Below are 72,089 nucleotides of genomic sequence, written 5' to 3'. Positions count from 1 at the left end.
CTGTCAGTGTACCATGCCAGTTTGTTCTTTTTGCACAAGCTCACTTGTGTTCTGTCACATATCACAACACTTTTGGGATGAATGCAAAAGTGCATAGTCTAAAGAAAATAGCTTCATATGAAGTTGTAATATGATAAAAGCATGTGCCAATTAGACCTGGCGTTCTATCCAGCATCTGTGAGCACAAATTGGCATGGTGAAGTTGGTACTTCAGTCTGTGTTCTTCCTCTTATGTGTTTGTTTAAATGTGGCTAAAGTTGCTTGCTTATTCTTTAGATAGTGGAGTGTAAAATAAACCCTAGTCATGTTTGTAGTCATGTTGCTTGTGTCTTGTCCTTGTTCCTTTGTGGATGGATGCATTAGCGTTGTCATAATTTTCAAATCAAGTATGTACCAACTAGCCCAGAAAGTAGCTTTAATGAAATCACGTTGGTAGTGTCTAATTTATGGCATTCACAAACTCAGCCTGACATGTTAGACCTATAGTTAGTATCCACAGTCTTGAAAGTGCTTTGTTTCGCTTTTGTAAATAAACTTTATTACAACAGTAGGAAGATACCTATGAAGAAAGGAGTCAGACAAGTAGACACAATCTCTGCAATGCTGTTCACTGCGTGCTTGGAAGAAGTATTCAAGCTATTAAACTGGGAAGGTTTAGGAGTAGGGATCGACGGCGAACACCTCAGCAACATTCGGTTTGCCGATGACATTGTTCTATTCAGCAACACTGCAGACGAGTTACAACAAATGATTGAGGACCTTAACAGGGAGAGTGTAAGAGTGGGGCTGAAGATTAATATGCAGAAGACAAAGATAATGATAAATAACCGGGCAAAGGAACAAGAGTTCAAGATTGCTAGTCAGCCTCTAGAGTCTGTGAAGGTGTACGTCTACCCAGGTCAACTAATCACAGGAAACCCTGACCATGAGAAGGAAATTCACAGAAGAATAAAAATGGGCTGGATCGCATACGGCAGACATTGTGAGCTCCTGACTGGGAGCTTACCATTATCATTGAAAAGGAAAGTATACAATCAGTGCATTTTACGGGTGCTGACATATGGCGCAGAGATTTGGAGACTGACAAATAAGCTTGAGAACAAGTTAAGGAACGTGCAAAGAGTGATGGAACGAAGAATGCTAAGTATAACTTTAAGAGACAGAAAGAGAGCAGTTTGGACAAGAGAGCAAACGGGTATAGATGATATTCTAATAGACCTTAAGAGAAAAAAATGGCGCTGGGCAGGTCATGTAATGCGCAGATTAGATAACAGTTGGACCATTAGGGTGACAGAATGGGTACCAAGAGAAGGGAACTGCAGTAGAGGATGGCAGAAGTCTAGGTGGTGCGCCAAAATTAGGAAATTTGCGGGTGCTAGTTGGAATCGGTTGGCGCAGGACAGAGGTAATTAGAGATCGAAGGGAGAGGCTTTCGTCCTGCAGTGGACATAAATATGATGATGATGATGATGATGATGACAGTAATTCTGTTTTGAATATGCATTAAATGTTGCACATCCGTCTCGCAATATTTGTAAATGTAATTTTGTATTAAAAGAACTGGAGCACACCTGCTACAAAGATGGACTGATACTTTTCTCATGCAACTTCCCCAATGTAGTTTCACAGGCTAAGTAACGCTGCTGTGCTTTGAAAACGTGTGCTTTAATTTATGTTGAAACATGTTTAGGATAATATATCTGCATACAAGCTGTAAAAAGTTTTGATAATTGCACAGTTTACACACTTCATTTTTATTTGATACTCTAATATCCCAACTGTGTTTGTTAATCTGTTCACGTGGCAGGCAATGCATTCAGGGTTGTATATTCAGTTCATTTTAAAAACGTCTCTTCAGGCGTGTGGGCACCGGCATGTGTGCTATTTCTAACATGCTTTATCAGTGCCTCAATCAGATTTCTGTATGTCATATGATGATCTCTATCTGGGTTTAAAAGACTGATACGTACATCATGCTATTTGGGCTTGTAGGCAGCACAGTGAGATCTATCTGCTGCCTGCCAGTCTGGTAAAGAGTTCTATGGGTCAGGTAGGAATATATATCACTCTTAGAAGGACCTGTACAACCTATACAAATTCCTAAGAGACTATAGAAATTTCTATCAGTTTTTTTTGCTCGGGTACTGATGTTAGGTTTTTAACTAGTGATGGCACTCCGGAGAGACATTAGTGGAGACATTGCCCCACTGGGCACGTGCAGCAGCTAAGCAAGTGGGGGGGGGGAGATATGGACTTTGCGCCCGCTTGCGAGAGCAAGGATGACGTGGCATTGCGGCGGCGCCCTCTCCCTTCACGCAACACCTGGCGCACTAGAGCGACGGCAGATGTACCCTTTCACCCGCTCTGCTCCGTAGAGGTCACAACCAATGGGATTTGAGGTTCCATTTCGCTGAGACGACTGACGCTGCCTTTTTTACTGATTGGGCCATTTGTTTAGTCTGTTTGAACAGAAACGGACCTGCCAGAGTTCGGTTGTTTCACGACAAAAGACACAGTCATCAACAGAAAGTTTAGTTTTCTACGTTAAGTCCATTGCGAGATCTAAAATGAGAAAAATCAAGGGCCTAAACACTCAGCATTGTGGCATGCCAGAAGTGACAAAAGACAGATTTATGAATTGGAGTTGTTAACATACAAATTGTGTTTAGTCATGAAGAAAGCATTCAGTGAATTTTAGTAATTGTATGTGGATCAATATTAAGTTAGCTTATTCAGGAGAAGGAGGCAGTGGCACAAAGTAGCAGAATTTGAAACGCTAGAAGCATCCATTCAACGCAAGAACTAAGTTCAATGGAGGAGATCAAGTTAGTGAACATGACAATATAGTTGTGTTTTTTATGAGAGACAAGGTCTTATGGCAACCATGTTGACATTTGTTGCAGAAGTTTTGTGACACAATTTAGGATTATTATATAGATTGAAATAAATGGTGTTAGGGAGGCTTGGCGATTGAGGCCAGCAATTGTTCCGCCCAAGTGTCTCTCATAATATTACTGCGGCAGATCACCACGTGCATTCTGTCCTAGAAGCTGAAAAGGTAATGCTAATCTGTGTAATGCATCTGTCGAATGCCGACAACAGTATGATGCTGATGGTGACAACGAAGGCATGATGCAGCAGTTAATTGACCATTCTAGAGTCATCACGATTGAGGCATAACGACTTTGGGATGATGAGTGCATGCATGGCAATGACTGCGTATCTACTACACAGCGTGAAGGCGGCAGCATCCAACGGCGTGATATTACAACTAATTTGAAATGACAATGCAATGATGACGACAGATTGAAGTCTGTGAATGGTGAACAATGATGCGTCCACTTGGCAACTAAAGAAAAACATATGAGGACAGCTAAGCATGTCTTATCTGAGTTGTGATTGCGAAATCATTATTGCCCAATTGAACGCCGCTGAGCAGTGCTTCGAGTTTTACGCTGCAAGTGATGCACCGTATAGCTACATTGGGCCCGAGCTAGCAAGCAGCAGCAGCCTGCGGTGCCAACACCGCATGCCGCCGACGTGCTGCATGACCAGAGACCAGGAAACAGCAGTGGCCACCAAGGCCGGCAGGCACGCGCAGCAGTTAAGCCCAGTGGAGGGGGGAGATACGGACCAGGCGGTGGCTTGCGAGAGCAAGGATGACGTGGCGTCGCGGCGACGCCGTCTCCCCTCACGCAACACCTGGTGCAATATAGCTACAGCAGGTGTACCCTTTCACCCGCTCTGTTTCGTCGAGGTGCGCTCGTGACGTGGTCGCAGCCAATGGGATTTGAGGTGCTGTTTCGCTGAGACGACAGACGCCGGCTTTCTTGCTCAATGGGCCATTTGACGCTTTCGCATAAATAATCGCTACAGAATAATGACGACGTGGTTATGTTGAGCTCGCGTTCACGCTTCATCTACACGGACCACCCTACCTCTGTACTTTTGGTACTGGGGCCAATTCTGTACCATGCAATACACTCAGCCATGGAGCACCCGCAACGATCACGCGATAGGCAAAAAACGCTGTGCTTTAAACATGCACCCATAGAGTGCCCCAATATTGCAACCAGCCGATCCATGCATAGTGAAGCGTCCGCATGGCCGCGTTTGCAACGTGGCCGTGCTATGCGAGTGTGTGGCTGATATATCAATTGAGTAATCGAAAGACTGGTTCCGAATGCATTTACTAACCAATTTGAGTCCGCGGCACTTTTATGTGCTGCTTTGAATAACTGCGTGTGGTACCGCGGTTCCCGCAGTCGCCCAATGCATGGGGCGTGTACTTTAGCAGCAGCGCTCGGCGTGTTTCGACTAAAGCAATTTCATTTCAATTCTGCTCGCCACTCATGGCGGCTGTAGCTGCTTATAGTTACACAGTACTTTGGTTATAAAGTACAGTAAGTCTAGTTAATAAATTTTATTGGCATGTGAGGTTTTATTTTGTTAAATCGAGAACTTCGTCAAATTGAAACCACTTGATTAGATCCCGCAACATGCCATAAAATTGATGCAAGAGCCAAAAATGCCGTTTTTGCCTACGTTCACACTTATTGTAGCAGTTGAGCATGTACTCTGCCTTAACAGAAGAAACGATTAAACATTCTTAAAAGCTATATGTCAGTGATACTAAAATCGCCACAACTCAATTAGACCTACTATACCCACATTTTTCTTTTTAATTATGGCGAATCGGGCAAGATATCACTTGATTCTAGGTTTTCAGTGCTCATGAATGTAACAGTGAAAGTATTGAATGTCATGTAGTGTAATGCAACGAAAACAAGGACACAAGAAAAAGCAAAACACAGACATAATTAGGCGCTTGTGTCTGTGTTTCATTTCTTCTTGTGTTCTTGTTCTTGCTGCGCTACACTACATGCCGTTCCATGATGATCAACGAACAAGCCCACATGCCGCCCCCGTGTAGAGAACAGGAAATTTCGTTATACACTTAAACTTTGGTATAACAAAGTAGGTAAAATCGGCAATTCGCTTCGTTATATAGAAATTTCCTTGTATTGAAATTCGATCTGTTATGCAAATGAGTACAGTCGCCGATCGACTTTTGTTGCATGGAAAGGGGCCATGCAATTTTCCGTATTATTGGGCAATAAAAAAAAAGCAAGTTTGAATTGGAAAACATTTTATTTTGACGAATATAGGAGTCAGCGATGAATGATACGGTTTCATGCCACGTTGATATCTTCACATCAGCGGTACGTACGAATTAAGTGACGCCATATGCTTTCGCGTGCACTCCGCCCCCAAAGCGTCGCCCGGTCGCACTGCGACGACGCTATCATGAAAAGCGCCGGCAGCTGGGAGGGAATGCTTCGTCTGCTTCCCGTTCCAACGGGTCATCAAAACTCGAGATTGCGCAACCTTCAATACTAAACATGCGGGAAAACAGCTTACATGATGTCACGCCGTCTTGGCATGCCCGCTCTTTCCACACGCAGCAGATTACCTCTAGAGCAGGGTGCGCGGCTGCGTATGCGCTCAGCCCCGTTTACAGCCACGCGTAGTCATGGCCGAGACGCGCGCCAACTTGCCCCCCCACTCCGCCCCCTCGCGCGCGCTTGATCGCGTTACCGCGAGCTCGCTTTCCTTCCCCACTTTGCCATTGCTCGCGTGGGAAGGCCGCACTTACGAAGCCACCATCTTTCTTGTCTCACCCTCGCACTCTTTCACTCGCACCTAAAGCACAAGTGCGCGGGGCGCGATAGGATCTGATCGCACTTGGACTTAATTTATACGGAACATGATGCGGCTCCAAGCTGTTCTTGTCGCGCTGCACGCAGTTTGAGAGGTGCGTTTGCAAGCAGCCGCTTGTAATTCAATCATTTGACTATGTGCGTCCGCGGAAGTTACCATTGTCTTGGCACTCCTCTGCGGCAGAAGCGAAATTTCGTTATATTGAAATTGCACACAAACACACTTCGTTATATTGAGGCTCTAAATGCATTGTGTTCTATGGAGAAGAGGTTATGAAAAGTGAAATTCTTCGCTATATCGAGAATTTCGTTATACTGAGGTTTAACTGTACAGAGATTTGAATTTATATACCTTGTTGTGCAGCTCCTTGGGTCATGGTTTCTATGACTATGACTCATATGACTCTGTATCTGGTGCGTAGGAAACCTCTCTCACCCCGTGTCCCTACGGTTCTCCTTTTGGAGGAGGCCCCCTTTTGATGCTATCCTTGTTCCACTCTTGGCCCACATCATGTCATAATCGAGGCATCTAAGGCAACAGTTCCTTATGCTATGCAGCTCTGACATCATGCGTACCATACAGAATTGTACATGAGCCTGAGCCCATGCATAACCATTCTTCTGATCAAATGTTAATTTTTAGACTGACGTCCTTTCCTCTTGCATGACAGTTATCTCTGCTGTATTGTTGCTGCTCTCTCATGTACGTATACCAATAAATTATCTTAGTCAATTTCTTCTTGAACATTGAGTCCAATCTTTGCCAACTTAAGTGTGTGTTGAATGTTAATTTTTTAAGACCTGCCTTCACAATCTGCCTCCACCTCATCCATTTTAGCATCCTCAGTTCAGTCACTTCTCCATCCTGAATTCTAGGTGACTTTCTTAAACTTGTCTAGGTGCCATACAGTATTGCTGGTCATGTATTGTCTTGTAAGTTTATTAGACAGTGAAAATCTTCAACTTGACTGGAACCTGTGTAACATAAATATCATAATGCATCTTTTCAGTTTTTCCAAACTATGTCAATTCTGCTGATTCTGTGGGCTGTCCAAATTTTCCATGTTGGTGTTTTCAGCTATCATTGAACCAAGGTATCCATCTTCTCTATCGTTTACCCTCAAGGCTTCCCTTTCATCTACTCTGAGAAATTGGCATGCGGCTACCAGATGTGGGCAGCTTGCCTCACAACACATGCACATGCGCAGCTACTTTCGTCAACCTTTGTGCTAGATGTCAATCAGCATGAGCGAAGCAGTAAGAATGGGGAATTATGAAATTAAGGCAGAGGTTCGAGCATTAAGGGAAGTCATACTTATGAGGTGAGTACATGTGAAGAAAAGTATTCAGAAATGTTGGGAATTTGCAGTTTCCTGTTTATTCGTCTATTAAACTCTCCCTAGCTATTTCAGTTATTTCATCATGTGTTGCAATTTTTAGTTGCAATATGTTTTTCTTAAGTGCTGCCACACTTACTACTAGAAGTTTGAGAACCTATATTTCTTATTCACTTGGTTCATTCATACCTACAAGCAGCAGTCTTTTCACTTTATATCAGCTACTGAATGCAATGCCCAGATATGTTCTCAGTCTACTTCAGTGGGAGTCACTAACACAGTGAATGATCATGAAGCATGTGTGTTCTTAGAAAGTGCCTTCACGTGATGCAGCTGTAAGTTAAGGTAGGGGATGCTTTGGAAAGCATGTTATGTGGCTTACATGATAATTATTTTATGCCAGAAAGCACACAAATATTCGTGTTTATTTCTGGTGTTCTTCTTCCTTAATTACCTTCTTGATTCAGCGCATATATATGAAGCAAGAAATCCTGGCTTGTTCTTTCTTTACATTAGCAAATTTATATTCATCATATAATAGCACACTTTACATAATTGAGCACACTAAAAGTCACTTGGCGAGCAAAACATGTACTTGTATTTTTGAATATCCCAGCTTAATGTTTTAGTGTGTGCAGTCTGGACGTGATTCTTCAGAAGCACTACATCTGCTTCAGGTATATGAGGTATAATTACTTTTGCTTAAAAATAATCCTAATCTTCCTTGATAGCTGTCCTTTTTTTACTAGACAATATAAGCATGGTGCTTAATTCCAAGATAAATATGCCTGCTGTAACTGTATGCATCAGTGTTTGACTATTCGTTACCTACTATTCCTATTAGAGAAATGTATTTGCCAACCTCCAATTATTTGCATTGAAGTAGTGAAGAGTTTGATGGCAGCCTGTCTGGTTTGGTCAAAAGAGGCACGGTAAGTAGTTTAAAATTAGATGCCAGCCATAAAAATGAAAAATAAGAAGTGGTTCAACTGGAGCTTTGTTCACAATCTTTGTGAACAAGGCTTTCAAGTGGGAGCCGAAACATCTATCTTGTATGCCCGATCTTCATTTGCTTATTATTATTATTTGAATTCATCTAGCCCTAAAGAGGTGGCAATTTATTTCGAATTCTACTCTGTGCATTTTGTTTCCATTGCTGAGTTTTTTTTTTTTTGCACCACACAAGTACAACTCAAACATTTTCATTCTTTCAAGGACATCACAACTAGTGGAAGGTATTCTGGGCTAACATAATTATTTTGAGATTTCCAGTAAATATGTAGTCCTCATAAAAAGTATCTAAATAATTTTGGCCTAAGTGGTTATACATTACCGTGTAGGCTTCATCAACTTCTGATAACACTTGGTCTTGGCAAACTTGGAAGCTGACAAGTTTGAGCATGCAGTCACTTCCCTCCATATTTGTTTCGATGAAGGCTTGCCCTTTGGTGCTACTCTGGATCCACCCCAGTTTCCTGTGATTACCACTACGGGCTTCAAGGCACACACCCTCAGGAAAACTTTTCATGCACAAACCTGGTTCTTTCACACTTTTACTAAGACAGACATTGAAAGCAAGGATGGCATAGCAGGCATGTTGGTTACAGAAGTACTTTATTAAATAGCTTTGTAAGTATTCATATTGTGGACATTTCCATATCCTCTTCTGCTGAATTAGCTGGGGGAGCATGTCTCCTTCTCGTGCATACCCCAGCCCAGCCAATCAGAACTTCAGCAGCGGATGAAATGGACATTTCCACTAGGTGGACACGGAATACATCCCCTGTGCTCTGTCCTATCTTTCCACCCTTCTCCATGTATTTTACTCAGTAAACTACTGGTTCAGCATGTTGGCCACCTTAATCAATCTTCCAATAGCTCAGCACTTAAAAGGTATACAATACAAATAAGGCACTGTAAACCCAAGCAGTTAGGCTGCCGATTGCTGCTGTTATACACCATACAGGCAGATGCAATGGCTTCACTGTAGCTTTCTAAGTTAACTTTACTGAACTTTGAATTTAGAGAAGGCAGAATATAAAAACAGACTAGCATCTTTCTTATGTGCTTCACGCCTCTGCTTTTTTGTGTTACTAAAATGAGTATGTTGAACCTAAATGAAGTAAAAGGAAAAGGAAATTGTCACACTAATTTCATTTCACTGTCTTTTTAAAGCTATAGCAAGATTTTTTGATTGCATTACGAGTTGTTAGTTGTTTCGATCTTAATGTTTATTTCTCATACTCCAATTGGACTACAACTGTTCCCTCTACCACAGCTATCAAGGCCTTATGGCAACTTTGGAAGCTCTCTGAACTGAGTAAATGCTATGCATTGCATTATTTCTTAATACATTTTCATGGCTGCCTTTAACCCCTATAGTTCCTCATTAAAGCCAGCATCTCTCTTGTGACCACATTTAAAGAGCTTGTGGTAATGTATGCCTAACAAGAAAGATGGGTACTTTGTAGTGCTAGTATGCTCTAAGTAAATTGTTTTATGCAAAAATTGCTGACATAATTGTCTGACAAATACTGCATCATGTTTGCTATTTTGCCTTCTGTTTCAATTTCACTGCATCTATACATTTTACCAGTGCATGAGTAGGGTTCAAGGCTGTTCTTTAACATGCTCATGAGCACTTATCATGATCAGTTCCCCATATAAGTGGTTTTGCTGAAGAGGATACAGGAATATGAGCAAAATTGACATGGAACCAACATATAGATAACGTCTGCATGACTGCCTATCAAAAGTTATATTTTCTTAGAAAAAGAAAGTGGAACGTGCATCGCATAATGTAAAACTTATTGCATACACCGCCTTCATTAGGATGATACTAGAATATTCAGCGTTGTTTGGAGTCCCCATCAAGTGACGCTTAAGAGGAAGTTAAAAAGAGTCTGGCGGCGCGTTTTATTTGTTCGACATACCGAAGGAAGGAATCGGTCACGCTTATGTTACAACATTGCAACTTCGATCTTCTTGAGGTACGTAGGAAAAAATATAGGCTGAAGGTGCTTTATCAAATAATGCAGGATCAACTTCAGATTGATAAGCTCAAATATCTACATGCTCCAGGCAAAAGATACCCGTGAACTAACCACGACTACGGCATAAAGCCGGACCATACCAACAGTGATACATATCGATGTGGAACCAATTGCCAAACGCTATTGTTAGCATAAAAGATGTCACCGACTTTGAAAATGCTGCTGAGGCATATTTATGGGAGTTTTCGATTTAGTTTTGAAGTGCCAAGTGATATGTGCAACTTGATATTCATTGTACGTATTTTGATAAATGTCAGAAGTGTGCTGAACAGCATTCAAGTGAACATCTTATTCACTGTGAATTGACAAATGTTAAGCAACTTTACGTACATTGACATTGTCCATATTTGATTTATGTAATTGTATTGCCCTCTCTGTTATGACCCTCTATGAGGGTTGACAGTATTAATAAATAAATAAATAGACAACGAGGAATGTGGGTAAGAACACTTTATTTTCAGCACACATGTTTTTTTAATGAACTGCTGTTATACTGCTAAAATCTGCACATTTAATAAAAGTACACTGCTTTGCTTCATCACTCCATGCTAAGTGCAAGTATCCTGTACCAGGAAGTCAAACCAAGACGTGGGATGTTCAGTCTGTGAAAATAAAAACGAGTTTCAAACATTCACGTGCAAAAACTAAAGCACACTCAAGAAAATAAACACAGCACAGGAACATATCCAATGAATCAGAATTACCTTTGAGAGCAAACATATAGTTTCTATGGCATAGTGAAGAAACCTTATTCCTCTGGCTTTTTTTGTGCGCGAGAAAATATGAAAGTGCATGCGTTCTCCCCATATTGTGTGTCTGCCACCTTTTCACACACAACAAAGATGATGTCTCAATGTGCCCAACTGTGTTTGCATATCCATTTCTCTGCTCTCATACCATGATACCTACAGTTAAAGGCTGTAGCAATGCTTAGCTTGAATGAACCAACACATGCTACATGCACTGTGCTGTTGAACATGGCATTGTAAGTTAGATTCATGTACAGCACATTCATGTGCCATAAACATTTGATTGTGATTGTAGGCGAGATAAATAAAAAGAAGGTATGTAAATAAGAATATTCCCTAATAAGCTGTGCAGAAGTGCTCGCCCGTTTGGACAGAAGCCGAGCACAGCTGCAGTGAACAAGAAGCCAACTTATACAGCATTTAAAATCTAGGTTCTAAATGTGCTACATATTTTTCTGAATTCATGGTCGAAAATCTAGGTGTTAAAGGTGACAAACACTTAAACAGGTCTCTATTCGGACTGGTAATGCTATGTGTCACCTAGTTTGATAAAGTATGCCATATCACTGGTCTCCCAAGCTACGGCTGCTGTCCAGTTGCAAGTGCAAAGCACTCAATCATGTCTAGGGCACGTTTGAGCAAAAGGCAGCCAAGATTACTGTGCCATTGAGATCTATTTCCTGACATCTGATTTCTTCTCAGAAAGCTACCTCTAAAAAAAAACCTTCACAACAACATAACCCAAACATTTCTTGAGTAAAGCCATCACACTGGTCCTTGAACACTAATTACACAGTGGCTCTTTGTGATGTAATGTTATGTACGTCAGCACCTAACGAAGTACAGAAAATTTAATAATGGCAGCGTGACAGGTACACAAAAAAGTAAAGGGATAAAACATCACACAAGCTGCCATCAGTGTTCATATCTCCATTTCAATGTGGATGTTTTTAGCAGTGAATACATGTTCTCATTAAACTGAGTCATATTATTACAAAAGCGAAGGGCAAGGGTCTTTACATTCTAAACTGACAAATGTGCTTTATTACGATTCACCGCAATACAGGAGGTGTTTTGCAGTGAACCATTACATAAGGTTTTGGGTAACTAAGGCGGGCGTGTCCTACAGCGGAGCCTCTTGTGTATTGCGGTAAAGCGTATTATTGTGACAAGAACTAACCTGGCATGCATGGCTTTAGCCAACAAAAGTTCTCAAGACATCATGCATCCTGCCACGAAAATCTGCTTTGATGAGAGTAGAACATTAGGTTAGTCGCTGACAGAAACCATACATTCCAGATTCACCTAAATCTTTCCCAATATCGGCATGCATCACCGCAACACACAAATATGTTGCGATGATAACGGTGGTCGAAGAGGCTGGTGCAAATGTTTCGACAGCGGAGCGTGCCTTCATCAGGGCAACTGCTTTCCTTGGCAGTTTTCATATACGTGAGTCCCCCCAACCCCCAACAGGGGAGATTTACCTGGACCTTTGCCAAGAGACGTACCGACAAGCGTTTGGTAGTGGCTGGTAGAGATGCAGGAGTCTAAAAAGCGTTGCGAAATTCGGTTCCGTAAGGTTAGCTTCACCGCAATACAAATATGTTAAGCGGTTAGGCATACAAAATATTTTGCGGTGAATCATAGCATGGGTACCTGGCCTTTGATGCAAAGCAGCTTCCCAAGAGGTACGGTAATCCCGTGGCTAGTTATGCAGTTCCCCACATGCGAGTGAGTTCCCTGCGTTCGGCGGTTTTGCAGTGACATACAAAATTACATTGATTGACTGTGTTGTAAATGGGCGACGGCACTATATGCTGATGTAAAAGCGTCGTTTCGCTTTCGAAAACTGCGCTTGGCTAAAGAGAACACCTTGACTCGCATATGACCAAAGCAGTTGAACAGGAAACTACGAAATTACGTAGCTGTTATGGAATAAATCAACAGTTCAGAAAAAAAATGGCTGTGTAAACATTAACTTGCTTACGAGGTCGACAAACCAACGGTTCAAAGCATCACAGCCACGTCCGAAATAGCGCTGAAGGCCGGCCAGTACACTTAGGCGCCTCGGCGCGCGTAATGTAACAGGAGACGGCAGGTGCACGCGTACATCATTAAGGAACATATTATTTATGTCGGTGAAAGCGGTCACTCTTCAGTTCTGACATGCTTCAGCGCGTAACACCAGTCTATTGCGGCGAAGCTGACTTCAGGACCCCGATTTCTTCAACTCATCTAGCGAGGCAGGTCCGTTTATCACGCTTGGCAACGTTTGACATTTTCTGCCTTAATTTCGTTTGTTCTTTTTTAATTTTCTTATCACAGTGACCCTGTATCACGCAGTAGCAGAGCTAGTGCCGCGTCTTAACTGCGTTAGGAAAGGCAAGCGTGTATGCAGCAGGCACGGCGGCATTGGCTCTTGTTTGGAAACTTCAAGAGACGCTCTTCCGCGCAGCGATGTCATTTCTATTATTAAAAGAATGCAGGTGACGATTAAATGAGCCGCAGCAAAGCTGTAAAAAAGCAGTAGCAATGCTGTTCTAAGATCCTCTCGCTCGAGCGAGATGGTCTTAGAAGAAAAGCGCGATGTAACGCGATCTGACGGAACAGCTCGTCATGCCAGTGTTTTCTTACGTCCTCGTTCTTTCGCGCATCCTCCCTGAACCAGACTACTGAATGGTTCTGTGCACGCACTGACGATCCTGACGGAGGCAATACCACTCACATGAGCAGCTCCATATAATATGCCACGGCCCATTCCACATGCCGGCTGCAATTTGACGCGGCCAGGAGGCAAAATATGCGCACAAGGTACCTAATGGTAACGCATCAAACTGCTCACAGCCCCAATCCTTTATTACACGCATATAGTGTGGAAAGATGAATTACTCATGCTCTAAGTGGGCACGGAATACGGACCGTTTCGCAGCGCAGCCGGCTCCGTAAGATGGCCGCCATGGAAATGAGCGGATGTGACATCATGGGTTATAGCGGACGTGACGTCATGGGTGAACGTAGACATTTCGGGCACCTTTCGTCTGCTGTGCACCGGGCACAGTAGACACGGCCTTCACATTTGCCCTTCTCATCTCATGGCTCATCCCGTTACGGCACATTCAAGCGGCTAGACTGTGTCCCCTTGCGCTTGCGTTTGCCCTAATACCGGACTCGCGAAACGCTATTGAGTTAGTAATCTTCCGGTGTAAAGTGACGGCCACAAACGCGCAAATCCTGGCGCCGATCGGATAGCGGCAGTCCGATGCGCAGCAGCCAGTTCGCTCGTACGCTGCCTTGCAGAGGGACACGATGTCGCAGCTTGACATATTGCCATTCGCTACGTTTGCAGTCCACAAGGCAACAAAGTCGAATCATAGTGCTCGCGAAAAGACTAAGACCGACTCTGACTGCGGAGCTCTCGTCAAAATGGAGTACGTTGTAACACAAGCAGACGACACTTGCTGTGTGCCGGAAGTGCTTAAGTGTACTGAAAAATTGTTCTTGTGCATTCTCTTTATGTTACTTTCTTTTCATAAAAACAAATTAACTAACATTCCAACTATTACGAAGATCATTTGTTTACCATAAACTTGGAAAAATTATCGATAGCCCGCCCCAATGACGTCGTATGGGTGATTTCGGTCATATGGGTAGGGGCGGCTTAAAATTCCGCCGAGGAGTGTGCTGCGATCGGCAGCGATGGGCATTTTTAGAACCTTATGATAAATTACACGCTTTACGCAGGGCACTTAGATGTGTCAATTAATGATCAGAAGGACATACTCTAATGACTCAGTACGTTTGTAGAAAATTGTCAAAAGCGTTTCAGGGTCCCTTTAAAGGAGCACTGACACAAAAATTTCAAGTCGAGATAACTTGCGAGATCGATTTAGTTGGTCACACACACATCGTCTATAAAATATCAGCGGCGAATATCGCTTAGAACATACTTAAATCAATTTTAAAGTACGTGCGCGCAGCCAACCGCAAAACAGAGCACCTCGCGACATTGACATCAACCGGGATTGTAAATAGCCAAGAAAACGCTACGTCATGTGGCTACGTCACGAATTTTCGTTGGCTGCCATGCGGCTTACATGTGCTCTTCTCCTCTGTTGTTGCTTGTTCTAGCTGTTGTACTTGTAGTGGGACGCTCTCCGTGTCGCTGCAACTGCAGTTTTTGTCGTGTCCATCGGGATATTTCCCACACTATCAGCTTGACTGCGCTGCCACAAGGTTGAACGCCGATTTGTTGTGTCTTACCATTGATTGTGGCTGATGCGAGGGTTTTGTTGAGGTTCGTCCTCGCCATCGCCGGCCGCAATATCTGAGTCGCTAAGTGATTGGCCACGTCTAAAGCGCGATACACATGGCGCGATTTTCCGTGCGATCTGTAGTACGGCGCGTCGTGTGCGACTTGCCGCATGCGGCGATTCGGGACACATGATACGAATGAGCGAGCGGCGGGTAGCTCCACCCAGAACTGGCGCCCCTGCGTGGAAGTTCGGAATGCTGCGTAACATCGAACAGAAAGTGAACGCAACCGTATTTGCACAGCTATCTTGTTTGAAACAAACGATGACAATATAAACACGTCTATGCGAGCACTGTAGACGTGTTTCCACAAGGCCGCGTTAGCAGTATCGGATCCGTTGACAGCCGCCGATGGCCAGGAGCCGGCAGGCATAACTCGCTAGGCCATCGAATCCGACACCGGTTGCGCTTGTGACACGATCGCTTGCAGCTCGTATAACGAAGCGCCTATATTAGTCGGCACAACGTGTACACAGTAATGTCACGCTTAAATTGCAGCACATTTGATTTCATTGGCGCCGACAGAAACGAACGAGCATGCCAAGCGAGCTTGCGATCGCTGGGAGACGATGTAGGCCTAGCTCGCCGGCCGTCTATCCGGGGCCGAGGGTGCTTGCGATGCGTCCGCAGGTCGTAATAAAGCGCCTAAATTCGCCAGCACAATCAATGTCTGAACATTTATGTTTCTCTTAAGTGAAAATACGGTTAGTTTTGCCGGTGCCGTTAGTAGAGATAAGTAAACAGGCCAGTCAGGCGAGCCGCTTCGTGTACAGACGATTGCTGGCGCGTCTGCGCTTACCGTGTCCGAGTAGAAATCACGCCAACGACTTACTATTTCGCACGTTTTATAACTCGCACTCTTTCGAGGTCATTTTATTCTAGAAGTTATTTCGTGTCAGAAACAAATTGTAGCCCATTTATATGCCACCGTCAGCGGCGAAAGAGGCCCGCGTTTCGACCAGGGAGAGAAAAAAAGCCAGTCGGAGCTAGGGTGGCTCACCCTATCGGAGCGGTGAGGTGCCCGCTCGCCGGCCCCACCCCGCCGGGTCTACCACGTGGCCATGACGTTCACGCTTCCGGCGCTGTCATTGGCTGCGGTCATCAGACCGATGCGGCAGTCGCACGACAATATTCAGCAAGTTGGTCGCGCACGCTGGCTGCGCGTCAGAGCAAACGTCATGGCTTTTTGTGAACACGTGACCACTTTGTTTACATTCCCGTTGGTCCCGTCTTGTTGCTCTCTGGAACCGAAACTTCGACTGGTCGCTACAAAAAAGACTGCAAATAATTACCTGTCGCGCTCTGAAGTAAATGAGGTTTCGTGCCGTGATTATTGGGTCATTAACTACTTATTAAAGCAGAAAAAACCACGTGGATTTTTTTGGTGTCAGTACTCGTTTAAGAGCGACCTGGGTTCATCTGACGTGTAGTGCAGTAGCCACGATGCCCAGGTCAGAAATTCCGAGTCCTCCCTTATCGCTGGGCAACTTGAGCACCCGCCTAGCTACACAACCATTTGTACCCTTCCAGAGGAAGCGAAAGAGGAGCCTCTCCAAGTTAGGCCGATAAGCTTGGTTCGGGTTGGAACAGGAGACACACACGCCACATACGCAGGAACAAAAACAGAAGTGAGCGCAGGATTGTCGCTCGAGCAGTCAATGGGCATGACAACGCGCTGAATTCCTGGATCCTGGTTTCAAGCTTCTCTTTAGCCTGTTGCCAGTTTTCAATGGATTTCAATCTGGTTCGAATTGGAAGCCTAGAATGCGCAGCCGAATTTTCACGGGGAGACCATGAACGGGCTGCGGACTGGACGGAGTGGAGTGCAAGTGCATGGCTGCACATTTCGACCCATTCAACCTTGCACCGCTCGCCTTGCAGAAACTGTCCATGACCTCCAAGACGCCGCAAGCTGATGCCTCGTCCGGGACGACAATTCATCCGCATAGGCAGAAAGTGCAACCGGAGGGGAACCTGGTGTGAGGGGGAACCTGCCAATTCTGCTGTCACAGGACAACCTCTGCAGAAGCGGTTCAAAAGCGAGTACGTAGAGGGCAGGTGAGAGAGGGTCCCCCTGCCGTACACCACGTCCTACAATGAACGCCTCCGAGACGCGGTCCCATATGACAACAGCAGAAGTCGGTCGAGAATACAAAGCTTGGTGGCTTGGACCAGTGTAGTATAAATATAGAGGTAAATCTGGCGCTGTGATCGTTCAACCATCATGGGAGTGATGGGAAGTACAGGCTACGGATTGGCGTTCTGTTGGCTGGCAAACTAGTCCACAAATATTTTTTGTCAGTTTTGGTTTCGCTCCAAGCGCAATTGCTATAACCTGCAGAGGGACAGTGCAACTCAAAGCTGCCTTTGTTCTGTTGCTCGAAGTGGCGATAGCGCGCTGGGCCAGCGGCTGGGATGATGTTTGTGTGGCGGTGTGGTGTTGAAGCCCTGACAAGGAAGCGATGACATCGTAAACGCTGAAAGAACAAGTTTGACCGTTTTGACCTTAGTTTGTTAGTCTGTTAGGTTGGCGCTGTAGCATTACGTGCTTTATGAAACATCAGTGTAGAGGTCGCCACAGTTCAACCCTGTTTGTTAGGCTGCCACCAGAGTGTGGCGCCCCCTGTGACCTGTGTGTGCGTGTGTCTATATATGTTCGAGGAAAAGCTGGCCCGAAAAGTGGGAACCCCCAACGTTTATAGATACACTTGAGTTTCAAAACTCCGCCGCGCTACAGAGTACTAGAATAGGGGCAATAAACGAGAACAAATGGGGTTAACCGAGGGGCCCGATTTTTATTAGTCATATCATGAGAAGCCAACAAACACTGACACCAAGGACAACATAGGGGAAATTACTTGTGCTTAATAAGTGAAATAAAGTAACGATAAGTTAATGGAAATTAAAGTGGACGAAAAAACAACTTGCCGCAGGTGGGGACTGAACCCACAACCTTCGCATTTCGCGTGCGATGCTCTACCAATTGAGCTACCGCGACAGAGTTTCCCCATCCACTTTCTTGGGTATTTATGTGTACTAGTAGAACCCTGAGAGTGTTAGCCAGCGCCACCACTCACAGTTGTTTTTTAATCCACTTTAATTTCCATTAATTCATCGTTACTTTATTTCATTTATTAAGCACAAGGAATTTCCCCTATGGTGTATGGTATGGTATGATGAACTTTATTTAATGTCCTGAAGATGAACCCTTGGGTTGACGCAGGCGGCTCCCACGTCGGGACAGTAAGGTTTAACCTTACCACCTATCATGGGCCTTCTGGACGGCCTGTATTTGATCGAAAAGACCTCCACTGTGCAGGACTCGCCGCCACCAGTCTCTCTCCTTGTCACAGTCTGTGAAAGTCACAGGACACTGCCAAAGCATGTGATCCAGAGTAATGATGCCATTGCACTTCTCGCAATTGATTGGTGTCTCTCTTTCAGGATATATCTTGTTAATAAAGTTTGGACTTGGATAAGTTCTTGTTTGCAACAATCTCAGAGTCACCGCTTGAGCTCTATTGAGCTTAGCGTGTGGCACTGGGAATTCCCTTCTGTTCATGTAGTAATGCCTCGTGATTTCATTATATGTTAGTAATTGGTCCCTGTTCTCCTCCTGTATATTATTAAGGTCCTGGTCGCGTAGTGCACGGATAGTAAGTCCTCGTGCAGCTGCGTTAGCCAATCTCGTTTAAATTCTTGCGAGATGGATCGACAGGCCCCACGTGCGCAGGAAACCAGCGGATTTCAATCTCTTGGCTGTCCAACTCACCGATCAGCTGGGCAGCCCTTTTGGTTACAAAGCCATTGGTAATTTCTAATAGCCATCTTGGAGTCACTGTAAATCTTCGTCCACTTATTATTCCTTAAAGCCAATGCTATCGCTACTTGTTCCGCGACTGTCGTGTCTTTAGTCATGATTGTAATAGCATCCCTAGTGAGACCATCTGCATCTACTACTACTGCCGTAAAGGCTTTCTTTCCTCTGACCCACGCAGCATCTACAAGTGCCGCATGTTCTCTGTCGTGTTCTATCTCTTGCAGGAGAGCTTTGGCCCTTGCCTTTCATCTTTCCAGGTTGTTCACCGGGTGCATATTTCTGGGGAAAGGAGTCGTCTTGATTACCTCTCTTATGCTATCCTTTAGATCTACTGTGCCTTCACCTTAAATTTTGGATTCGGTTGGGCACCATCCTACCTCTTCTAGTATTGCTCTACCTGGCCTTGTTCCAGAGAGCCTCTCTCTGTGGGCATTTTGCTGAGCTTCAATTATCTCGGCTATTGTGTTGGGGAGCCCCAGTTTCATTAATTTGTTATCCGGAGTGTTAATCGGTAACCCCACTGTTGTTTTGACTAGCCTTTTAACTAATCTGTTCAACTTGTTTATCTCTGTCTGTGTCCAAGTGTTTGTTGGGTTCTCATATGAAATGACTAATAAAAAATTGGGCCCCTCGGTTAACCCCCTTTCTTCTCGTTTATTACATAATGAGGGTCTCGAATCCGGCAGCATTGATTCCTTCAGGTAGCATATGTGGATTTATTGACCAGTTGCCTTCATCCAAAAAAGGTCACGTTCTCGTGACACCTGCGGCAAAAAGGACGTTCCACGTCCGCCGCGAAGGTCTGTGAGTGCACCTACATTGAGGCCGTCACGCGGAAAAAGCAGGAGCCCAGGGGACAATGCCCTTTGTCGAGTCCAAATCACGCGGAAAAGGACACAGGGAAGCAGGGAGAGGTAGGAGAGAGGGAAAGAGTGATTATCGCTGGCGACTCAAACATGGATGGGTGCTCAAAAGCAATTGTGGAGAGGGTGAAAGGCGACAAAAGAGTGGCGGTAGGGACATTTCCAGGGCGGACACTGAGTTCTGTCATGGAGCGAGCAAAAGAAAAGCTCACGGAAAATGCCCACGTGAGCAACCTTGTCGTAGTAGCAGGTGGGCTAAATGACGTCCTAAACAGGAAAGGGCCAGGACTAGCCCAGCGCTTGGCGAAGGGGGTGGACGACTTGCGCGAACTATCCCCTCAGGTGCAGATCGTGGTGTGCACGGTGCCGGAGGTGCCTGTGCGTGACAGTCACGTACAAAGAGCCGTAATGGCTGCCAATGAGGCAATATGGAAAGTGAGCCGAGAGAAAAGCTTCGAGGTTGTCGAAGTAAACAGGGAAGTGAGAAGTTGTGGTGGTTTTAAACGAGATGGGATCGACTTCAATTATACGCTAGCACGAGAAGTGGGCTGGCGACTTGGGGGTCGCGCTGTTGCTTTTTTAGGGGGCTCGCGGGAGCTCAGGAGGTCAGAGTAGGTAGTAATAAAGAAGGTCCCCTAGGGGAACATCAGAAGAGCACCGCCGTCGATAACAGGAAAAGGAGGAAAGCAAGAACAATAGCTCGCCATGCAATAGGCTACATAAACATGCAGGGCGGCAGAAGAAAGGAAAAGTGGGCAGAGATTGAGGAGCAGTTACATAGAGAACAAATAGGGGTGTATGCAGTTACAGAAACGCACCTTAGAGACTCAGAAGAGCCGCCAGTTATGGAAAATTATGTATGGGAAGGGTGCAACACAACTAAGTCGGAAAGAAAGGGAGGGGGAGTCGGAATGCTCATCCACCAGGGAGCCAAATGGAAAAGAGTAAATTCACAATGTCAAGAGCATCTTTGGTTATCAGGTACAATTAGTGGGAAAGAAACTTAGCTGGGAGTTACGTATTTGTGGACCGGAAAAAATTGCATAGAGCAGAATAAAGAGTCAGTGGAATGCATAAGCGCTGATATTAAGGGTTTCGGGAATGGTGCTGAGATTGTCCTATTAGGTGACATGAATGCCCACATACAGGATTTAGATGGCTATACCGGCAATAACGGGAAGTCAATGCTAGACCTTTGCGAGCAACATAACCTCGTGATCGTGAATACAGGGCCTAAGTGTGAAGGACAGATCACGTGGGAAGTGGATCGTTGTTACACAGATGGCGCCGGGAATCAGATGCACACGAAATCTGCACAAATATGCAGAGAATGGTTAGAAGCGGTTCGCAAGCCGCAACCACTGCTGCCTAAGTGATGATCGCCGTTCCAGGGCAGTCGCTTATAAGGCAGGATCCCTCTGTAGGCGGCGCTGCACGCGATGCAGTGATGACGGTGCTGGGGTCGCCGGCTTTACACGTGTGGGTCTTGATAGGATCGTTGTTACACAGATGGCGCCGGGAATCAGATGCACACGAAATCTGCACAAATATGCAGAGAATGGTTAGAAGCGGTTCGCAAGCCGCAACCACTGCTGCCTAAGAGATAATCTTCGTAAGAAACTTAAAGTCCAGCCATTCAATAATGCGTTGCGATTGCGCTTCCACACATATTCAAATGTTCTAACAGCCACTTTAAAAAATGTCAAGCGTAATTACTACGAAAATAAAATTAGAAAAAATGGAAGTGATACCAGACGAAACTGGCAGGTTATTAAAGAATTCTTAAACATCAGTACAACTAAAAATCGCATATCGTGTATGAACCACAATTCTGCTAATATTACTGACCCTCAAGACATAGCTAATGTTTTCAGTGACCATTTTAGTATTGCAGACGGTAGTCAGCCTGATTCAACGTTGCTTAGTTTTCCGCGCTGTTCCCATTCATTTTACCTGTTCCCCACAACACCGCTGGAAGTATGTAACATTATCAATTCTCTTAAAACAACCGGTCCGGGCCTCGACTTGATACGCCCCTCTAGTATTAAGCTTGTGTCTAACGAAATCTCACTTGCGTTAGCACATATAGTAAATAGACTATTTATAGATGGCAACTTTCCTAATCGCCTCAAGACAGGTAAAATAATCCCAGTATTTAAAAAAGGTGACCATAAGTGCACGAGCAATTATCGTCCTATCTGCATTTTGTCTTTCTTTAGTAAGGTCATTGAAAAACTTATACATAATCGCTTAACTAAATACTTATCCAAATTTAATCTTTTAACTCCTGATCAATTTGGTTTTCGTGACAATTTTTCAACTGAATTAGCGCTTATTACATTTACTGAGAGGGTTAAATTAGCCATCGATCAAGGCCTCTTAGTTGGTGCTCTCTTTATTGATTTCACCAAGGCGTTTGATACAATTAACCATCGTATTCATTTAAGTAAACTTGAATCATATGGCATTTCTGGGCCGCCTTTACAAATAATTCGCAACTACCTAATTGACCGACAATATATAGTCGAATTTAATGGTGTCTTGTCCTCATCAAAAACTGTAAATACAGGTGTCCCTCAGGGATCAATACTTGGGCCACTTTTATTTCTCATATTCATTAATGACTTGCCAGAAATATTAACACATGCGCACTGCCTTCTTTACGCTGATGACACCACCATTTTCGCATCTGATAAAAATTTATTTGCATTGCAGGATAAACTTAACGCCGACCTAACGAATGTTCATTCATGGTGTGTAAAAAACAAGCTAACCATCAACCCATCTAAGACAACATTTATGGTATTCCATTCTTCTAAATCTTTGCACATTGACTCTATTGTAGTGTCTCTAAATAATAATGTATTTGCAAGATCCACGTCTACTAAATTTCTTGGTGTAGTACTAGATGAAAACCTAAAGTTCCAGTGCCATATTCAATCACTTATTCAAAAAATCTCATTTGGTATTCACATCATAATAAAAACTCGCTCTTTTTTCCAGCAAACCATTCTCATGTCTTTATATTACGCGTATATACACAGTCATCTCTCATACTGCCTGTCATCTTGGGGTAATACATATACCACACATCTTCATCAGTTAGAAGTTTTGCAAAAGCAGGCATTACGATTAATTGCATTCCAATCGCATACATATCCCTCTGCTCCAATATTCCGTTCCCTAAATGTTTTACCTTTACGCATGTTATTCAATCATAAGCTGTCGCTACTTATGTTTCGTCTTATAAATACCGAGTTTAATATTCCAGGTTTTAATCGCTCTAGCCTTATCAATTATAACAACACAAGATTTTCAGCTCAACTCAATCTTCTTCTTCCAAAAGCAAGAACTAACTATGGGAAATTTACCGTCGCGTTTTCAGGCATTTCTGTTTGGAATTCTATACCATCTGACATGAAGACATCTACATTATTATCATTCAAGCATAGAACGAAGGAGCATTTCATGAACACTTTAACTGACGCGTAGCATAACTTAACAAACCTTCAATTAATTAGTATGTTGTTCACTTTAACATTACGCAATGTACTTTTCAATTACCGTGTTACTAAATTTTGCCTTAATTGATACTTCTCCTCGTTGTTAGCTTTACGTGCCATTTATCCTCGTTTGAATTGTTGCATGTTATTTTTAAGATTTATTCAATTATTTTTCTTCTTTTTAACTATGTGAATATACCTGTGATATTGCTAACAGATTTTTTTCCTATCTTATCGTTTATTTCCGATGTAGAAACTGTATAATATATGACATTGACTCACTGTTTGCCACGATCTTACTATCCCCTTTTCATGTTTTGTTAGGAGGTCCCCCCGACAGTTGTTACTTCGGGACCTCCGAATGTGTACTTATACCCATCTTGTATTTGTTTTGTCAAAAATAAATATTGATTAATTGATTGATTGATTGATTGATTGATGACAGAAGGAATTCATGATAAGTTGAGAGAAATGGTCATTGATGAGGAAGGGTTTAGCAGCATAGGGAGTGACCATAAACGCATCATCTTGAAAATGGGATATGTAGTTGGGAAAGAGAGCAAGGAAAGCACAATGGCCAGTCCAAATTTGAACTCTGAACAAATAGCAAATATAGTCACTAGAGTTGAAGAAGAACTTGGCAAGTGGCCAAGTAAGGAGTGGGAATATGGTGAGCTTCTAAGTGTAATAACGACAGAAATACGGAAAAAGAAACAACATGTTCGTTGGAAAGGAAAAAATGGAACCGAAAAGCTGGTGGAACAAGGAGATACGAGAAGCGATCGCCTAACGACAGAAAGCATCTCGAGAGCACAGGCAGGCAAAGAAGGCGCAGTTGCCACAGGATGAAGTAACCAGTAAATGGGAAATATACTGGGAGAAAAAGTCTAAGGTTCAAATACTGGTGCAAGCAAAATTAAAAGGTGAAAGTGAACGTTGGTTGTCAGAAATACGCGAGAAAAAGAAGGCCGCACTTAGAATATTTTGGAATCACATAAAATTATTAGGCAGGAAGTCAACAACAATACAACAACATATCCTAGACGAAGATGAAAACAGACTGGAAGGAGAAGCGGCAATAAATTACACCCAAAAAGTGACAGCCGAATTTTTCCAAGGCATGGACGAGGTTGTATTTGAAGAAAAAAAGAGCATGAAAGAGACCCAAGTGGAAAAGGAACTGCTGCTGACAAATTTAGACTGGAAGAAAGCGGAAGAGAAAATTCCTAAGCGCACAGCCACAGGGCTAGACGAGGTTCCCGTTAGGCTGATAAATGAACTGGGACCAAAAAGTAAGGAAGCTCTGGTGAAAGCAGTGGAAAAAACTTGAAAAGATAGACGAATACCAGACAGTTGGCGACAAAGTAAAATGAATTTAATTTATAAAGGTAAGGGGGAGAAAGACAGAATTCACTCGTATAGACCGTTGACCATTACATCGGTAATATACAGGCTAGCAATGCAGGCAATCAAATTAAAGCTTCAAGCATGGGCAGAGAATAATGGCATTTTGGGAGAACTTCAGAATGGATTTAGGATAGGTAGGCGTTTGGATGATAACTTGTTTGTTCTTACTCAGTGTATTGAAATATCAAAAGCAGAAAGCCGACCGTTGTATGTGGCCTTTTTGGACATTACAGGAGCCTACGACAACGTAGACTGCAACATATTGTGGGATATTCTGGAAGGGGAAGGCTTAGGTAACGATTGTCTACAGCTTTTGAGAGAGATTTACCTAGAAAATACCGCTTGCGTTGAATGGGAAGGGATGAGGAGCGCGGAGAAAGTTCATATCAACAAGGGACTGAGGCAGGGGTGCCCTTTATCCCCGCTGCTGTTTATGATGTACATGGTAAGGATGGAGAGGGCGCTTGAAGGAAGTAATATCGGGTTTAATATCTCATACAAACAGGCAGGTGCAGTAATAGAGCAGCAACTCCCAGGTTTATTTTATGCGGATGACATTGTGTTGCTCGCTAACAAGCAAAGTGATTTGGAACGTCTGGCTAATATCTGTGGACAGGAAGGCAACAATTTAGGTTTGAAATTTAGTGTTCGAAAATCAGGTGTTATAATATTCAATGAAAACAGTGAACAGACAGTGGAGACACTGGGCCAAGAAATACCTCGGGTAACACAATATAAATACCTTGGTATATGGATAAACGAAGGCAATGGATATATGGAAACAGGAAAAAACCATAACAGTCAAGCGGAAGAGAAATGCAGCCATAATGAAGCACAGAGCGCTACGGGGATACAGTAGGTACGAGGTCCTCCGAGGTATGTGGAAAGGGGTAATGGTTCCAGGACTTACTTTTGGAAATGCGGTTGTTTGCTTTAAATCAGGGGTAGAATCAGGACTCGACGGGAACCAAAGGTAAGTGGGTCGCCTCGCATTGGGCGCTCACGGGAAGACTACAAATGAAGCTGTGCAGGGGTATATGGGCTGGACTAGTTTTGAAGTGAGGGAATCTCGCAGTAAAATTGAGTATGAAGAACGGCTGAGGAATATGGAAGAAAGTTAATGGGCTGGGAGAGTGTTCAGGTACCTGTACAGGCAAAACATTGATTCACAGTCGATGAAAAGAACTAGGAAGCTTACCAGCAAGTATGCGGCCTGTGGGGTGGGCAACACAGCAACAAAGAAGGTCAAGCGGAAAGTCAGAGAGGCTGAATTAATCTCATGAGTGGCGGCAATGGAAAAGAAACCTGCCATGAGTAACTACTTAAGAGGAAAAAACGAAATCAGAAAATAAACCATTTATGATAACTCAAAGGGAAGCTCACTACTTTTCGATGCGAGATCGGGATGCCTTAGAACACGCACCTATAAAGCGATATATAAAAAGGAAGAAGAAGCGTGTGCTTGCTGCGGTAAAGCTAGAGAAACGACGGAGCATATTTTATTAGAATGTGAAGACGTCTACTCAGCGGTCGATTTAGGCACCACTGGCCTCCTTGAAGCCCTTGGGTTCAGCGGGAGCAGTGGTAAAGCAAACATGTCCGCAATAGACATTAGTAAGAGGCGATTGGAGGATTGGTGGAAGAAAAGTAGGGAAACGACAAAGGACGGAGACGTACAAAAGCACAGTTCGCAATAGGGGATCAGAAAATTTGGACGTGGTAGTTCATAGTGTTTTTTTTCTTTTTTCATTGGTTAACCTAGGTAGGATATAAGGCAGCATAGTGGCAAGAGCTTGGTGGCGCCACCCACCGCTCCGTTCCAAAGGGGACGCTCATAACATCCATCCATCCATCCATCCTGAGGCTCACCTCATATAGTTTCTCACTACATTACCTAGAGGGAAATCTGGTGCTGCTGCGCTGTGGTATCATAGAGTTACTATACTGACTCTAGAGGACAAGCTACCCATAGGGCCCATGCATTGAAATCGGGAACCGCAAGAGCGCCGCCATGTTGCTACGCGCCGAGGTTGCCAGCTCCTGAGACGCTTGCTTGACTTGGTGACAGTAGTCAGTTTTAATCCGGCAACAGTAGCAGCGTAGCAGCATGGCGTCTCGCTTGTAGTAGGGTCCCTAGAAATACTATTTCTAGGGACCCTACTTGTAGTGTCGTGATGTGTGCGTGCAGCCGTGTGTTTGGGCTTTATAAGTTGGTTCTTTATTCTATGCTGCGGGACGGTGTGGGTGTGGTCCATGTTGGCCGTACAGGTGGCAGTCAGGCAACCGAGGGATGATCCTGTTGAAGTTTCCGCCGGTATGCGGTTTTCAGCGGTCACGCCTGTTGCAGGAGTGTCACTCGACGAGGTTACGAGCTCGAATCTGTGGTCAGATTCCTCGTTGGCGTTCCGTAATTCTCTTCGCATGGGCGCGGTATGTTGCAAAAGCCGCTTTCGCGATCTATCGTCGCGACGATAGATGGTGTTTTTTTAATTGTTATAAGTACTGATCCAGCTGTAGGGCACATGTAACCGACAAACGGAAGTCTCAGGATAGCACCTGAGATTATAATAAAGCAGGCGGCGCAGGAACTCCAGGGCACCCAAGGGACAGTGGGGGGATCAAAGCTCGAAGCAGAACGGTACGTAGGTTGGGGCCACCGAGGCAAGTGTGTGCCAGGGAGTGTTCACGCGGACAGCTCCCCTGGCACGCGCAGCAGTGCCTCGCCAGGTCGAGATACTTTAAAGGCACCGGCGCCCATGATCTTTCTTTTGCCTCGATGCAGTGAGCACGATTAACGAGAATAATATGGAGGGCATCCGGTGCAGTCGTGAATGCGTCATTACAAATGTAGCTCGCGTCGCCTGGCGTGTGTAGTAATATCAAGAGTTGGTTGTATGAACTTTATGCATATTACGCTTTGTTACGGTACCTTAACGGAATGGGTCTAGAGGACGGTGTTGGTATATTTTTTTCTACCGCCCTAATCCCATACCCCCCCCCCCCCCTTTTTTTATGTATACATACAATTCCTTGCCATGACGGATCATAGCCTCCTTTATTTTTGAAAAATAGAGGAGGCTATGGACGGATTGACCAGTTCAAGTTGTCAGCTTGGCAGTAACTGTCATAGGAATCACTGTAATAAACACAATTCCACGATCGGATTGTTTACTTTCATTTTTTGTTGTATAACACTGAGGACTACATAGAACTTTATTTTGTATATGTGAGAGAAGTATGTGGATATCACGAGCTTAAGCCAATGTGCGATACACAGACAAAGCAGCTGCTACAACATGAACTGCATTGAGGGCCACACAACACATACGTAATTAAAGGCGCAAAATATAGGGGGAAGCTTCAAAATACGCTCTGTAGCACTGCAAAGTATAACATATATTGTATGTGTACAATAAATGTTCAAAAAACAATGCATCAATGTCCCATTTGCTTTCAAGTTTATTATCAAGTTCAAGTTTACTGAAGTTTATTATGAGCATATGTATGTACAACAGGAATCTACTGACACACCCGCAGTCAAGGTGGCTGTTCGAGGTATGCTGGCTGCCTCGGTGTAAGAAAAAGAAATTGGGTGAATGTCGACACCAGTGCCACTGCTTCTTGCCTCTGACCTGCACGTGCCTCCACGGTGGTGGTGGTGGTGAAAAACGTTTATTGATGAGAAGGCCAAAAGTAAAAACAAATTAAAAAATTAAAAAGCAGCGTTGTGGGCGGCCTTCAGGCTGCCGGTTGTGGCGTCCAGGCCATGCCTAGTCGCGACGTCCTCCGCCCAGTTCACCAGCCGGAGTTGGATATCCGGCTCGGTGCTGGACAAAGCAGCCTCCCACTGCTGCGGATTGCTTAGGCGCCAAGAGGCAGGGGGCAAGTGTGCCGGACAGGAGAATAGGACGTGAACGTAATCGGCGCTGGAGCCGTCACATAAGCGGCAAGCCGTCGAGTGCGTCCCGGGGTGGAAGAGGGCAAGACGTCCGGGAGTAAGATAGGTATGGGCCTGAAGGTGGCGCCATAAGTGTTGATGGGGCTGGGAAAGGGATTGGTGCGGAGGGGGGCAGGTGAGACGAGAGAGGCGATAGTGCTGCGTGATATCGCGGTACGTGAGGAGCGCGTCGCGCGTATCCATTCCCGGCGGGGACGAGCTTGCTCGGTCAGTCGAATCTCGAGCGATGGAATTGGCCGCCTCGTTACCAGGATGGGCCGCGTGAGCGGGCACCCAGATGATTTGGATGGGGCGAGAGGGAACGGTATCGGAACGCAAGATTCCGATGGCCGGGTGTGCCACCCGTCCAACCGCGTAGTTGTAGACCGCAGGTTTAGAGTCGCTGAAGATGTACTTCGCTGAGGTTTGCGTGATGGCAAGGGCAATAGCTGCCTCGTCGGCCTCGACAGAGGTAGAAGTGTAGACTGAGGCAGTAAGAGTGGGTCGGAGAGAATTGTCAGTGACGGCAAGGGCATGTGCTGGGTAGCGGCGGTACGGGGCAGCATCTATGTAAGCCACGGCACCCTGCCGTTCGTACTGACGCCAGAGCGCGGAGGCTCGCGCTGCTCTACGGGAGGGGCGGTGTTCGGGATGCATATATTTAGGGAGGGGATTAACGGTTAGGAGGGGGAAGACATGGGAAGGGATGGGCAGCAATGTGGAAAGAGGAATAAGAGGGGAGAGATTAAGGGTGAAGAGAAGTGCGCGACCCGGGCGGTTGCGGGAGAGACAGAGGAGCTGGGCCGTGCGATGGGCCTCCGTCAGCTCCGTCAGGGAGTTGTGGACGCCCATCGACAGTAACCGAGCCGTCGACGTAGATGTGGGAAGGGACAGGGCTGACTTATATGCGTGGCGAATGAGGCTGTTGACTTTGTCTTCCTTGGTACGAGAAAGGTAGAGATACGGAAGAGAATAAATGAAGTGGCTGAGAACAAAGGCCTGGACCAGGCGGCGGAGGTCGTGTTCGCGCATGCCGTGGTGGCGGTTTGCAATGCGGAGTATGAGGCGGACAGTGTGGTGTACAGTGTTTGTGAGTCGAGTGATGAGGGTGGTGTGCTTGCCATTGGACTGAATAAAGAGTCCGAGGATGCGGAGGGTAGAGACGAGAGGAATGGATGTGCCGTCAAGGTAGATGGTGAGTGGAGAAGGCGACAGGGGGGCCATCCGCCCAGGCCGAAGGAGCAAAAGCTTCGATTTGGTCGGGGAGCAGCTCAACCCGATGGCCTGGGCGTGAGCTGCTACCGCGTCCACACCTGTCTGTAGAGCGGTCTCCATGTCGCCAAGATTGCCGGTGGTCACCCAGAGGGTGATGTCATCAGCGTAGAAAGCATGAGACAGAGCTGGGATAGCTTGTAAAGCACGTGCCAGCGGGAAGAGTGTGATGTTGAACAGAAGAGGGGACAAGACAGAGCCTTGGGGGGTACCCTTGTTGCCAAGGGAGAAGGAAGGAGAAGAAAGTGGGCCGTATGAGATTTCGGCTGTGCGGTGGGCGAGGAACGCAGTGACGTAAGCATGGACACGGGGTCCGACATGGAGGGAGGAGAGAGCGTCCAGAATGGCGGTGTGGTGTACATTGTCGAATGCTTTAGTAAGGTCCAGCGCCAGGATACCTCGAGTGCTTTTGTGGTGGGAGGGGTGTAGGACATCCTCGGAAAGTTGGAGCATGACATCCTGGGTGGACAGCTGGGGACGAAAACCGAACATGAAGTCCGGATAAAAGTCATGATCATTCAGATAGGTCTGGAGGCGGGCCAGGATGACATGCTCAAGCAGCTTGCCGAGACAGGAGGTGAGAGAGATGGGGCGGAGGTGTTCGAGGGCAATAGGTTTGCCGGGTTTGGGGATGAATGAGACACGTGCATGGGTCCAGGAGGATGGAAGAGTGCCAGCCTGCCAATGTGTATTGAGATCAGTAAGGGCTTCGAGGGAGGGGGTGTCTAGGTTGCGGAGTACCTTGTTAGTGATGCGGTCCGCCCCCGGGGCCGAGGTGGTGCGGAGTGTGAGTAGCGCCGCACGAACCTCGCCCACGGAGATGTCTGCCTCAAGGTCAGGGTTTAGGGAGCCGGAGTAGGTGGGAAGCGGAGTAGGTAGGTCGGTGCAGAGGTAGTGGTCCCGGAGGGCCACCAGGAAGTCAGTATCGGTGAGTGGGGAGGAATGAAGGAGATGGGAGATATCCTTGCGCTGGGAAGCTTTAGTGTGTGTAGGGTCTAGCTGCACCCTGAGAAGCGACCACGTGTCGCGGAGACCCAGGTTGCCTGCCATGCGGTCGCAGGTCTGGCCCCACTGTTGCCTAACGAGAGAGGCACAGTGCTCCTCCATGTCCAACGCGAGTCGGGCCAAACGGAGGCGCAGGCGGCGGTGGTATTTCTGAGCCTGCCACCGGCGGTGGACAGCGTGATAGGCCTCCCAAAGGTGCAGCAGACGGCTGTCTGCCGTAGTGGAGTGTGGTGCTGTAGGGAGTGTGGATGTGGCAGTGTGGACGTCCGCCAAAAGGGTCTCGGTCCAGGCAGAGAGATCGGTAATAGGAGCAGAGGAGGAAGTAGAGAGACGAGTGGAGAGAAAGCGGTCCCAGTCGACTATCTGGGTGAGACGAGTAGAGGCGCGAGCAAGGGAGGGGAGTGGGAAAGTTGTACAGAGGACGTAGTGATCGCTACCGAGGAAGACCCCTGTATTAGTCCAGGTCGGATTGGCGACATTTTTGGCGAGGGTAAGGTCCGGATTGGTGTCTCGTTGAACACTAGATCCGATCCTGGTGGGGCAAGCGAAGTCATTAAGGACCGAAAGGCACTCGTTGTGGATGAAAGTCCAGAGTGAGTGGCCTTTGCGAGTGTTCTGAAGGTAGCCCCAGCTGGTATGTGGGGCATTGAAGTCGCCAAGAACGACCAGGGCATTGCGGCCAGCGCAGGAGAGCGTTCGGCGGAGGACGAGGAGGAGAGGAGCTGAAGGGGCTTTGGGAGGACTGTACACATTGAGAACAAAGAGGCTTGTCTCAGTGCGACGGCGAGGAAGGATTTCAAGGAGGAGATGGGCACAGTCCGAAACGTCCAACTGGTGCTGCACGGCAGCAAGGTTTCGCTGCACCAGTGTGGCAACGTTTGGGTGGGCTTCGGAAGAAGGATGGAAGGAGGTGTAGTCGCGCAGTTTCACGGGAGTTAGGGGTTCCTGGAGTGCTAGGACGGAGGGGAGAGTGTCGGGAGGGATGTTCTGGAGGTGGAGCTGCAGGGTGTTCCGCTTGCTGCGGAACCCCCGACAGTTCCACTGCCAGAAATTAAAGCGCGTGGGGTGTCTGGCCATGATGGATGGCGGAGTCCCCCGACAGAGTTGGGGTAGGTGCCGGGGTGAGTGGGGCAGGGGGCGACAGGCGTGCGACGGTGGCCTCAGTGGCGCTTTGGCGGGTCTCTAAGGCCGCGACCCTGGTGTCTAGGGCGGTAAGGTGGCCACACGGGTGTCGATACTGGCGACGCGCTCCTCAAGTCGCGCAAAGCGGGCCATGACGCGCTTCTCAAACGCCTTCAAGAAGGAGGTTGTTTGGCGAATCACGTCACGCTCGGGCGCGACGGGGTCGGAGGAAGTTGATCGGCGTTTGAGCGGGGGACTGCGGTTGGGAGAGGAGGCGCGCGATGATGCAGCCGAGGATGCCGTATTCATCGGCTCCACAGCTAGCGACGGCGGCTGTGGAGGTGCGGGAGCTGGGGAAGTAGGAGGAGAAGCGGGGGAGGACAGACGCACTAGCGCGGCCTGCAGCTGGCGCGAAAGCTCCTGAATTTGGAGCTGCTGGGCTGCGATAGTGGCCTCGAGGGCCGCGGTTTGGGGGTCCGACGTGGGAGGCTGCGGTTTCCAGCTTACCGGTGATGTGGTGGTGGTGGCGGGGGCGGTGGAGGCCTCGGACCTAGGCAGAGGCAGGAAGGAGACGGAGCGGTGGCGGCTGGCAGACTGGGCACCACGGAAGACAGAGTGGCGGCGGGGACGGGAAGGCCGGGGGGTCTTGAGGATGGGCACGGTGGGTGGCGCTGGTGGGGGAGGCTGGTGCTTGGAGGTGGCCGGGGGCGATGACGGGCCGTTCCGCTCGAACCGGAGCCCGCACGAGCGCGAGCCTGTGACGTGGGCTCCCTTGCACAGGATGCAGCAGGGGACGCAGGCCGGGGGCTCGACTGGCTTGTGGGCTTGGCCGCAGCGGTGACAGAGGGTGGACTTGGGCTTGGTGCAGACATCCGCTCGGTGGCCAGGAGCCCAGCAGTTCGTGCAGGCCTCTGCTCTCGGGCGGAACGGGTGGCAGCGGTAGACCCCGCAGTTGAAGACGATGGTGGAGGGAAGAGTAGAAGTGCCGACGAAGGTGATGAGGATGGATTGGGAGCGCCCCATCTGGCGTGCGTCAGCGATGGCGTAGGGGGTGTTCACATTCATTGACTGGAGGTCTTGGACGATCTCGTCCTGGGTTTGGGAGTCCACTGCGTTGTGTATGATACCGCGGAGGGCGTTGTCGAGTGCGGCCATGTAGGCACGCAGGGGGTAAGATATGGCACCCAGGCGGAGTTCCGAGACTCGGAGGTAGAGGCGAGCGCGCGGCTCAGATGGGGTGCTGACAGTAAGGGAGTTGTTGTACGGATTTATCCGTAAACGGTCGGCGGTGCGTGCGCTGGCGTAGTCGATGGTCGCACGAGTGCAAAGGATTTGGAGCAGGGCTCCATTAGTGGTTGTGCGGAGGTCAAGCCCTCCTCCCGGTCTGTAGACGATCTTGAAGTCCTCCGCTGTGAGGCGAGGTAGGGGAGCGTGACGACGGAAAGTGGTAGTGCAGTCAGTCTTGGATGGTGGCGAGGCAGGCGGTGGCGAGACGACGGGCTGGTGGGCCGCGGCTGCACGGCGTGCTTTCACGGCACGGACCCAGCGTGAGTCAGCTTCAAGCTCGGCAGGGCTGATGGAGGTGTCTGCGACTTGATATTCCATGTCGGCGTGTGAGCTGTGTCGACGTAGGCGGCGAAATCGGGCGGCGTCGACTGCAGGCGTTGCGCGGAACCTGCCTCCGCGGCATCTTTGTGCACAAGTGTGCTGGCGTGGCGAGGCGTAGGAGTCGTCCGAGAGAAAGAGTATCGTTTACATGGAGAAGTGGCTGTTCACATTGCCTGTCGCTTTCCCTCAAATGTTTCCTTGGTGACTAGGGTGACACATCCGCAGTCAAGGTGGCTGTTCGAGGCGTGCTGGCTGCCTAAACGAAAGAAAAAGAACGAAATTAGATGAATGTCGATACCAGTGCTATTGCTTCTTGCCTCTTACCTGCATTTGCCTCCACGGCCTCTTGGCTTGCGGAGTCTGTATGAGGGAGCTGCTGTGGCTAGGCGTAGGCATTGTCTATGCAAAAAGAAAAGGCCATTCAAATGGGGAATTATGGAAATAAATGCAGTTGTTATGTCTGCTTCTTGCATTCTTCTTGCCTAAAAGTTTTCAAACATAGTGTCCAATACACAACAGCACTTTGACTGCGTCTGCTTTTTACCTGCAGATGTTGCTGCGAGATCCTTAGTATGGCTGCGTGCAGCATTGTTACACTTGGTGGAGGCATTTGAAGTGGTAGCCAAAAATATAAAGAATCATCCTTGTCTGCATGAATGCTTTCAATTTCTAAATGCAGTGGTAACTATCACTATTAGTGCAAGGCCCCCCACATCTATGCGGCAAGTGCCGTAGCTCGAAACGGAACTTTTCCTTTAGTGTTTCACAAGGCGTCTGATATGCCCACATTAGATGTGATGTGTTTGTTTTTATTTATCCCAGTGTGGAGAGAGCATCATTAAATTGTTTTTTTATTTTTGCATGTCTTGTTTTTTGGTTTATTTCTGAATTTATCAAGCAGCAGTCTCATGATGCTAAAGTTACTTATGTAATGGCAATCATCTTTTGTTTTGCAGAAAAACAACGCATTTCCACACCCAATGTTTGACAACCGCCCACTCGCATAATTTTGCAGAGTATTCTATCTATATTGACTTGCTTGACCTCCACTAAAGAGTCTTGCATTTTCAAATACGACTCTTTCTTTAAAATCATTCTACACTTCTCATAATTTCTGTACCTTGGGCTTCTGATACTCTGCATTTGCCATTTTTGCTTGTTTCTGACTAGAAATGTCTTCTTTAATTTAGAGTATAAATTTTACCTTTGGGACACACGGAAGGGCTTGCCATTGCAATCTGCATCAAAGGGAAACATGCTTCCTTAAACATTTGCAAAATCCAATTGAAGATTGGTGAATGCAGCTTGCAGTGTGATATGACTGAATGAGCCATAAAAGTAACTCATCTCACTTGGTAAATTAAAGCACATATTAGTGTGATGTACAAGATACGTTACACTAACGTAGTGGGTTCTCTTGCTTATACAGCAAAATAATCGGTGCACGAGAAAAAAATTATTTTTGCATACCCCTTGTACACACTGATTTAAGGAAAATGAGCTGGAGCTGTCCACATGATCTACTTATTTTACCTGCGAGTATGGTCAACAAAAATGTGTCCCAGCTGCTTAGTGGTATTTGAGATTACGTCAGTATTGCATATGTGCCTGTTGTCTAAAATAATTGAATTTTGAAAATCCTCGCAGGGATCTGATGTGCATATCTGCAGTTTATTGATACATGTAAAAGACTCAGCATCAAGTGCAAGTGAACGGTCCTACAGGCCCGGAGTCGATCATGCAAATAGATTCGCTGCACAAATTTGTGACCAGAAAAGATATTCCACATGAAATAGCGTGCAAGGAAATGTTGAAAATATTGCACAGTTAATAAAACGCCTACGCTAATAATATTTGGGTTGATGCACTCGTTATGCAAAACGGAGGTGAGGCGTGCAGACAGGACACAAGAGTAGAGTATTTACAGGCAAACAACACGAGCGCCGCCCACTTCTCTACTCTTGGGTCCTGTCTGCACGCCTCACCTCTGTTTTGCATAATGCATCCTTACCAACTAGCTCAGCTTTCTGTCGTTCTAAGTCTCGATGCACTCGATTTCGTCCGCATTAGGCACTCGCCTCTTGATTACTTCGTGGCACAGAAATACTCAGCATCAGGCTGTTTTTCTGCTGTGGCCTTTGTAGAAGCATGATTGTTCAAAGTGCAACAACTAAACAGATTCTTTGAGTTGCTTGAGCCTTCGCCAGTACAATCCCGGTGCGCTGGTCCGCCTGTCCAGCAATTTCCTACTGAAGGGAAACCTGCAAATAAGAACACCGCTCCACATGTAGAAAAATGCTCTACTGTGACGCTTCTCAAACGATTGTGATGCACCACAAGAGCTGCCTACTCGCGTGATATTCTCAACAAGGAGATACATTCGTTTACTTACATGTGAAGGTGTATGCCAGAGTACTTCGGGGCTTCGGTGGCACATAAGGTACTAGTGTACCATAGCGTCCGATGTCGACGCGCAATCGCATATCAAACCTAAACTGTACGAAACTACTACGCATCCAAAAAACAGATTCGAAACCGAAATTCGCGTCATCCATTATTGCATGAATGCGTACATCCTAATTTACATAAGTCACGGACTTAGCGTTCGCTTTCTGTAAACTTGATATTAACGTACCACCTTCATAAAGCCATCAGGTATGCGTTTTTAGATGACAAAGCATAAGGTGACCTGTACTTGTTTTCAGCCCTTTCAATAGTAATTGCGCTGGCCACATTGACCAGTAGCAACAGGGCGGCGCCCTAGAGGTTCCCACTTTTCCGGCCCAGCTTTTCCTCTAGAGTTGTTTTACTAACTCTATGTGTGGCATGCATGGGAATGCCGGTATATTGTGGATTCGGATTGGCATCGTTCTCGTAGAGACAGGACACCTTGAAGATTGGCCAGGGACCACTCAAGCTGCCAAAAAGCAGCTTTTACCTTGGCCCCCTCCATTTGCTTGTAAATGGGCACAAATAAAATGAAATGAAATGAAGATGCGCTTGGCAAGTACCGTTGCGTCTGTCACAATGATTCATTTTGTACTAGAACAGCACATGAAAAGCTGTTTTTAGCTTTATTATTACGCGAAAACATGTTTTGTTTAACTATGAGAACTTGTTATTGTGTGTACGACTACATGTTACGTAAAAAGTATCAGCGGGCCGCTAAAGTTGGAGGACAGACGATAACGTACGCGCTCTCTTTGAAACAGTTGGTCGTCTGTTCTTGCTTTTCTTCGCTTGGTCATGCATCGTGGGTGAGTAAAGATGTAATATGCGTGAATGGAAACATTTTATGAAGATTTTACTTTGAGAACGCGTTATTTGTGTAGCCATATCCACGTTTTAGACGAAGCCTCTTCATTCCCATGACGGCACGGTGCCCCCTTAAGAAACTCCCATAGACGGTGGCGCCAGATTACCCTCTAGGTGTTATAGTGAGAAACTCTATGGCTCACCTAGTGAGCTTCCTCCACCTGAACATCGCCCCCGAGGGCTCCGTGATCACTGCGCATGCGTGAGCTGAGAGAAGGTGAGAAAGGAGGGCAACTCTTTTTCGCAGGATGTGACGTCACATTGTTGCTTGTTCTTACTTTTTTGAAAGAGCTACTCTCGAACGTAGATTAGCCATTGCCGTCGTGTCGGCTGCAAGACGTTCTGCGAGCGCTTTTGGGCGTGTCGAAAGCGTGTAACGTGCGCGATATTCGTGCGAGCGCAGTTTGACTTGAGCAATCGTGGGCTTGGACTCCGTGACATTTGCTTTCGTCATATGCGAGTTGGGGCCTTGCCGACAGGTAAACCGCCGCTGTACTTAGGTGAATACCTTCTTTTTCGTGGTCCTGAAATAAATGGCGCGTCGCTGCGAAGGCGACTTCAATCGAGTGTGGTAATTGCTGCGCATTACGGGCTACTTAATTGCACAATATGTGCTGCATTGTCGGTGAAGATAGAGAAAACTTATCCTGCGAGCCTTACTTCCGTCAGTGAGTCGGTTGCATGTTTCGCTCTTATCCAGTGCACATTTCTTGATATCCACTAACGATCTGCTTCAAATATCGACGAAGTGTCTATTCATCGTGCAGATCTTTCTTTTTTATTCACACAACTGGCTATGGGCAGCAGGGTTACGGCCGTGAGCTTTCCTTTCGAGCAAACCTTTTCAAATTGAAGTTTTCGCTCATGTTCGCGAGATAGCAGATTGAAGTGTTACACTCGCCGCTGTATTTTTCGATTCCGTGTGGCCTAGATTTAAGCTGCCTCAGGCTGTATTAACGTGCACAGAGGCTTTTAGAAAAATAGTTGTCCCCTGAGAAATCAATGCAGTGTGCCAGTTCTTTTGGAATGGTGCTACTTGTGAAATTATTTATATTTCCCCTAGTCATGCTCAACTACAATTACTGGTCAGATGCTTGAACTTCTGAAGTATTTGCAAAGTTGCCCTTCCAACTCAGCATTGTACCCGACGCTTCTCGGAAGTGTGGTATTTCCCCCTGCAGCGCTGCCATGAGTTCAAGTTAAAATTTTGCCCGCCGACTGTCTATCCGTGTACCACCATGAGTGTGGTATTTCCCCCTGCAGCGCTGCCATGAGTTCAAGTTAAAATTTTGCCCGCCGACTGTCTATCCGTGTGCCACTAGAAAGCACAAAGAATTAATTTCTCAATTGTCGCAACAACTTTTTCATTCCATCTTCAAGAAATATGTTTACTTCTTTTCCTGGTCATTGTGGACTTGCACATATTGAAGTTTTGGATAGTTTGGCAAAAGCATTGCATAGTGGGCTTGTATGTTCTTTTTGTATTTAGTGCATTGCCCTTCTGACTGGCCAAATTCTTTAGACACCAACAGTACTGCATTACAAATATTTCACTTTCTTGGAATGTCTGTTCCATGTGGCCTCATAACAGTACACGGTTGAATTTGGCACATGCACCTTCATATTGTTACGTGTGGAAAGAAACAGACGAAAGATGCTATTTACACGCTATTTACACTGGAGCCAGGCAGCCAGGCTGACACTCGCTCGTGCCAAGGGCACCGACCAACTTCTTCGTCGTTCTCGCGGTGGCTCGTCTCTTGAGCATCGCTCGATGATATCGTAATATTACCCTCCGGCGGCAAAAGCACCGTCACGGTGCTGTTAAATATCCAAGGTGCATGGAGAGTTGTAGGGCTTGAGTCGGGCAACGTGGACAATGTCACTGGTTGTCAAAGAGGAGGACGTAGTGGGCGTGGCTAGAACGATTTCATAGGTGACATCGGTCACTTTGCGTATCACGCGATATGGGCCTGTGTAACAGGAAAGCAGTTTTTCACAAAGGCCGACTTTACGCGATGGTGACCAAAGCAACACGAGGGCGCCGGGCACAAAATGGACATCATGGTGACGAAGGTCGTAGCATTGTTTCTGCTTGTCTTGACACACTTGTAGACGAGCACGCGCAAGTTGGCGAGCATGGTCAGTATGGGCGATTGTATCACGGGCATAATCTCTAGTTGAAGCTGTGGCGGACGGAAGGACAGTGTCCAGTGGCAGCGTCGGTTCGCGGCCATACAAGAGGTAAAACGGGGAAAAGCCAGCAGTTTCGAGACGGGAAGAGTTGTATGCAAAGGTAATGCAAGGTAGAGCCAGGTCCCAGTCACGGTGGTCATCTGAAACGTATTTGGAAAACATGTCTGTAAGGGTGCGGTTCAAACGCACAGTGAGGCCGTTCGTTTGAAGGTGGTAGGAGGTGGTAAATTTATGCTGTATTGAACAGGCACGCATGATGTCGTCAATGACTTTGGCCAAGAAGGTGCGGCCGCGGTCTGTAAGCAATTGACGCGGAGCAACATGCATCAAAATGATATCATGTAGGAGGAAGTCCGCAACATCAGTTGCGCAACTGGTCGGAAGAGCACGGGTTACGGCGTAGCGGGTCGCGTAGTCCGCCGCGACTGCAACGCACTTGTCTCCTGATGTAGATTCCGGAAATGGGCCGAGAAGGTCCAAGCCGACACGATGGAAGGGCTCGGTAGCGATATCGAGTGGCTGTAGGTAACCAGCGGGGAGCTGGGAAGGCTTCTTGCGTCGTTGGCAAAGTTCACAAGCAGCGACGTAACGTCGTGCGGAACGGGCAAGGCCCGGCCAGAAAATACGGCGACGTACATGGTCATAGGTTCGAGATACGCCGAGGTGTCCTGCCGTTGGTGCGTCATGAAGCTCTTCTAGAACGGTGGAGTGGAGGTGTTTAGGTATTACAAGCAGGAACTCAGAGCCGTCCGGATGAAGGTTACGACGGTACAGAGTACCGTCGCGGAGGACGAAGAGGCGTAGAGCAGCATCGGCCGGAGAATGTTCAAAACGGTCGATGAGTGCTCTGATGTAGGCGTCAGGGCGTTGCTCGTTGGCGAAATGAAGCAGCTGGGATACAGAGAATACGCAAGAAGCACTGGCAGTATTAGAGGAGTCAGAGTCGTCAACCGGGTAACGCGACAAACTGTCAGCGTCTTGGTGCAGGCGGCCAGACTTGTACACCACGTAATATGAAAATTCCTGTAGCCTCAAAGCCCATCGACCAAGCCGGCCTGTAGGATCTTTTAGCTATGTGAGCCAGCAGAGAGCATGATGGTCAGTGACTACGGAAAAAGGGCGACCGTAAAGGTAAGGACGGAACTTCGCAACCGCCCAGATAACAGCAAGGCATTCGCGTTCCGTAATGGAATAGTTGCGCTCCGATGGTGCTAGGAGGCGGCTCGCATAAGCAATAACGCGATCCTTGCCACGCTGATGCTGGGCTCAGCGGCACCTACGCGGTGACCGCTGGTCTCTGTACGTAATTTTGTAGGGGCATCAGGGTCGAGGTGGGCGAGAATGCGTGGTGAGGTTAGAAGAGTGACGAGACGAGAGAAGGCGGCGGCTTCTGCAGTACCCCACGAGAATTGTACGCCTTTCTTCAAAAGATTAGTTAGGGGCCTAGCAATTGTCGCAAAATATCGAACAAAACGGCGGAAGTACGAGCACAGCCCTACAAAACTTCGAACGTCTGCGGCTGTCTTCGGAACCGGAAACTCTCGGACAGCGCGAGTTTTGTCGGAATCAGGCTGTACTCCGGAAGCGTCAACGAGATGGCCCAGAAGAGTAATTTGTCGGTGGCCAAAACGACATTTGGACGAGTTAAGTTGCAGCTTCGCCTTTCGAAATACATCAAGTATAGTTTGAAACCACTTGAAACCTTGGAGCAATGAGTCCATCATACGCTCAAAGGTGGCAGGGGCGTTGCATAATCCAAATGGCATTACTTTAAGTTGGTATAGGCCATCAGGTGTGATGAACGCGGTTTTTTCTCGGTCCATATCGTCAACAGCAATCTGCCAATATCCCGAACGAAGATCAGTAGACGAGAAATAGCTGGAACCGTGCAGGCAGTCAAGGGCGTCGTCTATACGTGGGAGCGGGTAGACGTCCTTCTTAGTAACGTTGTTCAGATGACGGTAGTCTACACAGAAGCGCCACGTGCCGTCCTTCGTCTTCACCAACACCACAGGTGACGCCCAGGGACTCGATGAAGGCTCAATGATGTTTTTATCGAGCATTTTGTTCACTTCATCTTGAATTACTCGGCGTTCCGACGCAGAAACTCGATACGGTCGTCGGTGAATAGGCGCAGCATCGCCAGTAAGAATCCGATGCTTGACCGCGAGCGTCTGGCCTAAAGGGCGATCGTCGAATTCCAAAATATCGTGGTAGGACGATAATACTTCGCAAAGATCTTCAGCCTGCATAGAGGACAGGTCCGTCGCAACCATTTTCTTTATGTTGGGATCGACGCCCGAGGCTGGCGCGAGGGCCATGCTAAGCTCGCGAAAACCATCGGTCGATAACGCTGCCACGCATTGGTCGCCGAGACAATCAATGGTGGCAAGGCAAATACCTTGCGGTAGAATTTGCTTTGCCAATTCAAAGTTACTGACAGGCATGCGAGTGTGGTTCGCAGTAATAGTAAGTATACTGTGAGTCACGGTGACGTCATACTGCATTGGGATGTCGGGCAGAGGAGTGACGAGGTACTGGCCATCAGGAACTGGTGGGAAAGACAACAGTTCAATGTAGGCTATGGACTTTGGCGGCAGGCGAATAAAGCCGGTGGGGCGTAAGCGGCAGTGGGGGGCGTCAGAAGGTTCGGCGAGCATCGGCAACTCAAGGCGAAGGGTACTGGAAGAGCAGTCAATAAGAGCAGAATGGGCGGAGAGAAAATCGAGGCCGAGAATGGGGTCGTGGGGGCAATGAGCAATTACGGTGAAGAGGACAGGAGTGTGGCGGCCGGCGATGCTGACACGAGCCGTACACATGCCGATGATAGGCACAGTACCGCCATCCGCAATGCGGACGACGCGAGCCGACGCTGGGGTGAGGAGCTTGTTCAGTCGTCGTCGGAAGGCAGCACTCATAATAGAAAGATGTGCTCCTGTATCGATGAGTGCCGTGACTGGATAGCCGTCAACGTCGACGTCCAGAAGGTTTCGGTTAGTAGGTAACGTGAGCAGAGGATTTGAGGGCAGGGTCGACAACGCAGCTTCACCCCCAGAAGCTGCAGTGCCTTGTTTTCCGGCCGGGTCCAGGAGGCAATAGGCGGCGAAGAAAAACGGCGGGGTTGGGGCGAACGAGACTGGTGGCGTCGAGGTGAGGGCGAGCGGCTGTAGCGAAGGTTCGGAGTAGGGGCATCAGCGGTAGTGGGTTCATGGCGGGTGGTATAGGGTACAGAAGGTCCAAAGGTGCGGGAAGAAGTGGCGGTGTATGTCCGAGGAGGTGGTGTCCATCGGTTGCGGCAGTGACGGGCGACGTGGCCGATGCGACAGCAGTGGAAGCCGTTCGGTCTGTCATCAGGGGTACGCAATTCGGACGGGTTGCGGCGAGATGTGGCAGAAAAGGACTGCAGGGGACGAGGAGGATCGCTAGATAACTGGGGAACACTGGGTCGAGACGTGGAACACACGGTGTTCAGACCCATGTTTTCAAATTCCGGTCTGACGACGGCCAGAATCATCGCCATGGTGGTTGCTGGCGGATCGGGAGGCGTCGTGGAGAAGGCTGGCGAACAGGCGGCCTTGAGTTCACGGCGAACAATACGGGTGACGTCGTCACAGGTGGTGGTCTGACGCGGTCGACCCTCTCATGTCGACGTAGCAGCAGTATTGGCTAACCGCACAATGTGGTGTGAGATACTGCGGCTCTTAGCCTGTTCAAGGCGACGGCATTCTTTTATAATGGCGTCGACAGTCGAGACGTTGCCGAAAACAAGCAAATTGAAAGCGCCGTCGGCGAAGCCTTTTAGCACCCGTGCCACTTTATCTGCTTCGGACATATTATCTTCAGCTTTACGGCATAGAGCCAAGACGTCGGGGATGTAGGAAATGTATGGCTCTGTAGATGACTGAACCCGAGACGCAAGAGCCTTTCTCGCGGCAGCCTTGCGCGCAATGGGGTCGCCGAACAGTTCCCGTAGCTTTTCTGTGAACTGTTCAGTGTGTGGCGCTGTAGAGACTATAGAACATGTGCTCGTGGTGTGCCCTGAGTATGCGCGCGAAAGACTGACAATGGCAGATACATTGAGACATTTACACAATGGACCACTGTCGGAGGACCTCTTGCTAGGCGCATGGCCACAGAGTCGGCACACGACAGTGACAATGCGTGCACTTTCACGTTTCCATGGTGACACGGGCCTGGACTCACGCCTGTGATACCAGTTGTGTAATATGTCCTTCACCTCGTTCTGCCCATTATCATCCCCCATTGTGACCCTTTTCCTTCCCCTCTTCCCCTTCCCTTACGTAGAGTAGCAGGCCAGATGCTCCATTATCCGGCCGACATCTCTACATTTTCCAATCATTAAAATGCTTCTTCTATTCGATCCCTCGTCCTGGGTATGTGCCATATGTCACAGGCAACAGTCATTGTAGTCTCTCTTCTTGTGGTAAAAGAATCCAAAAGCCTATTTTGTCGCGTATAGAAGTACCGGGCACGCAGCGTTAAAGAAAGGAGATGCGGACAAGGCAGATGACGTTTATTGTTGCGTGGCAAGATACGACTTAAAGGGCGTAAACTTTTCTTATCACTCTTAGAAAAATTTACCCGCTTGGGGCTTATCTTGTCCCAAAACAATAATGGTCATCTGTCTTGACTTCGTTGCCTTTCTTTAACGCGCGAGCCCGGTACTTCCCAGTAACGAACGGCGTGCGCGTTATCAGTATGACATAGCATTGCCGACAGGAAAGCAGCGGGCGCGGCGTTTCCAAGGAAGGAAACACAAGCAAGGCAGAGGACGATTATCGTTGTGGGACAAATATACACCCCAAAGGATGCAACCGTTTTAAGAGTGTAGAGTGTAAACGAAAAACCACGAAATATTGCAAGACAAAGTTTAATACAATGGATGGCGGTTGGTACAATATGTAGCACGATATACAGACATAAAAAATATGCTTTGATTAAGCATCACGCGCGTATTGCGAAGCGAAACTGTTCCAACAGAACTGCTTGTTGGCCTAGTTGGTGCTTGCTAAAAGACGTGTTTTTTGCCGCAAGTTAACACACACAAAAGGAAGACACATAAAGACAACACGGAAAAGACATGTTTTTTGCCGCAAGTTAACACACACAATATAACCAACCCTTATATATAGCTTTCATTGATTACGAGAAAGCGTTTGATTCTGTCGAAACCTCAGCAGTCATGGAGTCATTACGGAATGAGGGTGTAGACGAGCCGTATGTAAAAATACTGAAAGATATCTATAGCGGCTCCACAGCCACCGTAGTCCTCCATATAGAAAGCCACAAAATCCCAATAAAGAAAGGCGTCATGCAAGGAGATACGATCTCTCCAATGCTATTCACAGCGTGTTTACAGGAGGTATTCAAAGACCTGGATTGGCAAGAATTGGGGAAAAAAGTTAATGGAGAATACCTTAGTAACTTGCGATTCACTGATGATATTGCCTTGCTTAGTAGCTCAGGGGACCAATTGCAATGCATGCTCACTGACCTGGAGAGGCAATGCAGAAGAGTGGGTCTAAAAATTAATCTGCAGAAAACTAAAGTAATGTTTAACAGTCTCGGAAGAGAACAGTAATTTACGATAGGTAGGGAGGCACTGGAAGTGGTAAGGGAATACATCTACTTAGGGCAGGTAGTGACGGCGGATCCGGATCATGAGACGGAAATAATCAGAAGAATAAGAATGGGCTGGGGTGCGTTTGGCAGGCATTCTCAGGTCATGAACATCAGGTTTCCATTATCCCTCAAAAGAAAAGTGTATAATAGCTGTGTCTTACCAGTACTCACCTACGGGGCAGAAACCTGGAGGCTTACGAAAAGGGTTCTACTCAAGTTGAGGACGACGCAACGAGCTATGGAAAGAAGAATGATGGGTGTAACGTCAAGGGATAAGAAAATAGCAGATTGGGTGAGGGAACAAACGCGAGTTAATGACATCTTAGTTGAAATCAAGAAAAAGAAATGGGCATGGGCAGGATATGTAATGAGGAGGGAAGATAACCGATGGTCACTAAGGGTTACGGAGTGGATTCCAAGCGAAGGGAAGCGTAGCAGGGGGCGGCAGAAAGTTAGGTGGGCGGATGAGATTAAGAAGTTTGCAGGGACAACATGGCCACGATTAGTACATGACCGGGGTAGTTGGAGAAGTATGGGAGTGGCCTTTGCCCTGCAGTGGGCATAAGCAGGCTCATGATAATGATGATGATTCCATCAAACCCTTGCTTTTGCTTCAAGTTGTTGACAAATTCGTCTTCGCCCTGCCATCTGCTAGCCGCCTGGTTAGCTCAAATGGTAGAGCGGCTGCCCTGGAAAGGCGATGGTCCTGGGTTCGAGTCCCAGACCAGGACGAATTTTTCTTCAACTGCCAGGCTTTTCTTTCGAAGAACCCGTATTTGTTTCCTTTGTAGCATTTGCTATGAACGGGGGAATGTCTAAGTTTTCCTTTATTAATACAATCATGAACATCCACCAACTAGCCCCGTTCATTACTAAACAAAATTATCTGTAAATTGACTATCAAGTAGTGTAGAAAAGGATATCGATAGTATAGGTACTGATACCACCATTGATGGTACAGTTAAACTTCAATGTAACAGTCAGTAAAATATCATAAGAAGCCAACAAACACTGACACCAAGGACAACATAGGGGAAATTACTTGTGTTTAATAAATGAAAATAAGGAAACGATAAATTAATGGAAATTAAAGTGGATGAAAAAACAGCTTGCCGCAGGTGGGAACCGAACCCACAACCTTCGCATTTCGCGTGCGATGCTCTACCAATTGAGCTACCGCGGCGCTGTTTCCCCATCCACTTTCTTGGGTATTTATGTGTGCTAGTAGAACCCTGGGAGTGTTAGCCAGCGCCATCACTCGCATACCTTGGCGGCGGACGTGGAACGTCCTTCTTGCCGCAGGCGTCACGAGAACGTGATCTTTTTGGGTGAAGGCAACTGGTCAATAAACCCACACATGCTACCTGAAGGCATCAATGTTGCCGGATTCGACACCCTCGTTATGTAATAAACGAGAAGAGAGGGGGTTAACCGAGGGTCCCGATTTTTATTAGTCATATCATAAGAAGCCAACAAACACTGACACCAAGGACAACATAGGGGAAATTACTTGTGTTTAATAAATGAAAATAAGGAAACGATAAATTAATGGAAATTAAAGTGGATGAAAAAACAGCTTGCCGCAGGTGGGAACCGAACCCACAACCTTCGCATTTCCAATAATTTATCGTTTCCTTATTTTCATTTATTAAACACAAGTAATTTCCCCTATGTTGTCCTTGGTGTCAGTGTTTGTTGGCTTCTTATGATATGACTAATAAAAATCGGGACCCTCGGTTAACCCCCTCTCTTCTCGTTTATTACATAACGAGGGTGTCGAATCCGGCAACATTGATGCCTTCAGGTAGCATGTGTGGGTTTATTGACCAGTTGCCTTCACCCAAAAAGATCACGTTCTCGTGACGCCTGCGGCAAGAAGGACGTTCCACGTCCGCCGCCAAGGTATGCGAGTGATGGCGCTGGCTAACACTCCCAGGGTTCTACTAGCACACATAAATACCCAAGAAAGTGGATGGGGAAACAGCGCCGCGGTAGCTCAATTGGTAGAGCATCGCACACGAAATGCGAAGGTTGTGGGTTCGGTTCCCACCTGCGGCAAGCTGTTTTTTCATCCACTTTAATTTCCATTAATTTATCGTTTCCTTATTTTCATTTATTAAACACAAGTAATTTCCCCTATGTTGTCCTTGGTGTCAGTGTTTGTTGGCTTCTTATGATATGACTAATAAAAATCGGGACCCTCGGTTAACCCCCTCTCTTCTCGTTTATTACATAACGAGGGTGTCGAATCCGGCAACATTGATGCCTTCAGGTAGCATGTGTGGGTTTATTGACCAGTTGCCTTCACCCAAAAAGATCACGTTCTCGTGACGCCTGCGGCAAGAAGGACGTTCCACGTCCGCCGCCAAGGTATGCGAGTGATGGCGCTGGCTAACACTCCCAGGGTTCTACTAGCACACATAAATACCCAAGAAAGTGGACGGGGAAACAGCGCCGCGGTAGCTCAATTGGTAGAGCATCGCACGCGAAATGCGAAGGTTGTGGGTTCGGTTCCCACCTGCGGCAAGCTGTTTTTTCATCCACTTTAATTTCCATTAATTTATCGTTTCCTTATTTTCATTTATTAAACACAAGTAATTTCCCCTATGTTGTCCTTGGTGTCAGTGTTTGTTGGCTTCTTATGATATGACTAATAAAAATCGGGACCCTCGGTTAACCCCCTCTCTTCTCGTTTATTACATAACGAGGGTGTCGAATCCGGCAACATTGATGCCTTCAGGTAGCATGTGTGGGTTTATTGACCAGTTGCCTTCACCCAAAAAGATCACGTTCTCGTGACGCCTGCGGCAAGAAGGACGTTCCACGTCCGCCGCCAAGGTATGCGAGTGATGGCGCTGGCTAACACTCCCAGGGTTCTACTAGCACACATAAATACCCAAGAAAGTGGATGGGGAAACAGCGCCGCGGTAGCTCAATTGGTAGAGCATCGCACGCGAAATGCGAAGGTTGTGGGTTCGGTTCCCACCTGCGGCAAGCTGTTTTTTCATCCACTTTAATTTCCATTAATTTATCGTTTCCTTATTTTCATTTATTAAACACAAGTAATTTCCCCTATGTTGTCCTTGGTGTCAGTGTTTGTTGGCTTCTTATGATATGACTAATAAAAATCGGGACCCTCGGTTAACCCCCTCTCTTCTCAGTCAGTAAAATAGGCACTTTAGTTCATTATATATTTGCAGGGACGACATGGCCACAATTAGTACATGACCGAGGTGGTTGGAGCAGTGTGGGAGAGGCCTTTGCCTTGCAGTGGGCGTAACCAGGCTGATAATGATGAACACACACAAAAGGAAGACACATAAAGACAACAGGGGAAAAACATGTTTTTCTGCCGCAAGTTAACACACACAAAAGGAAGACACATAAAGACAACACGGGAAAAACATGTTTTTCTGCCGCAAGCTAACACACACAAAAGGAAGACACATAAAGAGAACACGGGAAGGACATGTTTTTTTGCCGCAAGTTAACACACACAAAAGGAAGACACATAAAGACAACACGGGAAAAACATGTCTTTTTGCCGCAAGTTAACACACGCAAAAGGAAGACACATAAAGACAACACGGGAAAGACATGTTTTTTTTTTTGCCGCAAGTCAACACACACAAAAGGAAGACACATAAAGACAACACGGGAAAGACATGTTTTTTTGCCGCAAGTTAACACACACAAAAGGAAGACACATAAAGACAACACGGGAAAGACATGTTTTTTTGCCGCAAGTTAACACACGCAAAAGGAAGACACATAAAGACAACACGGGAAGAACATGTTTTTTTTTGCCGCAAGTTAACACACGCAAAAGGAAGACACATAAAGACAACACGGGAAGAACATGTTTTTTTTTGCCGCAAGTTAACACACACAAAAGGAAGACACATAAAGACAACACGGGAAAGACATGTTTTTTGCCGCAAGTTAACACACACAAAAGGAAGACACATAAAGACAACACGGGAAAGACATGTTTTTTGCCGCAAGTTAACACACACAAAAGGAAGACACAGAAAGACAACACGGGAAAGACATGTTTTTTGCCGCAAGTTAACACACACAAAAGGAAGACACATAAAGACAACACGGGAAAGACATGTTTTTTGCCGCAAGTTAACACACACAAAAGGAAGACACATAAAGGCAACACGGGAAAGACATGTTTTTTTTGCCGCAAGTTAACACACACAAAAGGAAGACACTAAAGACAACACAGGAAAGACATGTTTTTTGCCGCGAGTTAAGACACACAAAAGGAAGACACATAAAGACAACACGGGCAGCCGCCCGTGTTGTCTATATGAGTCTTCCGTTTGTGTGTGTTAACTTGCGGCAAAAAAACGTCTTTTAGAAGTGAAACTGCTTGGTCCGTACAAAATGTCAGAGCTGAAACGGGATAAAATTCTTGGCCCTGTTTAAAATCCTTGAAACAGCCTCCGTTCCTGTCCAGGCCAAACTTCACGTGGAGGAGGGTTAACAATGTATCGTTCGACATTCTATTTCGAAGGTCGGTTTTAATGATTGAGACCTGCTTGAACACTCGTTCGACGGCGGCGTTTGATACGGGTAGTGATAGCAAAGACAGGAGGAGGGTTTGGAGTTGTGTAGGGAACGGATGGCTGTGGGGCAACCGAAGATGATATGTTCCGCGTCGGCGTTGGAGCAGGAACAATTTGGGCAGGAAGGGTCCGAGCGAATTGCCGCGTAGGCGCCATGCGGCAGCTGGCAGAAAATTCGGCAAATTTCGGTTAGGTTCAGCTCGGTGTCCTCCTTCCGTTCTGGCACCGAGGTCACCCGCGGCGCACCGTCAATGGGAGCTAAAAGCATTTCATGCTTAAAATGGAGGACGCCAAAAGCTCACATGTGAAACGCACTCACATGTGGCGCGCGCGGGCAGCGTTAGTTTGCGGATGGAGACGTGTTTCCTGAGGCGAGCTTTCTCAATCAAAATTATAAAAAGCCGATCGTTGACCTTTTGACATGCATATGTTTTCCATAACATATAACTTGTAAATTCTGATTTTGTAGCAGACGCGCTCAATTTCTATACCCACCTGTCGTCTGCATTTTGATTCCAACGTGCTTTTCATTTGTGCTTAACTACTTTTACTTTTTTTTAGACAGGAAAAAGTGTAGCCCAAAAATAGCCACATGGCCAAAAGGAAAATTATGACGCCACCTCGGAAAAAAAGTAGCCCGATTTGGCTATTATTAGCCCAGTCTGGCAACCCTGCGGAGGTTTCTTAGCGCGGGTTGTATGCGTTTGTCCCTTAGACATGCCAACATTACGGAGTGCGGTCGACGGTGAGGCATTGGGCCCATTTGGTAATCGGCGAACATTGCGCGGCACAAATAGACGCGGAGAGACGATGCCGGTGGTTCGCTGGCTTCGATTACATGCAGCGACAAACGGGCGGACGCCGCCGCGCTCGCCGCATATCTCTCACTGTTGCCAGACTTTACGAATGTGTTTCTGGATAACAAAAAAATAAGTAGGGCTCTTATTGTATTATTTGTTGTTACTGACTAAACAACTTCGAAAAAAGTTTCATAGAGGCGCTTACGAACGATTTCTACACATTTCATTGAGCTGCAAGCATTTTGGATGGATGGATGGATGGATGGATGGATGGATGTTATGAGCGTCCCCTTTGGAACGGGGCGGTGGGTTGCGACACGAAGCTCTTGCTATTATATACTGCCTAATGTCCTGCCTAGGTTAAACAATAAAAAAGACAAAAACACTATGAACTACCCCACCCAAATTTTCTGATCCCCTATTTCGAACTGTGCTTTTGTACCGCTTTACCGCAGCAAGCACATGCTTCTTCTTCTTCCGTCTTATATCTCGCTTTATAGGTGCGTGTTCTAAGGCATCCCGACCTCGCTTCGAAAAGTAATCAGCTTCCCTTTGAGTTATCATAAATTGTTTCTTTCCTGATTTCGTTTTTACCTCTTATGTAGTTACTCGTGGCAGGTTTCTTTTCCATTGCCACCACCCATGAGATAATTCCGCCTCTCTGACTTACCGCTAGACCGTCTTTGTTGCTGTGTTGCCCACCCTACAGGCTGCATACTTACTGGTAAGCTTCCTAGTTCTTTTCATCGACTGTGAATCAATGTTTTTCCTGTACAGGTACCTGAAAACTCTCCCATCCCATTCACTTTCTTCCATATTCCTCAGCCGTTCTTCATACTCAATTTTACTGCGAGCTTCCCTCACTTCAAGGCTAGTCCAGCCCATATCACCCTGCACAGCTTCATTTGTAGTCTTCCCGTGAGCACCCAATGCGAGGTGACTCACTGACCTTTGGTTCCCGTCAAGTCCTGATTGTACCCCTGATTCCAAGCAAACAACTGCATTTCCAAAAGTAAGTCCTGAAATCATTGCACCTTTCCACATACCCCGGAGCACCTTGTACCTATTGTATCCCCATAGCACTCTGTGCTTCATTGCTGTGCTCTGGGCCTTAGAGTGGGCAAGAGAGCAACGTAGGCAGCATGGTTCGCGCTTGGCCCGTTTGCGCTTCGCAGGTTTTCCTGTCATCCGTCCTTATGCTGTGCCTGCCTCCTGCTCAGACGGCAATCACCGTTTCTACAACACTGGAACGCCTGGATTACATCGTAGAATGCCACGCTTTTCCGAGTGTTATCTCGGATGTTTGCCCAGCACCGCAGCTCGCTGTCTGCAGGGAATACTAATCGACACTGGCATCAGTTCCTGAGACTGCCTATATCTACTGGCGGCAAGTTCGTCACTTCAGTGGGCAAGAGAGCAACGTAGGCAGCATGGTTCACGCTTGGCCCGTTTGCGCTTCGCAGGTGTGTAAACGATATTCTTTATATGTTAAAAAAAGCGACAACCCGTACTTGCTGCTGCTCCCTTGCCCACAAGTGTTTTATGAAATTGCCTGTGACTGTTTTTCGTTAGTGGTTCTACTACTACGCTCCGGTGATGTGGAGACAAATCCCGGGCCTGGCACTCGTTCGGCATCATTGCTTTCCTTGGAAGACTTGCCCGACGATCCCACAGAACAAATGCGGGTTCTTTTTCATTTACTGAAAGATCTGCATACTCGTTCTGTGCAATCAGCAAAAAGTCAGGCCGAACTGTCCGCTGACATAAAAGCCATAAAAAACAGTCAAAAAGTATCGAAACGAATATTGGCAACATTCACGATAGATTGGATAAACTCGAAGAAAAAAATAAATCGTTCGACAATATGTCTGAAGAACTCAACGGATTACGCCAGACAGTGGAAGGCGCTACCGCCAGGCGTGACTCTTTGGAAGCTCGTGTAGACGATTTAGAAGATAGGTCGCGTCGCGACAACTTAATTTTTCGAGGTATACTTGACTCTCCTGAATCGTGGGACCAATCTGAAGCACGTGTCAAATCTGCCCTTTGTGTTGCGGATAATTGGCCCGATAATGCTATCGTTCGTGCGCATCGTATCGGACCTCTCGTCGCCAATAAGTGCCGCCCCATTATTGTGAAGTTTTCAAACTCTAAAGTTAAACAAAAAGCTCTAAGTGCACGTAAAAAGCTAAAAGAAAATAGCATCACTATGAGCGAAGATTTTTCACCCGCAACGCGTCGTATACGCTCGAAACTTGCAGATTTTGCCAAAAGTCAATCGGAAACGGAGCCCTATCAGCTTAGGTACAAAACCCTTGTCATGAATAAAAAGCATTACGTGTACACTGCAGAAACAGACAGCGTCGCTGAACGTAAGCAATATGCTTCATCTGATAACCGCCGTACAAATGCCAACGCAACTAAAGGTGCACCAAGCTAGAGGTGCGCGAGAGGCTGTGGGCAAGATCAGTTACACACATCTGTACTCTTTACTGATATTCGAAGTCTGTCTAATAAGCGTGACCGTTTATACTCTGCTATTGATACTTGCAATGCACGCATTCTCGTATTAACAGAAACCTGGCTTCGGCCAGAGGTAATGGATCATGAACTTTTTTCATCAGTTAAGGAATTTTCTGTATATCGCTGTGATCGAGGGTCGCGGACAGGCGGTGGTGTACTGCTCGCCATCTCAAGCGAACTCCCATCGTACCGCATTCCAAGTCAGTTGGAAACCGTTTGGGTTGTCGCTGAATTTCCCAAGCAAAAAATAATTATTGGTGTCTGTTACCGCCCCCCTTCTCACAATTCCATTTTCGTTAACGAACTACACGATGTGATTAATTCTGTGGTGTGCCAATTCCCGAGGTTACCGCTTTTCTTCATGGGGGATTTTAACATCCCTAATGTATCGTGGGACTGTGAGCCACCTGCGCTAAATCCGCCTTCTTCACTCGCTAGAGATTTTTTAGATATGTGCGCTGTATTTTCTTTAACACAATTGATAACGAAACCAACTAGAATAGCTGAATCAACAGCAAACATTCTTGATCTCGTACTAGCAACACACCCTGAATACATTTCTAACGTCACTCACCTGCCCGGTATAAGTGACCACTCTATTCTATCATTTCGCATTAACCTTTCACGTCCAAAATGCAAAAACAGAAAGAAAGTTATAAAAGATTATAAAAATGCGAATTTCGAACTGATCAACCGGGAACTTTGCACTTTTCTTGACGGTTTTCTCGATGGTTTTGAAGAGCGAACGGCACAATCAAACTGGGATTTATTTTTATATAAGGTTCAAGAATTAACAAATAAATACATACCTACTCGTACAATAATTGTAAACGCTGATGCACCATGGTACAACCGCCATATAAAACGTTTGTCGAATAAGAAAAAACGCACATACCGCTCAGCAATACGGTCCCCAGATGACGACCGCTGGGCAGCCTACGAACAAGCTTCCGCCGTGTACATAGCAGCCATAAAGAATGCTAAAGATACTTTTCTGAATGACACGTTACCGTCAATGCTCATATCCGATCCCAAAAAGTTCTGGCGCGTGTTTCATCCCAAAAGTGATAGCGTAATCAGCCCTGTTGATTCTGCAGGGAATGCTATACCTGATGCGCAATGTGCCCGTGTGTTAAATGAAGTCTTTGTCAGCAACTTCTCTACAACAACACAAACAATGCTTCCTCATGTTAAGCCTTTAGGATTTATAGCAATGTCTCCCATTATAATTGACTACAATGGCGTGGTGAAAGCTATAAAAATTTAAAAGCATCCTCCTCACCTGGGTACGATTCTATTAATCCTAGGTTTCTTATAAATACAGTCTGTTACTTATCAATTATGTCAACAAAAATTTTTCAACAGTCTCTAGCGAACAGTTCCCTCCCCGCTCACTGGAACATGGGGAGGGTGGTTCCGCTTCACAAGTCTGGCAATAAACGCTCGCCTCTAAATTATCGCCCCATTTCGCTAACTAGCATTCCGTGTAAAATTTTCGAGCATATTCCATTTTCAAATCTTGTTTCTTTTCTTGAATCGAATTCATTTTTTTCGCCCTCACAACATGGTTTCCGCAAGACATTCTCGTGTGATACTCAACTCGTATGTTTCACTCACCGTCTTCATGCCATCCTCGATCGTTCTTCTTTAGCTGACTGTATATTTTTAGATTTTTCGAAAGCCTTCGATAAAGTATGCCATAATCTCCTTTTGTATAAGTTGCAGTTACTAAATTTGGATTCCAAACTGCTTGCATGGCTCGAATGTTTTTTACTAAATCGTTCCCAGTTTGCCTCTGTTAATAACACTGACACTCTTCCGAGTCCTGTTTCCTCAGGAGTACCACAAGGATCGGTGCTTGGCCCTCTCCTCTTTCTAATCTACATTAACGACTTACCTTCCTGCGTCTCTTCCCATATCAACTTGTTTGCAGATGACTGTGTAATATTTCGAGAAATAACTAGTCCTAACGATACTACTATTCTACAGTCTGATCTTGATTCTGTGTCCGCTTGGTGTAAGACTTGGTGCATGGAATTAAACACTAAAAAATGCAAAGTCATGCGTGTAACTAGATCTACTAATGCAAATGTTTCATATCATCTTGATAACTTTCCTTTAGAAGTAGTATCGTCGTATAGATATCTTGGCGTCACTATATCCTCAAAACTAACCTGGAATGATCACATTGAATCCATAATCGCCAGCGCCAACAAAACACTTGCATATCTTCGCCGGAATTTCTCACGCGCTCCTCAGGCTCTTAAACTTTTACTTTATAAAACACTGATTCGTTCGAAGGTGGAATACGCCGCCTCTGTTTGGGACCCTTCCTATGACAATCTAATCTACTCATTCGAAATGGTTCAAAATAACTCTGCACGTTTTATTATGTCTAATTATGCTCGAACCGCAAGTGTGACTAATATAAAATCGAGCCTTCAACTACCATCACTAGCATCTCGCCGTAAGTTTTATCGCTTGTGTCTTTTTCACCGCATATTTCACCATCATTCACTACACGATGATTTCATCTTTCCTCCCCAGTACGTATCATCACGCATTGACCACCGACATAAAGTAGCCGTTCCCTTTTGCAGGACTTCCACTTTCCAGTATTCATTTTTTCCCAGGACTTGTGAAGAGTGGAACCATCTACCTACCACTACTGCAGAAATTACAGACCATCAAGATTTCAAAAATGCTTTAACAGTAACTAATTAGTTCTTTACCTCATGTTATTTCTCGTTTTTTCCTCTTGTTTGCTTGTGCTTACCTGTATCATCTACTCATTTTACAGTGTTTTGTAGTTTGGTGATTTGTATTGATTTGAAAATGTTTGTTAATTAGAGTATATGTATTTGTATTGGTACATTATATAACTCCATGTATAAGTGTATCTTTTCAAAGAAATGTTTTTTTTGCCACTCCCCTCTGTAATGCTTCGGCCCTGAGGGTACAATAAATGAAATGAAATGACTGCATTTCTCTTCCCCTTCACTGTTATTGTTTTTTCATGTGTTTCCATATATCTATTGCCTTCGTTTATCCATATACCATTTTAGTGGGCTGGCTTTGCGCCGTCTGGCGGATCTGGCTACGTTGAGTGAGCGGTTGCACCGGGCTACAGTGGCTAGAATAGGGGAAGTGTGACTATCCCCGATTGGCCACTATGGGAGTCGCTGACGCTGCCTAGTGATGCCCCCGCCAGATGGCGCTCGATCCTGTTTACATTACGACGTTAGTTGAGATTTTGTGGCGAATGGACGTGCTTTTCGGGGCTCCGTGGCGGCAACGAAATCATAAGTTTTTGTGCATGCTTTGAGCTTGCTTCTGTTTTTTATTTGCTGGTTTTTTGCCTTTAACTAGTAATTGGGTGGTTTTCTTTTTCTTTCCTTTTCTTGTCTCTCGTATTTCGGATGCGCGGGTGTGTTTCGTGTACTTTTGGTTTTGCAGAATGGTTAGAGCGTCCTTTCGTGCGACGTGCTTCAACACGTGCAGCTGGGTGGGACGTTGAGTGTTTGTAGTCTTTAAATGGTAGCTTGGAAGTGGCAAGACAAATAGCTGTTAGTGGTTTTACTGTGCGTGTTTTGGTAGAAAAGTGAGAGCGCGGCCGCGTGGTTGAGCGCGTGCGAGAGCATGTCATATCTTCGGTTTCCGCAGCATTGATTGTTTTTGAAACAGTGGTGAGAGTTGCTTTGCGGCATTTTGAGGATTTGTGCGTATCGGTTTTTGCTAAGGCACGTGCTCTGCATTGATGTAGTATTATAGTATCTGCATCAGTAGTAGCATTATTACAGTATTAGAGTATTTGCAAAAAGCCGTGCAATACATGGCGAGAATGCCGGTAAAGCAGGCAGTACGCGGGGGGTCCCTCAAGGCAGATGAGGAGACGGATGAGAATGGAGGGGGCGTCGAATCAACCGGCACACAATGTGGTGTCGATACTAGGCTGCAGAAAATGGAGGCTTACCAGGAAGAGGTTCTCAAACAGGTGAAAGAGCTCAAAGATGAGCTAAACAGGGAGCGTGATGCACGGAAGGTAGTTGAAAAGAGACTTGAAGCAGCCAAGGAAAAGCTGAACAGGGCTGCCATTGTGACCGAGAATGTGCGTGACAATGAAACGCAGACCCCCGACGCGACAGGCGAGGGAGTGTCAGCGAAATACGTGGAACGCATGCAGGGTGATTAAGGGTTAGCTGGAAAGAGCGGCACCTACCTTGAGGCCGCCGCGCGGAAAAAGCAGGAGCCCAGGGGACAATGCCCCCCGTCGAGTCCGAATCACTCGGAAAAGGACAAAGGGAGCAGGGAGAGGTAGGAGAGAGTGAAAGGGTGATTATTGCTGGCGACTCAAACCTGGCTGGGTGCTCAAAAGCAATTGTAGAGAGGGTGAAAGGCGACAAAAGAGTGGCGGTAGGGGCATTTCCAGGGCAGACACTGGATTCTGTCATGGAGCGAGCAAAAGAAAAGCTCGCGGAAAATGCCCACGTGCGCAACCTTGTCATAGTAGCAGGTAGGCTAAATGACGTCCTAAACAGGAAAGGGCCAGGACTAGCCCAGCGCTTGGAGAAGGGGGTGGATGACTTGCGCGAGCTATCCCCTCAGGTGCAGATCGTGGTGTGCGCGGTGCCGGAAGTGCCTATGTGTGACAGTCACGTACAAAGAGCCGTAGTGGCTGCTAATGAGGCAACATGGAAATTTTTATTTTATTATTTTATCCTACTCAGGATACCCCTAAAGGCCCTCTCGCTGGAGGGTATTACATAGGGGGGGGGGTGCAGGAACCCATACAGATGTAATAAGTGAGTAATAAGTTAAAAAAAACGGGACTTGATAAACAATTATACCAAAATATACTAATACAAGGCCAGTAAGATTATCGTAGTAGTAATAATAATCAGAAGTGTACAAAAAGAGAATACGAATCACAAGCACACCAAAATGGAGGGTAATCTGGGCCATAGAAAGCACTCAGACTTTAATGTATAACAAATCAGAAAACAATGCAACACGTGAACTTAAAAGCAAAAGGCAAAACACCGCAATAAAAATAGGGACAATAACCATAAAAATATGCATGTTACATAGAGGACAAGAACATCTTTTAACATCCTTCGTAGTGTAAAAAAAATGTGGGGGGGGGCATGACACAAGAAAGGTTTACGCACTTTCATTAATGATTAGAAGTTTCTGGAATTCATTTATGTCGGTGACGGTTCGATGTGTGATGGCAAGCTATTCCACTCGGTTATGGTGCGCGGTATGAACGATCTGGCGTAAGTTAGTGTGCGACACGTGAAGCGTTCGATTTTAAAAGGGTGATCACGGCGGGCAAAGATGGCAGGGGGTGGCCTAAAGGAGTCCTCGCGAAGTAACGCATGATGGAAGATTTTAGGCTTGTAGCGCAGCTCAGGACGAGCAAAAATGGAAGGAGGTAGGGGTAATCAAAGGGAAGGGAAAACAGGGCTCATCCTGTTTTCCGTTCCCTTTGATTACCCCTACCTCCTTCCTTTTTTGCACGTCCTGAGCTGCGCTACAAGCCTAAAACAATCATGATATACCAACTCGCCCAAACTGCCACGCGCATGATGGAAGAGCTTATGAAGAAGTGATAAGCGAGCGATTTTACGGTGACATGATAACACCTACAGTTCAGCACGATTCTTCAGTGAAGTGACGCTGGTGTGACGTGAGTAATCCGAAAAAATAAAACGCACAGCACGGTTCTGCAGGGCTTCGATGTTTTTAATAGTGTAGTCTTGATCGGGATCCCAAATGGCTGAGGCATATTCTATTTTAGGGCGGATTAAAGTGATATAGGCTAGTTCACGTAAGTGCGATGGGGTGTGTTTCAAGTTACGTTTAAGAAACACAAATGAACGGTTTGCTGAAGCAAGGGTGACGTTAATATGGTAATGCCAGGACAGGTCAGACTGAAAGTTAACTTCAAGATATTTGTAAGTAGTCGTAAGTTCCACTGAAGTATTATTTTGCAAGTAAGACGTTGGAATGCGAGAAGCTCTTCTAGTGAAAGACATCAACTTAGTTTTTGAAGGATTTAGTGTCATTAGCCACGTTGTGCACCACGAAGTTAAGGAGTCAAGGTCAGATTGCAGAGATTGGCGGTCAGCTTCAGAAGAGATGTTGCGGTAAATAACACAATCGTCAGCGAATAGCATAACTCCAGATTTGACGGAGGAGGGTAAGTCATTTTTATAAATTAGGAAAAGCAATGGACCGAGCACACTTTCTTGAGGAACACCGGATGAGACTGGGACGAAAGCAGAGTCAAAGTTATTGACCGACGGGAACAGTTGTCTACTAGAGAGGAAGGCTTGCACCCATGCCAGAACTAGTGGGTGACTATTAAGTTGTCTAAGTTTTAGAGGGTCGAGAGAAATGAGCCGAGAGAAAGGCTTCGAGGTTGTCGAAGTAAACAGGGAAGTGAGAAGTTGTGGTGGTTTTAAACGAGACAGGATCCATTTCAATTTCAGACTGGCACGAGAAGTGGGCTTGCGACTTGGTGGTCGCGCTGTTGCTTTTTTAGAGGACCTGCGGGCGCTCAGGAGGCCACAGTAGATAGTAAAGAAGAAGGTCCATTAGGGGAACCTCAGAAGAGCATCGCTGTCGATAAGGAGGATAAGGAGGAAAGGAAGAAAAAGAGCATGCCATGCAATAGGCTACATAATCATGCAGGGCTGCAGAAGAAAGGAAAAGTGGACAGAGATTGAGGAGCAGTTACATAGAGAACAAATAGGGGTGCATGCGGTTACAGAAACGCACCTTGGAGACTCAGAAGAGCCGCCAGTTATTGAGAATTACGCTTGGGAAGGGCGCAACAGAACTAAGTCGGAAAGAAAGGGAGGGGGAGTCGGAATGCTCATTCATCAGGGAGCCAGATTGAAAAGAGTAAATTCAATATGTTAAGAGCATCTTTGGTTATCAGGTACAATGAATGGGAAGAAAACTTGGCTGGGCGTTACGTATTTGTGGACCGGAAATAATTGCACATAGAAGAGAAAAGAGTTAGTGGAATGCATAAGCGCTGATATTAAGGGTTTCGGGAATGGTGCTGAAATTGTCCTATTAGGTGACGTGAATGCCCACATACAGGATTTAGATGGCTATACCGACAACAACGGGAAGTCAATGCTAGACTTTGCGAGCAACATAACCTCGTTATCGTGAACAAAAGGCCTAAGTGTGAAGGGCAGATCACGTGGAAATTGGGAAACCGGCAATCGACCATTGATTACTGTCTGATGACAGCAGGAATTCATGATAAGCTGAGAGGAATAGTCATTGATGGAGGAAGGGCATAGCCGCATAGGGAGTGACCAAAAGCGCATCATCTTGAAAATGGGATATGTAGTTGGGAAAGAGAGCAAGGAAAGCACAATGGCCAGTCCAAATTTGAACGCGAAGCAGGTCACTTGAGTTGAAGAAGAACTTGGCAAGTGGCCAAGTAAGGAGTGGGAATATGGTGAGCTTCTAAGTCTAATAACGACAGAAATACGGAAAAAGAAACAACATGTTCGTTGGAAAGGAAAAAATGGAACCGAAAAGCTGGTGGAACAAGGAGATACGAGAAGCGATCGCCTAACGACAGAAAGCATCTCGAGAGCACAGGCAGGCAAAGAAGGCGCAGTTGCCACAGGATGAAGTAACCAGTAAATGGGAAATATACTGGGAGAAAAAGTCTATGGTTCAAATACTGGTGCAAGCAAAATTAAAAGGTGAAAGTGAACGTTGGTTGTCAGAAATACGTGAGAAAAAGAAGGCCGCACCTAGAATATTTTCGAATCACATAAAATTATTAGGCAGGAAGTCAACAACAATACAACAACATATCCTAGACGAAGATGAAAACAGACTGGAAGGAGAAGCGGCAATAAATTACACCCAAAAAGTGACAGCCGAATTTTTCCAAGGCAAGGACGAGGTTGTATTTGAAGAAAACAAGAGCATGGAAGAGACCCAAGTGGAAAAGGAACTGGTGCTGACAAATTTAGACTGGAAGAAAGCGGAAGCGAAAATTCCTAAGCGCACAGGCACAGGGCAAGACGAGGTTCCCGTTAGGCTGATTAATGAACTAGGACCAAAAAGTAAGGAAGCTCTGGTGAAAGCAGTGGAAAAAACTTCAAAAGATAGGCGAATACCAGACAGTTGGCGACAAGGTAGAATGAATTTAATTTATAAAGGTAAGGGAAAGAAAGAATTCACTCGTATAGACAGTTGACGATTACATCGGTAATATACAGGCTATCAATGCAGGCAATCAAATTAAAGCTTCAAGCATGGGCAGAGAATAATGGCATTTTCGGAGAACTTCAGAATGGCTTCAGAATAGGTAGGCGTTTAGATGTTAACTTATTTGTTCTTAGTCACTGTATTGAAATATCAAAAGTAGAAAACAGACCAGTATATGTGGCCTTTTTAGACATTACAGGACATTTTGCGGGATATTCTGGAAAGGGAAGGCTTACGTGACGATTGTCTACAGCTTTTGAGAGATTTACCTAGAAAATACCGTTTGCGTTGAACGGGAAGGGATGAGGAGCGAGGATGAAGTTCATATCAACAAGGGAATGAGGCAGGGGTGCCCTTTATCCCCGCTGCTGTTTATGATGTACATGGTGAGGATGGAGAGGGCGCTAGAAGGAAGTAATATAGGGTTTAATCTCTCATACAAACAGGCGGGTACAGTAATAGAGCCGCAGCTCCCAGGTTTATTTTATGCGGATGACATTGTGTTGCTCGCTAACAAGCAAAGTGATTTGCAACGTCTGGCTAATATCTGTGGACAGGAAGGCAACAATTTAGGTTTGAAATTTAGTGTTAGAAAATCATGTGTTATGGTATTCAATGAAAACAGTGAACAGACAGTGGAGATACAGGGCCAAGAAATACCTCGGGTAACAGAATATAAATACCTTGGTATATGGATAAACGAAGGCCAAGGCTATATGGAAACAGGAAAAAACCATAACAGTCAAGCGGAAGAGAAATGCAGTCATAATGAAGCACAGAGCGCTATGGGGATACAGTAGGTACGAGGTGCTCCGGGGTATGTGGAAAGGTGCAATGATTTCAGGACTTACTTTTGGAAATGCAGTTGTTTGCATGGAATCAGGGGTACAATCAGGACTTGACGGGAACCAAAGGTCAGTGGGTCACCTCGCATTGGGCGCTCACGGGAAGACTACAACTGAAGCTGTGCAGGGTGATATGGGCTGGACTAGTTTTGAAGTGAGGGAAGCTCGCAGTAAAATTGAGTATGAAGAACGGCTGAGGAATATGGAAGAAAGAAGGTAGAGTTTTAGAGGTAGGTAAGAAAACTCTCCCAGTAGAGCTGGGAGAGTTTTCAGGTACCTGTACAGGAAAAACATTGATTCACAGTCGATGAAAAGAACTAGGAAGCTTACCAGTAAGTATGCAGCCTGTAGGGTGGGCAACACAGCAACAAAGACGGTCTAGCGGTAAGTCAGAGAGGCAGAATTATCTCATGGGTGGCGGCAATGGAAAAGAAACCTGCCACGAGTAACTACATAAGAGGTAAAAACGAAATCAGGAAAGAAACAATTTATAACTCAAAGGGAAGCTGATTACTTTTCGAAGCGAGATCGGGATGCCTTAGAACCCGCACCTATAAAGCGAGATATAAGACGGAAGAAGAAGCATGTGCTTGCTGCGGTAAAGCTAGGGAAACGACGGAGCATATTTTATTAGAATGTGAAGACGTCTACTCAGCGGTCGATTTAGGCACCACTGGCCTCCTTGAAGCCCTTGGGTTCAGCGGGAGCAGTGGTAAAGCAAACATGTCCGCAATAGACATTAGTAAGAGGTGATTGGAGGATTGGTGGAAGAAAAGGAGGGAAACGACAAAGGACGGAGACGTACATAACATCCATCCATCCATCCGTCCATCCGTCCATCCGTCCGTCCGTCCGTCCGTCCGTCCGTCCGTCCGTCCATCCATCCATCCATCCGTCCATCCATCCATCCATCCATCCATCCATCCATCCATCCATCCATCCATCCATCCATCCATCCATCCATCCATCCATCCATCCATCCATCCATCCATCCATCCATCCATCCATCCATCCATACATCCATCCATCCATCCATCCATCCATCCATCCATCCATCCATCCATCCATCCATCCATCCATCCATTCATATTTGACGTATTTGATAGGCTTATTTAATTCTTTCAGCTAGCTCTTCGGATTCTTACATTGGGTAGGGAGTGCGAATTTTTAAATTTTTGTTTGGGATAGCGTTCGAGGTCGGCTTTGCTCGAGTGATTTGCCGAAATTGCTCGTTGGGTCTAGGGGCGAAGGCCTAGCGATGAAACCGAAGGACGTGAAGGCAGCGGGGGACGGGGAGCAAGTGCAGTGCGACGAGTGCCTGCGCTGGTGCTTCCTCGGCGAGACTAAATTCCAGAGTTTAGCAGACGCGGAGAGGTCTAGCTTCACGTGCAGGTCGTGCGAGGGTGTCAGGGAAGCCGTCCAAAAGCTGGCAGGGACTTGGGCGGCTAAGTTAGAAGAGCTTAAAGCCGACCTGAGGTAGGAGCAGGAGAAACGGGTAGAGCACTGCAGGCGAAAGTCGACAATTTGGTCAAGGCGGAGACGGCCCAGGCCGTGTAATTTGTAAGGACCGTGGCCGAGCTTGGGGAAGACAGGGAAAGGAGCGCCGAACTGGAAAGGCGGCTCCATGCGCTTGAGACGCGGGCAGCGGAGAGTGATGGGTCGGGACATCAAGCTGGTGGCAAAAACTCAGAAGGTAGGGTAGACCCTACAGGCAAAGTGGGAGGCAGGGATGCTGAGCAAGCGGTCGTTAGGTCGCCGCCGGTGAATCGGCTTAGTTATAACGAAGCAGCGCAACACGCCCCGAGTGAGGCGACGCTGCAGCCACAGGGACGCCAGCGAGCGCGAAGAGAGGGACAGCGGACACAGGCTGGCGGCGAATGGTTCGCACGCAGAAGGGTCCTGGTGATAGGGGACTCCAACGTGGGGCTGAAGAAGGCGGACGGGCGAGTGCAGGTGGAGGCGCAAGCGGGCAAGCGACGACCAAGGCGCGGCAAGTGGTAGACGACAGCACAGATTGCGACAGTTTGATAATTATGCATGCTGGGCTTGATGAAGTGCTTAAGGGGAGAAGGACCTTGAGACGCACATTGAGACTGGGATGCGTAAGCTTAGAGAGGCCTCCAGGAGGGTGCATTTGACCATATGCACTATCCCAGAGGTCCATGGCCAGATTGATTGGATAGAAAGGAGGGTGGTTGAGGCCTATCGGGTCATTAGGAGTCTGAGCCGACGACTCGGGTACAGCGTGATGGAGGTCAACAGGGACGTGTACGCAGCCGGCTCCCGGCCTTTTGCGCAGGATGGCATTCACTACAGTGGTGCCACTGGCAAAAGGATAGGGGTCAGGATGGGTGGCCAGGCTTTTCTAGGCAGAACCAGAGCCCTGAAGGAACCAGTGTAGGCGTGGACGATTCGAGGCAGGAGCTACAAACAAGGAAGCATCGGTACTGTAGGAGAGGCAACAGAAGTAAGCACTAGAGACAAATTGGGTCAGACATAGGGTTTAGTAACATGCAAGGTGGCAGAAATAGGCTAAAATGGGAGGAAATCGAAGAGCAACTAAGGCAGGAGAACTTAATGGTTTATGGCTTTGCAGAGACACATCATAGGGACATGGAACAACCCCCCTGTAACCCTGATTATGCATGGGAATACTGCAACAGAGTGCAGAGTAGCAGAAAGGGCGGTGGAATTGGAGCACTCATTTTATTAAAATACAAATTGGCACAGGGTCAAACAGGGATGCAAGAAGCATTTATGGCAGAACGGAAAAGTAGCGGGGTCGAAAACACTTCTAGGCTTTGTATACCTTTGGACAGGATGAAATGCTAAAGAGGCAAAAAAAAATGTTGGACTGTATAGCAGCGGACATCAATGAGCTAGGAAAAGGATGTGAGATAATTGTTTTAGGAGACATGAATGCGCATGTTGAAGATACGGATGGGTACACAGACTCCACAGGTAACGTGCTGCTGGATATGTGTCAGAGGCATAACTTAGTTATCTGTAACTCTATTGAGAAGTGTGACGGAATCAGAACATGGGAGGTAGGGGGTCGACACTCGACAATAGATTATGCGTTAGTGTCACATAGGATGTACGATAGATTAGGAGCCATGATTATAGATAAACAGGGCTCCAGAAGTATAGGTAGCGACCACAAACGTATCAAGGTAAGTTTTAAGAGGAAAACTAAAGCACGAACGATACGCGAGGAACAGCCAGGTGGGATTTTTTACTGAGAAGAGCAACTGGAAATAGCTGCCAAGCAAATCGAAGAGGAAATATTAGAGGGTACTGAAACTGACGGGACTTACCGAAAGTTAATGAGACTATTTGAGGTTGAGCTAGGTAAGGTACGAGTCAGGAAAACATGGCAAGGGATATGAAAACGCAATAGTTGGTGGGATGAAGAGGATAAGAAGGCCATAAAGAAACGTCTGGAAGCCCCCAGGGAACACAGGTACTCCAAAAGTAAGGAAGAACGTTAAGCAGAAGTAGGGAGAAAATGGGAAAACTACATAAAATGCAGATGGGAATCATCCTATTTGATCAACGAGAAAATTAAGACAAAAGGGTCCCAATGGCTGTCAGAAGTAAGCGATAAAAAAGATAAACAAGCATCTAGGAAATTCTGGCAACATCTGAACTCCTTGAATAATAGGACAAGCCTAGAGCAGAGGTATATAGTAACTCAAGGTACTCGGTTAGAAGGAGAGATGTCAATGGAGCATATAGGTAAAGTACCTGACGAATGGAGGCGAAGTAGGATGATAATGATATATAAGGTAAAGAGGGACAAAGCTGAGATAAATAACTACCGGCCTATAACAGTGACGTCAGTGGTTTACAGGGTGGTTATGCAGATTTTAACGGACAGACTGCAGGCACGGACAGAGAACGAGGGGGTGCTTGGAGAGCTACAAAATGGGTTCCGGAAGCATAGGAGGCTAGAAGACAATCTGTTCTCACTGACATAGTGCATTGAAATAGCTGAAAAGGAACACAGACCCCTATGGCTGGCCTTTTTGGATATCAAGGGAGCCTATGACAGTGCACTTCATGAGGGCTTGTGGGGCATTCTGGAAACTTTAGGAGCGCAAGATGGAGTAACCAATTTCTTAAGATATCTATAAATGTAACCGGGTGATTATACAAAGGGAAAAGCAGGTTTCGGAGCCTGTAATGATTCGGCGGGGGCTTAGGCAGGGGTGTACATTGTCACCTCTGTTGTTTATGCTGTACCCACAAGGATTAGAGGCCAAAATACAGCAAAGCGGACTCGGCTTCAACCTATCATTGTTCAAACAAGGAAAATTGATTGAAGAGTCATTACCAGGACTGATGTATGCGGATGATATTGTATTAATGGCTGACAATACAGAAGATCTGCAGGGATTGATGGACACATGTGGTGCAGAATGAGGCAGATTAGGCTTGAAGTTTAGCAAAGAAAAACCAGCAGTCATGATTTTTAATGATAACATTTTCTGCGAGCATAAGTTACAGGAGGCCACGCTTGAGATAGTCGATAAGTACAAGTATCTTGGGATGTGGATAAATAATGGAATTGAGTATCTGACAGAGTACGAAAAATATGTAACGACTAAAGGTAACAGAAGTGCAGCGATTGTGAAGAGTAGGGCACATTGGAATTACAATAAGTACGAGGTAGTACGAGGGACATGGAAGGGCGTAATGGTTCCGGGCCTGACTTTTACCAATGCAGTTTTATGTATGAGAGCAGAGACCCGGGCACAGTTGGAAACTAGGCAACTTGGCGTGGGTAGGCTCGCTCTGGGAGCACATGGCAAGACACCAAATCTTTGGGTGCAGGGGGATCTGGGATGGTCTTCTTTCGAGGGCAGAGAGGCTAGTAGCAAGATAGCATTTGAGGAGTAATTGAGAAAAATGTCTAGAGGAATTTGAAATCGCACAAGTAACGCCGGAAGAAGTAAAGAAAGCCTTGGGAGCTATGCAAAGGGGGAAAGGAGCTGGGGAGGATCAGGTAACAGCAGATTTGTTGAAGGATGGTGGGCAGATTGTTCTAGAAAAACTGGCCACCCTGTATACGCAATGCCTCATGACTTCGAGCGTACCGGAATTTTGGAAAAACGCGAACATAATCCTAACCCATTAGAAAGGGGACGCCAAAGACTTGAAAAATTATAGACCGATCAGCATACTGTCCGTTGTCTACAAAGTATTTACTAAGGTAATTGCAGATAGAATCAGGAACACCTTAGACTTCCGTCAACCAAAGGACCAGGCAGGATTCCGTAAAGGCTACTCAACAATAGACCATATTAACACTATCAATCAGGTGATAGAGAAATGGGCGGAATATAACCAACCCTTATATATAGCTTTCATTGATTACGGGAAAGCGTTTGATTCAGTCGAAACCTCAGCAGTCATGGAGGCATTGCGGAATCGGGGTGTAGATGAGCCGTATGTAAAAATACTGAAAGATATCTATAGCGCCTCCACAGCCACCGTAGTCCTCCATAAAGAAAGCAACAAAATCCCAATAAAGAAAGGCGTCAGGCAGGGAGATACGATCTCTCCAATGCTATTCACAGCGTGTTTACAGGAGGTATTCAGAGACCTGGATTGGGAAGAATTAGGGGTAAGAGTTAATGGAGAATACCTTAGTAACTTGCGATTCGCTGATGGTATTGCCTTGCTTAGTAACTCAGGGTACCAACTGCAATGCATGCTCACTCACCTAGACAGGCAAAGCCGAAGGGTGGGTCTAAAAATTAATCTGCAGAAAACTAAAGTAATGTTTAACGGTCTTGGAAGAGAACAGCAGTTTATGACAGGTAGTGAGGCACTGGAAGTGGTAAGGGAATACATCTACTTAGGGCAGGTAGTGACTGCGGGTCCGGATCATGAGAGTGAAATAATCAGAAGAATAAGAATGGGCTGGGGTGCGTTTGGCAGGCATTCTCAGATCATGAACAGCAGGTTGCCATTATGCCTCAAGAGAAAAGTATATAACAGCTGTGTCTTACCAGTACTCACGTACGGGGCAGAAACCTGGAGGCTTACGAAAAGGGTTCTACTTAAATTGAGGACTATGCAACGAGCTATGGAAAGAAGAAGGATAGGCGTAACCTTAAGGGATAAGAAAAGAGCAGATTGAGTGAGGGAAGAAACGCGAATTAATGATATCTTAGTGGAAATCAAGATAAAGAAATGGGCATGGGCAGGACATGTAATGAGGAGGGATGATAACCGATGGTCATTAAGGGTTACGGACTGGATTCCAAGGGTAAGGGAAGCGTAGCAGAGGGCGGCAGAAAGTTAGGTGGGCGGATGAGATTAAGAAGTTTGCAGAGACAGCATGGCCACAATTAGTACATGACCGCGGTAGTTGGAGAAGGATGGGAGAGGCCTTTGCCCTGCAGTGGGCGTAACCAGGCTGATGATGATGATAATGATGAGAAAAATGGGGGAAATGTGGTCGTGCAGTTACTTATGCACGAGGAATGTTGACACAAGGTGGAAGAAACGAACTAGAAAATTGTCAAGCAAATAGTTGGGCCGCAGTTGGGGGACAGCTAAGGAATCATCGGTCAAGAAAAAGGTTAAGGAGACAGTGAGGGGTATGTGGAAAACAGAGATGCAGACCAAATCAGCATTAGAGACATACAGAACGTTTAAGCAAGAAATAGCCAAAGAAAATATTTACGATAACTCTATGGGAAGCTCATTGTTGTTTGAGGCCAGGACAGGTGTACTGCGGACTAAAACGCACCGAGCCTGATACCAGGAGATAGACTTGTTGTGCGGGGCGTGTGGAGAAGAGGAGGAAACGCCGGAACACCTGATACTTGCTTGTAAAAAACTTCACCCTGCAGTTCAACGTAACGAGGAACTATTCAAAGCTTTGGGTTTTAAGGACAGTGAAAGGAAAATAGACTGAACAGGTAAAAATAACTAAACTGAGGCTATCTGACTGGTGGCTAATATCAACGCAAATGTAAAGGAGTAAATACATAGGTGTGCATGCATATAGTACCATTCAAGGCTAGGTGGTACGTGCCGCCGCCGCCCGATTGAAAGTGTTGAGCCTCATTCATCCATCCATCCACGTCAAGTTGAGCGCTTTTACAGCGGATGACTGCGAGTTTCCTACACGTGTTGTCGCAGTTTTTTTAGTCTGCTTGCTAAGATTTTCGTCAACATTTGTGCGAATGGCGCACAATGAGCCGCCATTAAAGCCATTGTTTTGTGCCCGGATGCACGACTGGTTACAAGTCATGCAAGAACAAGTTTTCATTGTTCGGAGTCCCGAAGGAAGACGCCGTGTTTCAGAAGTGGCAAAGGAATATACCGAGAGCAGACAAGCCGCTTGAACGCAACGCAGCCGTCTGTGAGCTGCATTTCGATCAGCAGTTCATCTCACGACACTTTGAACACTCAATTGACGGCCAAACAGTGCTCTTGGACCGAAGCAAGCCACTTCTTCTGCCGGGCGCCCTACCGACGATACTTCCAAATGTACCAAAGTACCTCTCCAAGGCAGTTCCGAAGAAAAGAAAGCCTAAAGAGAGGCCAAGCTTGCATTCCCCATTGCCATCAAAAAGGCATCGAAAGGATGGGCCGCTGCAAACACCTTCGCAGAACGACCTTGATCACCTTGATCTACCTGTGTCTTCCGACGATGAAGATGCACATGACTATAAGAATGTCCGTCTTCCGTCCAGCCAGTGGGGAAAGCACATTCTCAGCGAAGAACCGTTAAAGGTGAATGATAGTGTGTGCTTAGCTGTGCCCAAGAACATGAGTGTTCTGCATGCACAAAAGCTGGTGGTTCTTACAGTCGTCGACACTGTGGTGAAATGCGAAGTGTTTGTGCTAGGGGTTCCGATCGCTCTGGAAACCCCAGGCGACCCAGCTTCTTTGCTGAAGGTTGTTGACGCCATCTGTGTTTGCGCAGGGGCCGGACTTTTGGAAGAGTTCCCGTTTGCGTCTTCGAATGCGAATTTAACAGTGTGGAATGACACCATCTACAAGTATTGCAAGGGAGTTTCAGGAACCGAAGAGAAATGCTGTATGGGGTGTAAGTATCTCAGAAAGCTTTTGATTAATCAAAGGTGCAGTAAAAGGAAACAAAAAGTAAGAACGAGCTTCGCCATGAAAATGAAGGCGAAAGCAGAAACGGTGCGTCGCCTCAGGACAACGGTGAAAACATTAGACCAAGTGATTTCCAAGCTGCAGCACGAAAATGAGGAGATTGAAGAATTTGCCGTCCTGAAGAGAATTGACATGCTCCTGCCCAAACAGAAGGCTGCTATCATGCAATGCTTTAAAGGTGGGAGACGAAATTCCCCAAAAGGTATGCGTTCTAGTCCAGATTGGCTACTCGAGTGCATCATCATGCACATGAAAAGTCCTCGCCTTTATGAACACGTCCGCAGGGAAAAAAAAATACTTGCTCTGCCCCAGTCGAAGCTACCTCAAGAAATACAAGAGGCAGTATGAGAGCAGCTTCGGGTTCATATGCACATGTGCTTTCAGGCATCATGAAGAAGACGAAAAAATTGAGTGACCTTGAACGCCACGGAGTGCTCATAATCGATGAAATGAAACTTTCCGAGAACTTGGGTGTTGCGGGAGGTGGAAAAATTTATGGTTTTGTAGACCGTGGTCCGTTTACACCCGAATCTGACAAAACAGTCCCTTGCGACCGCGGATTAGTGGTAATGTTTCAGCCGCTGTCAGGTTCGTGGCACCACATTCTCGGTGTGTTTGCCTCTAAGGGCAATGTCAAGGCGCCACTACTCTCCAAAATCGTCTTGGAAGCGGTGATGCTAACTGAGAATGGTGATGCTAACTGAGAGTGGACTATGTGACATGCGACGGAGCATCATGGAATGGTGCAATGTGACATCACTTCGGAATATCGGGTAAAGGAACAGCTACCAAGCTATCAAGCCATCAACATCCCACCACACTGATGATGACCGACGACTGCCTTTCCTGTCAGACTTTCCACACTTAGTGAAGTGTGTGAGAAACGGCTTTGTAAAAGCCGGTTACAAGACACCAGCAGGGCATGTGGACGTAAAGCCGGTAAAGATAGTTTATGAAATGGACAAATGTGCCACAACGCTCAAAGTTATGGCAAAGATAAGCGAAGTCCACCTGAACCCTAATGATTTTGAAAAAATGACCGTGAATTATGCCTTTCATCTTTTCAGCTCTGAAGTTCTGCGTGGTCTCTTCTTCTAAAGAGCTAAATTGACAAAGCCTTGGCACACCGGAAGCAGATAGAACATTTATTTGGATTTATGCAGAAGTTAATTGCCATCATGACATCGAGACTTCCATCCAGTGCCCTCAGACCGAATTCACCAGAAGAACAGGTGCTGAGTGATTCCCTACTTGACACCAACGAATGGGAAGCCAAAACAGGCCCCTCAAAATCAAGGTCTTTTGTCTTCAAGCACAGCAGAAGGTTTAAGAGTGACCCTGCAAGGAATGTTGGAGCTTTTAAGATACTTAACGGAACAAGTAGGTTACAAATGTTCGCTAACTTGCCGCCTGAGCCAGGATCCCATAGAGATGTTGTTTGGCATAATTCGCCAGTTTTCGGGATGTAATGATCATGTAACTCCAGCACAGTTCCTTACTGCTGTTAACTGTCTGAGCTTCAATAATTTAGCAAAAGCGGTAGACATAGGCAAGTGCTCAGGTGGCGAAATCGTGTCATTTGTCGGACCAGCTGAGGCAGCCAACCAAGTGGACAACTTGATTGGTGCAGGAAGAATTGACGAAGCCTCCAGCGTGCTTGAAACATCATCCTTGTGCACCGATCATCCTTATTCGGAGAAGCATATTGACGCAAGGCTAGCATTTTATTTGGCAGGCTATGTGGCCGGACGGAAAATACTAACATCGAGATGTCTAGACTGCTTTGAGCAGCTGCTGACATCGGTTGAGAATTCCGATGAAGCTCTCTCATCTTTCACCCAGTTTTGTGATAAAGGAGGGCTCCAGTATCCCTCAAGACAACTTTTTTCGTTCGTGGAAGCTTTGGAGGATAGCTTCACAACGTGGTTCAGTTGGAAGAAGGTTCAAAGAGAAAGCGTCACCCATATTTTGCATTGTATGCAACGCGTGCCTTCCATCGGTTGTGATGCCCACAGAGAAGCACTGTCAAGAATAATAGTGAAGTTCTTTATCTTGACACTACTTCACTTCTACATAAAGTCTTTG

At 46.4% G+C, this 72,089-nt stretch overlaps 2 long non-coding RNA genes and 1 pseudogene across 2 annotated transcripts; 1 reads left to right on the top strand and 2 right to left on the bottom strand.

Moving 5' to 3' along the window:
• Nucleotides 1-10,545: 10,545 nt before the first annotated feature.
• Nucleotides 10,546-12,484, bottom strand: LOC129387085 (uncharacterized). Its single transcript, XR_011892680.1, has 2 exons — nucleotides 12,347-12,484; nucleotides 10,546-10,712 (listed from the first exon to the last, which is right to left on the bottom strand). It is a non-coding gene; the product is annotated as an uncharacterized lncRNA (long non-coding RNA).
• A 15,723-nt stretch (nucleotides 12,485-28,207) lies between these two features.
• On the bottom strand, nucleotides 28,208-34,836 carry LOC140216031 (uncharacterized). Its single transcript, XR_011892679.1, has 2 exons — nucleotides 34,035-34,836; nucleotides 28,208-28,334 (listed from the first exon to the last, which is right to left on the bottom strand). It is a non-coding gene; the product is annotated as an uncharacterized lncRNA (long non-coding RNA).
• A 31,460-nt stretch (nucleotides 34,837-66,296) lies between these two features.
• Nucleotides 66,297-68,851, top strand: LOC126539701 (uncharacterized; annotated as a pseudogene).
• The last annotated feature ends 3,238 nt before the right edge of the window (nucleotides 68,852-72,089 follow it).

This window comes from Dermacentor andersoni, chromosome 2 (genome assembly GCF_023375885.2).
Source record: "Dermacentor andersoni chromosome 2, qqDerAnde1_hic_scaffold, whole genome shotgun sequence".
Classification (NCBI taxonomy): Eukaryota; Metazoa; Arthropoda; class Arachnida; order Ixodida; family Ixodidae; genus Dermacentor; species Dermacentor andersoni.
The sequence above is the reverse complement of the archived record's forward strand: the minus strand, read 5'-3'. Positions and strand labels throughout refer to the sequence as shown.